This window comes from Acinonyx jubatus, chromosome D1 (genome assembly GCF_027475565.1).
Source record: "Acinonyx jubatus isolate Ajub_Pintada_27869175 chromosome D1, VMU_Ajub_asm_v1.0, whole genome shotgun sequence".
Taxonomy (NCBI): Eukaryota; Metazoa; Chordata; class Mammalia; order Carnivora; family Felidae; genus Acinonyx; species Acinonyx jubatus.
Window position 1 is genome coordinate 73,542,329 of NC_069390.1, and position 72,089 is coordinate 73,614,417.

At 37.1% G+C, this 72,089-nt stretch overlaps 1 protein-coding gene across 1 annotated transcript; it reads right to left on the minus strand.

Moving 5' to 3' along the window:
- Positions 1–748: 748 nt before the first annotated feature.
- SLC36A4 (solute carrier family 36 member 4) lies at positions 749–50,553 on the minus strand. The gene is made up of 11 exons (XM_027040014.2): positions 50,260–50,553; positions 38,833–38,956; positions 37,334–37,424; positions 36,046–36,134; positions 34,909–35,004; positions 32,456–32,540; positions 27,038–27,265; positions 25,025–25,123; positions 18,486–18,655; positions 9,396–9,565; positions 749–4,245 (listed from the first exon to the last, which is right to left on the minus strand). The coding sequence occupies exons 1-11, from the start codon at positions 50,309–50,311 to the stop codon at positions 3,938–3,940; spliced, it is 1,512 nt and encodes a 503-aa protein (XP_026895815.1). The 5' UTR covers positions 50,312–50,553; the 3' UTR covers positions 749–3,937.
- Positions 50,554–72,089: the final 21,536 nt, after the last annotated feature.

Genomic DNA, 72,089 nt, shown 5'->3' on the forward strand with positions numbered 1-72,089 from the left:
CATATAATAAAGAATAATAAGTTAAAAGAAAAAGAACTCAAGTGCAACGATAACTTAAGTTTTCAAACTAACAAAATCATTTTGAAAAACAAAAATCCACAGCTTAATTTATTCACGATATAAGCATGTAATTTCCTATCTGTTATCAAGAAAACTCTAATGGAATAATTTCTGGAGTGATCTTTCAATGAATGCATTATCTTTCTGGACCCAATTTAAATGGTATATTCATATTAGTATCTAATTCACATAGATTACTGGTGTGTGTGTGTGTGTGTGTGTACATAAGGACTAGCTAATTTTAATATGAAATTTTAAGAATGAGAGTTGTCATTTATCAGAGGGCAATAAATAGCATTTCTAGTCATTTCTTAAGCATGTTTTCCTATCTTCTAGGTGGAAATCAGCCACTTTCATTAAGGCATTTAGCCGAGTGAGCACTAGTGGCATAAACAAGATAGTCCATAAGAAAGCATCACTTATTACAGTTGGCCACGTCATGTTAGGAAGTGTCTTATTCCACCTTTTAGATCAAAGTTCTCAAATTTTCTTATGAAGGAGGAGGCTAGGTAATCCAAAATGGACAAAATACTCATTAAAAAAAAAACAAAACTCATTTTACAAGATCAACGGTATTTTCACCGATTTTTTTATTTCTCAACAGAAAATATTCATTGAGCCACGGGTATGATTTTAAAATTATTTATTATTTCCATTATCTTTATTCTGTACACTGTCCTTTTTAAAGAAAGAAAGAACTGAGGTGAAAACCTAATGTGGCTGTATACTATCATACACAAATGTACTTCAGATGCTGGGCTGACATCTACAGTGACCAAGTGCCCCAGGTAAGCTAGAGGCAGACCTGCACTTCGCCACAGCTAGAAATGGCACTAATGTGGAACTTTAATTAATGGTCCAGTTAATATTTTTACAGTGCTTTGCAGTTAGACAGCTTTCCTGTAACTATTCTGAAAATACTGAATGAAATTAGGCCCTGTTAGGAAATTTACAACATGCACATTGCATAAAATGCCTATAAAAATGTTAATTTAAGTGCACTGCTTAGGTGGGAGGCAGAAATGGTTTTAATAAAGAAGAATCCAGCAAGGACAGAATTAAAACATGATGTGGCATTTGCTAATACATCGCACTCTTTTATTTGATAACATAATACCAATTGGTCTTTACCTAGGGAAAACAAACCCTAATTCTTATTTAATTGTGCAGAAATCTGACCATGTGGGGAAAAGAAGAGCCTCCGATACGAAAGGTCTGAAAGCCAGCGTTCTGACAAGTGGACTCTGGAGCTGGGAAAACCCTTTCGAATGTAGGGTGCTGATGATGACTGGCTTAGAGCAGAGGTCAGCAAAGGTGAGTAAAGCTCTCCTTTCTCTCCCCTACCTCAGTGGTGGAAAGTTCTCTCAGGCACCTGACTCACTTTCAGAGAGGAGGGTTTTTTACTGCAGTGGCGGGTGAAATGCTGAAGTCACCCTAGCCATCATGTAACGGACCTAGACATCAAGTACACAATTTGACAGGTGCAACCACTCTCATTTTTCCAGGCACCCAAATAAAAGCAACAGCTGTTCTAATCAAAATATCTTCTCCAAAAATCTTTTGAAACGTTGTAAGTTGTTAAAACTAAATTTTCAGAGGAAAACTATGACACTGATTTTTTCGCAAAAAATATGCTTCACCAAAAATCCTTAAAGAAGAGTGCATATATCCTTTACATCTAAATAGTTTCTTGTTAAGAATTGGGACTAGTCTCTCCCTTTTTAGCCCCTCTTCCACCATCTCGACTTTCCTCTCATATTTAAAGTGTTGATCACTTAGTGAACTAAGTACTAGATGTCGATTCAGCACTCGCTACAATAAGGAAGCCTGGCTGATAATGCACTCAACATTCTGTTCATGCTAAAATTCATTTATTGCTATAATCAACTATTCGAAATTCACTGAATTTGATGAATAAGGAGAATAAACAGGTCAAAGTATAAAAATAAAATTTCATGCATAGACTAGAAATATCTGAAGATACCTGGCAAAGTAATAGTGCTTTCTATTAAATAATGGTTTTCAAGTCATTTTATACCAAGTTATACATTTCTTTTAAAAAAAACCTAATTTATTCTTAGAAACACAACTATGTAACAGTTTCAATGACGATTACTTTTCCTGTAACTTCTTCCACATTCTCTCAGTGTGACTGAAAGCTCAACATAATAGATTTGATACAAAAGTGTCACAAAAAATTATCGGTGATATCTAATGTAAATGTTTAAAAAAAGTTTGATTCTTATGAATTTGTACAAAAATAAAGCTTCTGAGACTTTGTTAGAAGTGTACTTGATGACTCATTAATGATGTAAAGCAAGAAAATACTTGAGCTAAGTTCACATTTACATATAAAAATATAGAATACATATACTACAGTGATCTTGACGATATCTTGTAGTATTACAAATTACCAGCCCGATTAAAAATGTTTTAATGTATGAATTTTTTTAAAAAAAAATCAAGATTCCTAATGTTTTAAACTTAAAAGTTTTCATCCATGTCAACTGAGCTTGTTTTCATTAATAACTGGGCTTGACAAATATGAATACAAGGTATTTCTCTGCAAGAAACCTGGAGTATCTCAATATTTAGTAGACAGTCTATTATTGCCTTGATTTTTCCTCAGTATAAATTTATGTTTTTTGTTAATTCTGTCCATTCAGACTGATAAAAGGCTATAATCAGGAAAGCCACAGGCTGGAAATAATACACAAATCCTGTATTTTGTCAGATACCTATTTTCTGCCATTAAGAAAAACGGTGCCTACAATCCTTAGAAAGAGAAGAAATAATGAGAGTTCCAGCCATAGACAGAATGGCTGGGCACCTCCAACTCACCAGCAGTTAAACCAGAAAGTGCTTTCTATTCTCTAAAACAAACAAACAAACAAAAAAACACACTTTCTTTCTCTTGTTTAGGTTTATGTACCGGTAAGGCATCCTTTTTAGAGTTCTCTGATTTTATGCTCAGGTCACATATATTACTAAAAGATCACCGGCTTTCTGAGCTTTAAAACAGAATTATGTAAATGCAACACTAAAGGCTAAACTGAACATACTTTATTTTTCTTGGATGTGATGTGAAAAATAAAAAATCTTGGACTGGAGTAAAAAGATCACATTCTCTTGCTTGATCTCAAAGCTAAGTGGTCTTGACCAAGTTACTTACCCTTTCTGGACATCAAGGGAATTGTGTTGGATAACCCTTAAAGTCTCCTCCAAATGTGACTGAGACACTAAATCAGGATCTCCACAGCACCTCATAATTTTCATTGTGCAGGTCAACTACCATCATAGAATGGTGTAGAACAATTCTGGTTTAGGGATTTCTGATGCTGACATTAGAGTTTTCTATACTTGCAAGGGTGATTCGTAAGTATTTGGCTTTCTAATAAAAACACAATTGAGATATTTTTACATTATACACAATGTACACTTTGACATTCACCGAGATGGTCTGAAGATTTTTGTGAACTATGTCCTTCTCTGATTCTCTTATTGTTGGAACTTTGTTCTCTCCTCAGCTGGGTGGGGAAAGAGGAGCATGGGCGTAAAAGAGAATCTTGGTTAGAATATTTCTGATTGAATGAAGAATAATGGAAGTCTTTTTATTCTTTAATTCTTCTACATTTTAATTTATAGTATTTTCAAAACTAACATTTTTTGAAATTATTACTAATACTCAAAACAAAGAATCTGTCATAGTTTACCACTACTGGTAAAGAATCAGTTTACTACTGAAATGTCATTATTGTGCCAAAAGAAAAGAGAGTTTGGCTCTAATTTTAGACATATGGCAATGGACTCTACCAGTTCTTATTTTAATAATTTTCAGAACTGAGACAAAAGGAGAAGACTCATAATTCTGCTTCCACTATTTCAACCCAGACATAAAGCATGTTGAATTCAAATTTAGAGAAGGACTTTGTGGAGTGCCAGCTCTAACTTTGGGAGTAGGATAAATAATTTCTTCAACTGTTACATAGGTACCTAAGAAGAAACCAACAACACCAGTGAATGCTATAGAAATATTTTTCAGGATCATCCATATATTGTAGTGTTCCTTAGAAAACGTAAGAATTTCAACCAAAGGTGGCAGGATCAGAGCCAATGTGCTGCTGCTCACAGCTCCAACGAAGGAAATCACAATGTCTAAACGAGGAATCAGAATTGCTCCAGCACCTAGAAAATGAAAATACGTATTTTCTTTATTTAAATATATACTGCTTAAATGAGCACTAAATGTAGATACATAAAACCTTGGATTGCAAGTAACTTGTTCTGCGAGTGTTCTGCAAGACAAGCAAACATTTCTAGTAAATTTTAACTTGATAAACGGGCGACGTCTTGCAATACGAGTAGTACATGACACGGAATGTCACATGATCCCAACCGAGCCAATGGTTCCTGAAATTCACTTTGATATACAAGTACTTTGGATGACAAGCATGTTTCCAGAATGCATTACGCTCGCAAACCAAGGTTTTACTGTATTTTCAATACTTCAAAATTAATGCAAGTAGGCACTAACTAAATTGCTGCCTGTTGAAGACTCTGTCAAACACACAAGGAAACCAAAACAGTGAGTGACATTTCTTGAACTGTGACTTTTCAACAGATTTTCTTACGTAAACAACTTTCATAACTTTTCTACTCTACTTTCTTTTATAACTTTTCTAAATTATTTCAAAATGAAAAATGAAAACAAAATAATGTACTACTACTACTGTCGACAGGATTTTCTTCCAAACTATTGGCAAATTTCTGAAAGTTCTGATCTTGCACTTTCTTGACCTCACTTACCCTCATCATAACAAAGGTATCAACAGAAGGTCTGTAAAAACTAAGACCCCTACTCCTGCTTCAAAATGTCCTAAAATGGTTCACTGAACGGCTTGCTGAGGGTCTGGAGCAGCTGGACAACGGAGTCTGCTCACACGTACCCCGTGACAGCCACGTCAGCCCTGCCACCATGGAGGACTCCACCCCCAGAGTCCCAGCTTTGAGGACCCCATCGAGGTCTGTGGCGGCTCTCCCTAACTTGCCTCCTAAAGCTACCATTTTTTTTTTTATCCCTGTCTTTTTATTTTTAAGTTTATGTACTTTTGCTTTCCTCATTTCTAGTCTGTCTCCTGCCGACCTTTCTGTGGTGTGTATATAATTTAACTTGGGCTCTTTGCAATGAAGTCTTCAGAGTGCAGCCTACTAGTTTCTCCACTTCTTAATTTTTAGGTTATGGGTGTTTTTTTTCCTTCCCCTATTCTTTTTGTGGCTCTCAATGTTTTCCAGGAGGACATGGGATTAGTTTGGAACTACTAGGTTTCTTGGAAATATGTTATTTCCTATTTAAATTCTTTTGAAAGCTAAAACCAAAAATTATTTTGAAATTATAAACCTAGCCTCACACCTAGAGGACTGAAGTGTAGCAAAGTTTCTTAAATAAGATAAATGACTTGGAAGAAGTTGAAACTCTAAACTGGAAATGCTTCATAGAGTAGATTCCCTGTGGAACGGACGCTTGCTACAGTCTCTTAACATTTTTCTCAAGGGCACTATAAGCATAACTCCCAAACACATTTAGGACCTCGCAAATTTCAGTGACTACATCCGTTTCATGGAGGCACATTTCTACCTATTTATAGCAGACGGCAGTATAACAGACTGGCTGGATAAGCATGACCAGAACAGAGCCATCTGAAGAGGCTTTCTTTTTGGAATTCATCTTTCCTCATTAATGTTTTTCAATAATCCAGCTGTTACTAGGAAAAATCAAGTGAAACATGGCTGAAAAAGCATGTGGATGAACACTATAGGTTTTTAAAATCTATTCAGACATTTATCAAACACTTTTGATCATGAAATTTATCAATTAGCTGAAGTCATCCTTTAAATGTTATATAATTGGGGCGCCTGGGTGGCACAGTCGGTTAAGCGTCCAACTCTTGATCTCGGCTCAGGTCATGATCTCACAGTTGGTGAGTTTAAGCCCCACATCGGGCTCTGTGCTGATGGCATAGAGCCTGCTTGGGATTCTGTCTCTCCTTCTCTCTGCCCCTCTCCGCTGGTTTGTTCCCTCCCTCTCTCTCTCTCTCAAAATAAATAAACTTAAAATAAATGTTATATAATCAGTGGATACACGCTAGTAAAAAATGGCTTGAAGTTTTATTTTATAATGCTATTAGTAGACAAAGAAGATAAATATGTACACTTTAGGCAAAATCAATATATAAACACTCAAAATCACAGAAACAAAGGATAGTCTAGAATATGGGCAATTTATTCATTACAAATATTTACTATAGGATTACTGTAAATAGGCTGCCCTATGTCCTTTATAGACAGGTATTATGAGTAGATCTATTAAAAACCAATTAAGCTTATTCACTATTTGCCAAAACTACAGTATAGAGAAAAAGAAAGTATCTTTAAGGCACGAAGTTTCCTCTCATAAAAAAAAAAAAAATCCTATTTTAAGTCCATTCTTGACAACTGTAGGGTGAAAAAAGATGTATCAGAGAAAAAAACAAAATACTTGATATTTAACAACAAAACTGTAAGAAATATTCCAGCACATAAATTTTAATCACACAAATAATTAATGGTACTCCCCAGATACCTCCTGACTCTAAGATAGAATATGAGGTTACGAAATCGTATCTTTCCTCACCTGAAGTGGCACCTAACTTAAATGAAAGATTTTAGTGTATCTTCTCTAGTATTCTACAAATTAGTAAGATTTCTATTTTTTGGTACTTTGTAGTCATAATCTCCTAAAACCAGAAAGCATGCTCCCAAAGCCAAAAACTTTCCAAAATAAAAATAGTAGAAAGATCAATGAATTGGATAACAAAAATAAATAGTATTTAGCATATTTTACAGATTCAAGTCAAACATGGAATCAAAACATTGGTCTCCATGTTCATTACAACTCAAAACTTAACAGGTTCTTTCTATAGATGTGCTCTTAAAGTAAAAAGTATCTGTTGTAGTCGATGGTGGCCACTGGCCAGCTTCTACTCCCTCTTCTCCCTCACCTGTGAGATGCCTCTATAGCAAGTAAGGTGCCTACAGGAAACAGCTAGGATGAGTCCGACCCATCTTTCCAAGCTTTTGAGTTCCATAAGAAGATACTTTGAAATGATGCTTCAAATGCTAAATAGAGCCTTGGACAAACCAATGCAACCCAAGCTGATAAGCCCACTACTTTGAAGGCCAATCCTACGAACCCAGATTCAGTACTTGGAAAGGATTATGGAGCACTGATAGGTTATTCAATTTTCAAAGCACCTCCAGCTGAGCCTCCACTCTCACTGCTAGTGGTGAACAGCCTGCTCTGTGGACACGATGAGGTCCCAACAGCTGTGTACACATTCATCAGCGAGGAGCCTGCCCCAAAAGCTTGTCAAGTACTCTAGGGAACAGATGAAAAACAGTCCTGCCATGAATATCAACTGGCCTTTACCAGGATGTGCCTAAGACTCAAATGAAGTTCAGCGTCCAATGACGTGTCCCAATGAAGTAGAAGGGAACACTGCCTGGTCTGTGTTCTCTTTGTCCAAAGACAAATATAACCCTCATATACCATTCAATAGCTTTCACTATTTTTAACTAAAAGACAGAAGCAGGAAAGAAAACTGGCAACTCTCTGTGCCATGAACTCAGCTCTTGAGAAAAAGCCTGTGGCTTCTGGGAATAAAGTCATGGTAGCGGATATGCAGTATGCTCTGTGCTTCAGCAGACGGGCAGCATCCACATAACAATGGCAGCCAACGTGCAGAAACGGATGGAGTTCTCAAAATATCAGAAGTGTTAAATCCCATTAATGTTTTCCTCAAGCTCCTTCAAGTGAACTTCAGTAATTTTTTTTTTTTAACGTTTATTTATTTTTGAGACAGAGAGACAGAGCATGAAGGGGGGAGGGTCAGAGAGAGGGAGACACAGAATCCAAAACAGGTTCCAGGCTCTGAGCTGTCAGCATAGGACCCGACGCGGGCTCGAACTCATGGACCGCGAGATCATGACCTGAGCCGAAGTCAGCCGCTTAACCGACTGAGCCACCCAGGCACCCCGAACCTCAGTAATTTTAAAAGGAGATATACTCTCGGAACTTATAGTCTTACATCTATATTAAAAGGACTTTTACTGAAATCAGTCTTTTTATGTAGTAGTCAAAATATCAATAAAAACAATGTGTAAGAAATATTTCAAATGTCTTAAAATAATTTTTTCCTACTGAATGTTTTATTAGTCATTGGAGTAAGGGCTTACTGAATTCATTCCTCGGCGTGATTTTTGATGATTATTGTTGATACAATTCACTTAAATGATTACTTTGGAAAACAGGTTTCATCTCTTCTTCCCAGCTTTGCTTCTTCTTTACATCTAGGCATAAGATCCACCCCAAATTGCTCACTGCAATTTATAGAGTGCCTCGAATTTCTAGCTCTCTCGTTTCTCTCACCTTGAATGGGCCAAGATGGTTTTCTTCCACAGAAAGCTGACCCATTTCTAATGGGTCATTCTAGGTCTACGCAATCCCATTAGTTAGTTCAGTGTTATGGTCATCTTATATTTGTGGTTACAATAATAATGGTGACAATAATAAATGCTGGCTACTTTATTAATATTCTTGAACTCTATAAAAATGCCATTAAGGAAATCTTATCTTCATTTCAAAGTTGAGGAAAGACGGGTTTAAAGATGCTATGTAACTTGCCTAAAGACACGAGCAGGTGAGTGTTAGGTTTCAACCATCAGGTAGGTATGACCCCAAAACTCATGCTATTTCTAGTATATCACTGTACCACAATCAAGTTTCTTCTCCACAGGTCTCCATTTTTAATGCTTTCTGGTGGAGGCATTTTATATTGTGAAACCTTAATACAAGATTATATATTCCTTCAAACAATATAAATTAGCCACTGAAATAATTAAAGACCAAAAGAAAATAAAACCCATTTCTATAGGTAGTCTTAGAGAATCAAACTGTTAAATACACAAAAGTTAGTGGAAATAAAAAACCTGAGGAAAATGAAAACCAATGTAAAATGTGTATGAACAATATAATGAGTCCCTTATGCATCTGATTTAGATATATTTTAATCACCATTGATGTAGTTTTCAAAATAATAATCTGAGTAGTTCTTTTAAGTATGATAGGCTCTGGTTTGTGTTTTTCTTATATAGTGGTAGAACAACAGAATTTTAACCCAAAAAGTATCTCAGCGAGGTGAATGAATTGTTTTTAACATATTAAAAAATATAACTTAAGTAGCTTAATTATAAGGAATTCAACAAGAAAAATTATGATATAAATATGTAGTAATACTTACATGTAATACTAACCAAGAGGGACCTTACTGCAAATTCACAAATTTGTTTCCATTTAGCATGAAATTTGGATGTGATCACAGGGATGATGATCTCTGCCGGAACATAGAACTGAATTGAATATGTCACAAAGATGCCAAAGGAATATAGAATTTTCACTGATTGATATAACCTGTTAAAAGAATATTTCAAAATTCAGTTGATTCTTTTCCCCTCAGGTTTACTGAGGTATAAGTGACAAAACTGTAATATGTATAAAGTGTAAAACATGACTTAAGTCTACATTGTGAAAAGAGTCCCGTAATTGAGTTCATCAACACATCCGTCACCTCACGTTTGTCTTTTTCCTTTCTTTTTGGTGAGAACACTTCGGTTCTACTCAGCAAATTTCAGTTAAACGCTACAGTATTATCAACTATAGTTACCACATTATACATCAGATCCTTAGAACTTCTTCATCTTACAAGTAAAAGTTTGTACCCTTTTGTCAGACTCTTTTTCCCTATCCACCACCCCCTAGGAATCTGGCTTTCTTCCTTTTACCTTTAATGTTAGATAGGTAAGAAATTAACATAAACGTAGGCCAGTATCTTACTAATTAAATGCTTTTTTATCAAAAAAAAAAAAAAAAGCTAGCTGATCTCTACTAAATTTCTAGATGACGTATGGACAGTTCATTTTGACAAGCCTAGAGAGTTTGAATGTGGCAATGCAAAGATTTCAGAATATTGCTGGAAATATTTCATTTTAGGCTAAGCCAATGTTTAAAAAAATTTTTTTAACATTTATTTTTGAGAGAAAGAGACAGAGTGCAAGCTGGGGAGGGCCAGGGAGAGAGGGAGACACACAATCCAAAGCAGGCTCCAGGCTCTGAGCTGTCAGCACAGAGCTCGACGTGGGGCCCAAACTCCCAAACCGTGAGAACATGACCTGAGCCAAAGTCAGCCACTTAATCGACTGAGCCACCCAGGCGCCCCGAAGCCAATGTTTTAAAGGCTAGGCTGAGTCTCATGAAGAGCGTATGTCTTTTCTTAACCTTCTTTTAAAAACTGAGCATACTGTTTGTCTTTTTATTGATCTATATATAGAAGAAAAACTTCACATTGAACTTTGAGTTATGCTTCTCCTTGCTTAAAAATCTTGGTATGTATGTCATTAGTTGCAGAAATGTCATCATTCTTAGGTCCACAAGGAGGGCATCTAAATGGTTTCAACTTGCAAAGTCCTCTAGATTACACAGGAATTCCACCTATATAAAAGTTACATTAATAGGGAAATAGAGTTATTAGGCTGGGTTGATGCCCAGTGCTTCAAAACAGCACCGCAAGTTTTAGTTTTAGAAGTATCTTTAGAATTTCTATATGGTAGATGGTGTCTTGTCAAAATCAGTATACATGTCCCTATAGAGACTTTGGTTAACTACCTTTTGTCTGGACAAAGATCACTTTTTAAATGTTGATAATGGCACACAGAGAAAACTAGAATCACAGGACTCAGAACATTATAGAATCTACTCTCTTAGGTTACAGATAATAAAATTATGTGTTGTGGTTTTTTGAAATTTTGAATATTTTGCAACAATTAAAATTAAAAAAAAAAAAAAAACAATTGCTCTTGTATTCTTTAAAGAAAACAAACAAACTGGAGAGGAGACCATGGATGGAAAGTGCCGCAGCATTAACACACGTCCTCTTTAGGCAGAAACATCATTGATAGCCCCGATCTTCCCTTTAGAGCTCTGCTTTCCCACCTGCAAGGCCTATGCACAGGGAAGAGTGTTTCTTCCTTAGGAGAAAAAATACAATCATTTTAAAGGGATATAAAATATTCCACTTTTGGTACAGAAAGTCCTAAATATTAATTAGGCTTTAAGCTTATTTTTGATGTCTTAAGACCTATAGTAAAGATTATCAACAGTTCTCTAAACTGTGGCCAAGCAAGAGGGAATTCGTAAGTCTCCTTCTATAATATATGCATCATAGGAAGTAAGAGGAAAGAAAAACAGCTGAGTAGGAATAGCTTTGAAAATACTGCAAACAACATAATTAAAGAAAGAAGGAACTCCTTAGGGCTAGCAACAATAAAATCTTAATATTAAATGCTTTCAGGATATATTTCTCAGCTTGAGGCTTGAGATTTAAATATAAACGGTCAAATTACTGCAATGTACAGAATAAAGACTCCTTCATTTACTCTGATATATAATTATAGACAATTAAATAAATATTCTTACCAGTTTATTATTAGAACATTCCTTTTGTTCTAATAATCTTTTAACTTATATGTTTTTAACAATATATTTTAAAATACATCTATGCATATAGGTATAATTACTTTTCCATTGATTTAAAACAAGTTATACAGGCTAAGGATCTGGTTATTATTAATGCCAGTCAATAATACTGATTATATGCAAATATTATCATTTGGTATTACACAGAGTACAAATGGGAAATAAAATGATATGAATCTTTTAAAGGCTAGTATACTTCCAATTATCAACCACAGAAGAGTAATATAGAAATAAGAGTGCTTAAGAAAAGCACTGCAGTCTTTTAAAATCAATTGTTCCATTTTTACTTCTTTTCTGTTTTAAGAATCTACTAGTTTCTGTTTGACATCTATATTTTCAATCACCCTAAACTTTTTCTCTCATCATCTTTTCTACAGGTATTACCAACCTTTGTTCTTAATTTGGTTGTAAGCAGGCATCTATGTACTAAGTTTTAGAAATGAAGAGTTGAAAGAACAATCTACTCTTAAACTATATGTCCAAAGGACAAAAAACTTTCTTAAAGTTATAGGAAGTTGTTTTGAAGATACAGAAGAATGTAAACAACTTTTAAATAACATTTAATGCACATTAAAAATTACCATGAAACTCACTGCCAAAGTTCTTGAAAGTTAGAGACCATGTTTTATTCTTCTCTGTATATTCTTAGCAGGTGGCAGATACTCATTAAGTAAATATTAATAATAAAAAATGGGTATGGATAGGTAATTCTTAGAAACTATATCTATTAAATATCACAAATAAAAATACTTCAAAGAATAAAATAATTCTTGCTTGAAAAAAACACTATACTGGTAGCAAAGAAATTTAATATCTCAGTAAAAAACGTAAGTGTGTGTTTTAAATAATTACTTTGCAGTCAATATATGAAATCTATGAAATCAGATTATGGGGCAACTAAATGTTCCAATGAAAACATTAGTTTTAAAAGCACAGCATTTCAAAATTTGCAATGCTTCTACTCTTCTCCCCACATTGGCTAATAAATCAAAACTCACCCTAAATTTATAGATACGAATATCTTAAAATTTTTGAAAAGCCAACCTGGGATATAAGCTGCCGACTGACTGTCTTTCTCTCAAGGCTGACTACAAAGCTACTCTTGGGATGACTATGATAATTCACTTTCCATCCCAGACCCTTGGTGATACTCAGGTTAAGAATCTGAGCTTAGTTCTGGGGTGCCTGGGTGGCTCAGTCAGTTGAGTGTCCGACTTCGGCTCAGGTCATGGTCTCACTGTCCGTGGGTTCAAGCCCTGCATTGGACTCTGTGCTGACAGCCCAGAGTCTGGAGCCTGCTTCGGATTCTGTGTCTCCCTCTCTCTCTGTCCTTCACCCGCTTGTGTTCTGTCCCTCTCTCTGTCTCTCAAAAATAAATAAACATTAAAAAATATTAAAAAAAAAAAAGAATCTGAGCTTAGTTCTGTTAAGAAGAGACAAGTCTGAGGACTAGCTACAACCCTTACCAAGAACCTCACCTCATGCTAAGCTGAAAACTAAGACAAGGGTTATTTACTCTTCACAACTAGATTGAATAATGTAAACCACTCAAATTTTAGAGCATATTCACTAAACTAAGTATCACGAGGAAGAGATTTTTCATCTGTTCACCACTAGTTCCTGGAACAATACCTAGTACATAAAAGGCATACAATTAAGTATCTGTGAGATGCCCTTCATTTTGAATTTAATATAATTAAGAACAGTCATTCTGATGAGGAAAGTCAGAGGCAGTTTGGGCAGGCCAGGATTCCCAGTTACAGGCAACTTTAATATTGCAAAAAGATAATTAAATTTGTCACAGAATGTTGACACCCATTAAAACAAAAGTGTAATGAGGAAAAAAAAAAAAGAATTTGTGAGGGAGAGGACAGAGGGATTAGTCTAGGATATATGAATCTTATTTTTCCAGTTTTCTTAAATTTATTTCTCTTACTGCTTTTTTATCGTGCCCTCTGGTGAGTCCATTCCTGCCTAAATATTTTCACTGTAGGTAACAAGCTCCTCAGAGTTCAAACCGTTGATTGCCTGGTAGGATCCATTAAGACATGGCTTGATTACCTGCCATTACTTGTCAGCTTCATTTCCCAGAATATTCATGTTCATAGCTTGGGTATGCTACAAACATGGGCTTAGACTTGGGGTTTGTTCTGTTTGGGGAGGAAAATAAAGTACCGGTTCAATTATCTTAATAAATCAAAATGCCTGCCTTATGCCTTCCCTGTTCTTATATGGTTCTTCTGTATTTTTTAAAAATGTTTATTTATTTATTTTTGAGAGAGAGAGAGAGAGAGAGCATGAGCATGAACAGGGGAAGGGCAGAGAGAAAGAGAGAGAGAGAATCCTAAGCAGGTTCCACTCTGTCGGCATAGAGCCTGATAAGGGGCTCGATCTCACAAACCATGAGATCATGACCTGAGCTGAAATCAAGAGTTGGATGATTAACCTACTGAGCCACCCAGGTGCCCCAATTATTCTTCTCTATTTTTTTAACTGAATTTTTCCTATCCAATACATGCTTCAGAAAGAACGCCACATGCGGGACAGCAGAAGCACCTTCCTGCTTCTCAATATTTGTTTGTATGAAAACCTAATACCCTTGATATTTAGTGGAAGTGCTATGTGTGCTGAATGAATGAGTAACAGGTGAATTTATTCTAGGCCAGGATTTTTCAAACTCTAATCAGGAACCATTAAAGGGGCTATGATATCAATTGGGTGAGTTGAGTTGTGAATACGTTTTTTCCTAATATATAGACTGGAATAGAGAATATCAGGGGACACTGTATGCAGAAAATATGTGTTTTTATTTAGCCTTATACTTATTTCAGTTATTTACATGTGTGTGGGTGGTGTGTACCACAAAAACGCATATACACACAGACGCACATACACTTATTTCTATGATGGTTTTTCTATAAAACATTTTCCTTTCTTACTATAGGTTCTAGTTTGAAAAGTTAAAAAGCCACTAACTGGAACCAAATAAGAAGGCACGGTAACTGTGCTGGGGAAAAGGTGAAGGGGTATGGAACAGACCTCGTGTTTCGGGCTAGTAAAAAGCAAGCAACATAACAAAAGTGAACAAAGGAAACCGCAACAAAGAGAAAGATGTTTGTTCCTATGATGTATATACCATCACTCAGAAGGACACAGTAAGACAGAACCCACATAAATACTCTGTGCTATTTTAAGTCCTCTTGTGAACTTGTTCTACCACCATTGATGCTCAAATCTCCACACCTTCCCTTACAACATTGACTAGAAATCTTCACCTGATGGCTTACATTCCAGAAATTGCTATTAGAGGAGGTAGAGAGACATGTAATCTAGGAAGATTTTACAATGAATGTGGCATCCATGCTCCAACATAAATACTGTTCGTCTGCCAAATTCCACATTCCAGTATTTTCTTCAGGCTAATTTCATGCACACTTTTCCTATTTGGGACCTCCTTGATGGTAAGAAGAGTCTATAAGTTAAAGTAGTACACAGCAATTTATGTCAACCCCTGGGACCACGGTGTGAAGAACAGAATCTACATAAAGTGATATGAAAAATTCTTCCTATCGATCCAGACAAAAAGAAACATCCTTTTATGGCCTGTGTAATGTTATCATGGTGGCTTCACTTGTATAGTGTTTTTAAATCAAAAGGTTATTTCCTCTTGGTTATTTTGCTTGCAACTGCACTGTGCCTTTGCTCTTCAGAGGACACATTCCTTCCTGGGTGGCAGTGTGCTGGGGGTTCTCAGAGGATGGGCTAAACACAGTGGGTCGCTCTGAAGTACCAGTTTCAAAGGTTTTTTGGAGGGAGAACTATTTTTACAAAAAGCAACATCAAGATTATGATTATGTAAACAGAGCAGGAGCTGATACTATGCTTCAGGCAGGCTCCTTGGGCAAGTCTATTCTCAAGACTCCCAAGGGAACACTTTTGTCTTTTTCTCTCCACTGTTAATTGGGTTACGTTAGTGGAATTCTTGGAAAAACACTGCTAAAACATCACTCAACTAGGACGAGTAGTGGTGCCTTGGTTATATTATCAGGTAACATGGGAAATGCTATTAAACCTAGATTCCTATTTAGCAATCATTTACCAAGGGCCTCTTAAATGCTGAGCAATGTGCTAGATCACGGAGATACATCATCAGCCTAAAAGATGAAGGGTTCCTGCCCTTACAGTGCTTATATTTTAGCTCAGTTATCATATCTAAGACACATTCTTTGCTTAAAAATCTAAATGTGATCCACTGAACAATATAACTCATAACTAGTTTTAAAAGATGTCACCTCAAACAATAAATAGTTAATAACCTGGAGCCTCTCTAATTCATACTTTCTTTATCCCGGGGCTGCTTTCTAATTCAATATTTTATTGTAGGAATACCCATTATGAATTCTGACAGTGTAAGTCACATGACATCAAAAGCCCTTTACAGCTCCTCATAGCTAGCAGCTATGGGTTCCCTAGGCTCTTACGACAGCCGTCCGCTTTTATACCGACAGTAATGAGTACACTGCACATTTTCGGACTTCCTAGGCCTGTATCGTCCTAAGCACAGGGAAGGAAAGGAAAAGACTCATACAGAGCACAGCAAGAAAGAAATCTTAGATATAATCCCATGATCATTCCGGTCCAAACTCCTCCTTTCACAGAAGACTATAACAAAACAAGCATCTCCTCAGCAGTGTTTCTCAGTCTTGGCTATTATCTTAACTGTCCCAGCTGCAAAGACCATAACGAAATGGACAGTAGGCCACACAAGGCTTATCTCCACAAGGAGAAGGAACTACCTAACACAACTTCTCTAAAGGTGAATAGCATATCTTCACTTGCTTTCTGTTTCTCCCAGATCTTTGTTTCTTAGGATACGTGTAACTAGCCTTTCTTCTAAATGAAAAGTGGGTGACTTAGCTAAGCTTTCTTGAATAGAAATGACGATGCAATGGTCCCTTTTTAATCAAGACTTGCAACTAATTCTGTTCTACGGGTAAAGCCATAGCAATTAGGGATAAGGTGAGAGCAGGAAGGGGACGTGGAAAAAGGGAAGGATTAAATAGAACTATTGCAGGGACAGTATCGCTCCCACAGGATTTAGTGAATACCAGAAGCATTTCCTACTCATCTTTCCCACTGTTCCTTCACCATGCTCTTAACTCTCTGGGGACAGGAACATCTGAACTTGATGTGCGTGCTCCCACTTCAGTCCCTTCTCTCTGGGAAGAATTCTGAGATTGTTTCCACCTACATTTTAGTTTTGACATTGAAAGTCGCCAATTTTATTTATAAAAATTCTTAACAGTTATTTATCTTTTTTTGAGAGAGAGAGCGAGCAAGCATAAGCAGGGGAGAGGCAGAGAGAGGGAGACAGAAGATCTGAAGCAGGTTCTGCACCATGAGCACAGGGCCTGATGTGAGGCTCGCACTCTCGATCATGAGACCATGACCTGAGCTGAAATCATGAGTCAACCACTTAACTGACTAAGCCACCCAGGCACCCCTGTATAAAATCATTCTTAAGATTTATTCCAAATATTATTCTAAGTGCGAAAAGATATCACTGTTTTCATTATATGGTATCTGAAAAGAGGACCTATGATACCATAATTTTTAGCCTGATTCTTATATTAAGCTGTTTAAGCTGCTAGTCCATATTAAATTGTTACAAAAAGAGGCGTATTTGGAGGAAACAAAATTATATAATCAACTATAATGTAGGTTAATGAAATAAATGCTTAAAATTATATATCTTGTTTGTAGTCCTGTCTCTAGCCTGAAACAAACATATAACATTTGAAACAACATGCTTCCATCTTGAAATACATTTATAAAATGGGTCATGGCTAAAGCAGAACTATAATTTTAAAAAATAAACACACTGCATGTGTGTCCCTTGAGCAGCCTGGAAACTATTCTAGGTATATTCTTTCTACCACAAATGGCTTTCTATATGCATTTGGTCTTACAACATTTTCAACTCCAATAAAAACCCAGGACTTGTCTACTGAATGGTAGACAAACTCCCAAACTACAAACAGAAAGCCAGAGTATATAATATTTTAAAACATTTCAGGTTTCACAGACTTCTATCCAGGCAGCCTGAGCAGTGTGACATTAATTAAATCAGCAATTTAAAATTTATTCTTTGTATTTATCAAAACTAAGGAGTTATCTTCCATTTTATAAATAAGGGTGCACGTCTACATGGTCATCACTAGCAATAGCTTTTAAAATCTCCAGGGACCAATCTCTGGAAGAAGGAAAAATCCTATATAATTCTTCATTTTGCAGAATACGGTTCTAATATTAAGATAATATTAAGATGCACCATATTATATTTTTATAATGTGTCCTACTTATGCTCTGAAAGGACTTGGGGTATGTACAAGATTAAAGCTTACCAGTAAAATAGTGAGGGTCATAAGTGATGGGTTATTTTATCAGGAATCCAGAGTGTTGGATTTTTTGGCATCAAGTACATGTATTACAATTTCTATTATAGTGAGTCCATATTAAAAGATCCATGTTTTACTTTGATATTTTACTCAAATTTGGGATATCCTATAATTTTTAATCTTTTCAAAGAATCTCAAAAGGACCTATAAAATACTAGATGGTCTCCGAAGATTGTGAAATCACAATAAGAAATCACAAATAAGGTTATACAAATAAGGAATCACAAAAAAATTTTAAATGTTTAAACCATAAATCCAAAAATACATCTTTGTCATCAAACACTGGTAAGCTATATTTATAGAGTATAAAAGCTAGGATTAACAAAATCAGGTCCACCTACCACACATCCTGGGGAAGATTTAAAGTTATGCTGCCTTTAATTTCATCACGGAAACACATATATCCTAAAGTAGCTAATGTTACATACAAAGTTGTAACAATTCCCATGCCAATATTCAATGCTTGGGGGAAGCGTTTTGATTCTTTCATTTGATTTTCCAGTGGAAGGACCTACAAAGAGAATGTAGGTAATACAAGTCATTTAAAATGATCTGTCTTATATATACACAAGTATACATATATACTTGTCTTACATATACACAAATTAATCTTTCTATAGTTTATATGCAAATTTTATTTCCTTTTAAAAAACACATAATAAATCACTGAATATTTTTCTTGGTGTTATATATATTATTTACACTACAGATTTTTAAATCCTTAAAAAGGTCTGAAATCAGCTCTTACTAAGCAAACCTGTCAGGTTTTTGTAAGTAACTTCTTATTTTGGAATAACTTCAGATTTACAGAAAAGTTGCAAAGACAAACAAAAAACTCCCATACACCCCTGACCAGTTTCCCCTAATGTTAACATTTTATACTACTAAAGTACATTTGTTACAACTAAGAACCAACATTGGTACATTATTAAACTCCAAATTTTTATTTGGATTTCATTAGTTTTTCCACTAATGTCCTTTTTCCGTTCCAGGGTCCCTTCCAGGATGTCACATTGCATTTTGTCACCATATCTACTGTCTCCTTAGTCTTCTCTTAACTGTGATGGATTCTCAATCCTTTATCATTGTTCATCATCTTGACAGTTTTGAGAAGTACTGATTAGATATTTGGTATAATTTCTCTCTACTGGGGCTTGTCTGATGTTGCCTGATGTTTGTACACTGGGATTATAGATTTTAGAATAAGATACCACAGAAGTGAAATGCCCTTCTCATCACACATACTATCAACATGATTTATCACTGGTGAAATTCACTTTGATCACTTGGTTACGGCAGTGTTTGCCAGGTTTCTCTGCTTGTAAAGGTCTTTTCTTCTTTCTCATCATACTCTGCTTGTTGGAAGCCAAGTCACTAAATGCGGCCCATAATTCAGGGACTGGGGGGGATTAAGCGACACCTCCCAGAGAGGAATACCTACATAAGTGATTTGGGAATCCCTCTATGTACAAATTTACTTAATTGCTCATTTATACTAGTGTGCATTCATGTATATTGTCTTATACTTTGGGTATGAATCCAAAGCATTTATTTATTTTGGTGCTCATATTGTTCCAGCTTTGGTCATTGTGAATCCCATTAGGTTCTCGTATTCCTTGTAGTCCTTTGACATGCCTCTGTTCTTTTGTTTTTTGAGCACTTCCATACTTTTTGGCACTACAAAACGCTCCAGACTCATCTTGAATTTCCTGGTTTCACCCCCAGAATCAGCCATTTCTCCAAAGAAATTTCGTTCTTTTGTTGTAGAATGGTACTTAGAAATCAAGATCTGGGTGCTGAGCAGGCTTGTAGTGACTGTGTATCTCTGCTAATAGGACTTCTTATCTGATGGTGCTAGGAAATACATGTGTGCATACTAACCTATGTATATTCATGTCATAACTGCTTCTGTATCCATGTGTATCTACTGTGTGTCAATTTTGTGAGATGAGGAAGTTATGTTTATTATGTAAAAAAACCTTTAAAAAAAAGAAAAAAAAGGCTAATTGAAGAGTTAAGCTACTTTAGGCAATTCTTCAGAGGTTCTGGCCAGGTGATCTGATCATACAGTAAAAGACACTAAGAAATAATAACAGCAATTATTTACCAAGTACTTACGATTTACCATTTTTTAATTGAGATAAAATTGGCATAGAACATTATATTAGTTTCAGATGTACAACATAATAATTTGATATTTGTATACACTGCAAAGTGATCACGTCTAGTTATCATCCATCATCATACAAAATTACAATTTTTTTTATAATGAGAACTTTAAAGATTTATTCTCTTGGCAACTTTCAAATATGCAATAAAGTATTACTGCCTATAGTTGCCATGCAAAATTTACAAACCTTTAGCTAGACTCACCAGTTAAAAAAGAGAGAGAGCACAAATAAACAAAATCAGAAATGAAAGAGAAGTTATAACTGATACTACAGAAATACAAAGGGTCATAAGAGACTACAATGGACAATTATATGCCAATAAACTGAAGTAGGATAAATTCTTTGAAATATATAATTCCAAGACTGAATCCTGAAGACACAGAAAATCTGAATAGAAAGATTACTAGTAAGGAGACTGAATCAGTAATCAAAAAAACTTCTAACAAACAAAAGTCCAGGACCAGATGACTTCACAAGCGAATTCTACCGAACATTCAAATAAGATTTAATACCTATCCTTCTCAACTTCTTCCAGAAAACTGAAGAGGAGGGAACACTTCCAAACTCACTTTACGAGGCCAGCATTACCCTAACATCAAAACTAGACAAGGATACCAAAAAAAAAAAAAAAAAAAAAAGAAAAAGAAAGAAAATTATAAGCAATATCCCTGATGAACACAGATGTAAAATGTAAAAATCCTCAACAAAATATTAGCAAACCAAATTCAATAATACATTAAAAGGATCATACGCCACAATCAAGTGGGATTTATTCCCGGGATGCAAGGAGGATTCAGCACCTACAAATGAATCAACATGATACACCAAATTAACAAAATGAAGGAAAAAAATCAAATGACCATCACCACAGATGCAGAAAGAGCATCTATAAAATTCAATATCCATTCATGATAAAAACACTCTACAAAGTATGTACACAGGCAACATTACTCAACATAATAAAGGCCACATATGACAGGCCCACAGCTAGTACCAACTCAACAATAAAAAGCTGAAACTTCTCTTCTAAGATCAGGAAAAGTCAAGGATGGCCATGCTCACCCTTTTGTTCACTTTAAGAGCTCCTTCAATTCCAAATGACAACCCTGCCAGGTAGAGTACTCCTGGTTTTAAGTTTTTGGTTTGTTTGGTTTTTTTTTTTTTTCCTTTCAGCACTTTGAATATATCATGCCACTACCTTCTGTTCTGCAAAGTTTCTGCTGAAAAATCAGCTAACAGCTTTATGGGGGTTCCCTTGTAGGTAACAAGTTGTTTTTCTCTTGCTGCTTTAAAAATTCTCTCTTTAACTTTTGACATTTTAATTACAATGTGTCTCTGTATGGGTCTCTTTGGGTTCATCTTATTTGGAACTATCTGTAGACCTGCATGTCTGTTTCCTTCTCCAGGTTAGGGAATTTTCCAGCTGTTACTTCCTTGTTATTTTTTATGCCTTTTTTCTCTCTCCTCCTTCCAGGATTCCTATAATGCAAATGTTATTCTCCCGGATGTTATCCCACAGCTTCCTTAAACTTTACTTTTTCAAAGTTTTTTTTTTCTTTTTTCTGCTCCATCTGGGTGAATTGCATTGCCTTGTCGTCGAGGTCACTGATGAGTTCTGCTTCATCTGGTCTGCTGCTAAACCCCTCTAGTATATTTTGCAGCTCAGTTAGCACGTTCTTCAGCTTTGTGACTTCTGTTCGGCACTTATATTTTCTTTGTTGAAGTTCTCACTGTGTCAATCCATTCTTCTCCCAAATTCCATCAGCATCTTTATGACCATGACTTTAAACTCTTACCCACTAATAGATTACTTCTATTTCAGTAAGGTCTTTTTCAGAAGTTCTACCTTGTTCCTTCATTTGGAACACATTCCTCCATCTCATTTTTCCTGATTTTTTGTGTTTGTTTCTGTGTATTAACTGAAACAGCTACATCTCCCAGTCCTGAAGGAGTGCCCTTGTGTAGGAGATGAACTTCATCATTCAACCTTGACCTAGGTCTTGGCTGTCTCTTGAACCTTTGTGACTGTCTAAGCAGCCTGATTTAATCTTGAGAAGTTACAGTTGTTGAGAGCGTGCCAAGACCTGCCAGTGTTCCAGTGGGGGGGATTTTAGTCAGTACTAAATTTCAGAATAGTTGAAAGCCAGATTCCTGGGCAGCAGCGCTTAAAGTATGGAAATATACAGTCTGTAGGGCTATAATTGTTAACCCTGCTGGCCTCTAGAGTAGGAGATCTGGAGGGGTCCCCTGGATAACAGTTGCAAAAATTGAGGCTTCAGACAACACTCTAAGCTCCTTTCTGGGAGGTACCACCAGGCTGTAGCAAGGCCAAGGGAGAGCACAAGACGGTGTCTCCCTGTGTTCCCTCAGAGTGCTTTGGTAGCCTCAAGATGCATGGCAAACCTGAAGCCTGCTCCTCAGGTTAAAGCTTCAGAACTTGTAAATAAAGCCTTTTTTGCTAACAAACTGGAGTACATTTCAGTCAACTGTCTGTACAGCACCCTGGGCATGGCAGCCTGCCAAACAGTCTTTCCCATTGTTACAGTCCCATGGGGCCCTGAAACATAAAACCTCCTAGCCACCAGGGCCAGGGATCAAGGGGTGTCCCCTGTGTGGACTACACTTGCCCACAGCCTTAGTATGGCAGGGGAATAGCACTGGGGGCAGGGCACACCCACCATTGTTAGCAAGGCAGAGGGAGGCTGCTGTGTTTTTGAGTGTCCTCCTGTGCCAGCATCACAGAGGGAGCCTGCCAAAATGGTGCCCACCAGTGCCTCCATCCCCAGAGAAAGTCCCAACATGTCCCTGCCTCTCCAGAAGATTATTTAAGATTCACAAATAAAATCTCCTCCACATATAGCCTAGGCACTTTTCAAACTGCAGCTTTTATGCTAGGTTCTGGGGCAAGTGAGTCCATATGCGAGCCCTTTAAAAAGGAGTTTCTCAGATCCTACAGTCCTCTGGATCCCACAGATGTAAGCCCCACTGGGGACTTGTCTCTCCAGTGCAGGTCTGAAGGGTTGGGATGCCTGATGTGGGTCACAAACCCCTTGCTCTTCAGATAAAAGCTCCCTATATTGGGTTGCTGCACTGGGGATGGGGTTTTTGGTGAAACCTCATCTCTGTCTCCCTCATCTGTCTTGATGGGGTCCTTTTATCCTCTGTTGTGGAGGAACTCTTCAGCTAGCATTCAGTTCTTCTTCAGGGGGATTATTCCATATGTGGCTGTTGACGTGGTGTATCCTTGGGAAGGGGGGAGTTCCGGATCTTCCTACACTGCCATCTTGGACCAGCCCCTGCCAGGTATTTTTCTAGATGCTTTGAATGCAGCATCTCATGTGGTCCTCAAAATAACACTATGAGATAATAACTCTAGTAATATCTCCACTTTTGAGGTGATAGGTCCATATGGGAATATTAACTGGTTAACAGAAGAGAGAATAATTTGGATGCTGTAAATCATCCAGACCTGAAATAAAGGGCTACAGTCAAGAATGGTGCCGGTGTGGCTAGAAAAGGAGAAAGGGAAGGAAATTCACATTTAGATAGGCTCCTTCATATTTAGATAGGCTCCTTCACATTATATAGCATTTGGGTGTTTCAAATGTATTTTCATTTATGGGGAAACAGGAAAGAAAAACAGACATGCCTTCATTACTGATGGAATGGGGGAACCAGGGGCAAAGTGAAAGGAACTGTTCCAATGTTTCAAGCTTGAGCAACTGCAAAAAAAAAAAAAACCTGAAAGTAACAGGACATGAGAAAGTGAAGCTGGTTTTAGATAAGACAGTCTATGCAGTGCTCTGGAGTTGCTGAACTTAAGATGTCAGAGGAACAACTTGACTGGAAATGTCCAATAGTTAACTAGAGCTTGCTGGTTAAAGACATAAGTGAAAACCTGCAGTTATTTCTGTAACAGTGATAAGTGGAACTGTAAGAATATGTGAGAATTCTCTAAAGGAGAATTCAGAGAGACAAGGAACCCAAGCAAAATGCTGTAAAATTGTCTTGTAGATCTATTTCATCTGTAGTTCGCATAGATGTATAAGTGGTTTTGCTCCTATACCAAACCATCTGACAATGGAACATAGGCTGCAGAGCAGAAAGCAATCTTCTATTTTCCCCAAATCTACACATTTCAGGCTTTAAATAGACTGGAAGCATCTTGAATGGAAATATTTAAGATCTTAGAATCCTCAGGGTACTTGTATTTCTTGGTATTAGCTTTATGATATTATCATTTCTCAAAACAAATATGACATGTGCAAATCTAAAGGGAGAATTTATATTTGATTCTTCTATGTAATGGCAACTTTGTAACAATTTCAATCCACTTCAAATCATCTAGTCTATAAAATATGATGTTTGGGGCTTGTCTGAATGTAACTTGGGCTTGGCAGAGTAGATGGAATACAGATAAAACAAAGTCAGCCATGAGTTGGTTTTTAAAGCTGGGTGATGCTTATACAAGAGTTCATCATACTATTCTCAAGATTTTATATCAGGCTTGAAATTTTCCTTAATAAAACATTAAAAATCATCTAAACTAAACTATAATTCAAGTCTACCCTATCAAACTGCAAATAGTGTTCTGGTAATGAAGAAAATAGAAACAAAAAAGAAAAGTGCATTTTAAATGTAGTTTGACTACATAAATCTTTGTGTTAACTTAAAATTTTTATGAACAATAATAAAGAACAAATCCTTACCACTCCTATGCCTTCAAAAGCAAACACAGCGGTACCAAAAAAAAGTGGGTATTTTTTCCAACCAGCCACTATTGGAAGATTGTGGGGATTTGGCATATTCTGGAGAAAGAAAAAAAAAACAAGAGAAGTTACATCTTTACTTATTTTAAACAATGTAAAATGAAAGCGTGACATCATATACTTATGAGCTTCACAGTAACAAATGTATGTTATAAAAGTGAATAATTCTTTCAATAAACACTTTAAGCACCTATGTTAAATGTAGCCAAGCTGTTAGAATTTCACTGCCAAAAGCCATTGTTTCCCTCATGCCCACACATTCTATCTGAGCTCAATGCTCCCGATTACCTGTTTCCACCTTCAAGTCCCAGGCTGTTCACACTGGGTATGGCTCCTGGCACAACAGGAAATAACATAAGCATACTCAGTCTGAACTGAGTGCCATATAGTCAGTTATCAACCACTGCTCATGGTGTCCAGTGAAATTCATTTTCTACTCTGTTTTGCTCTTTCCATCTCCAAGTCACCTGGTTCCTGATTTTGGCTTTCTACCTCATAACTCTGCTGCTTCCTTGTAAAGGTCTCCTTGATGCAGTGTCTTACACTTTAACCAGCCAGTTGCCATTACTCTTATTATTCGTACATACTCCTTGACCCTGGCTTTGATTACTCAGCCCCGACCCACAGCCTTGTTCCAACTTTTGCCATCCGGAGACTCACAAACTGTACATCTTGTTCAAGATCTCTGGTTCCACAACGACTATATCTTCCAGCTATCCCAAGTCTGCTTCCTACTCTGTTTACCACCCTGTGTTCTCTGCCCTCCTTAACTGGAAGTGGAATTCAAGATCAAGAAAAGAGGATGAAAAAAATAACCTGAAGTGTAAAAGCACATGGATAATTTGGGTAATAAAGAGGTCTAGAATATCAGAAGCGTAGGGAGACTTGTGTGATATAATGGTTATCCATGATGGAAAATACAAGTTATGGTCAAAATGAAAGGGATATTTAAGTGTTTGGGTCATCTGAGAATACCTGTTATTCAAGACTCACACTGTTCCCTCTACCTAAGGAACTACGTTTTCTGCTCCACTAATTCTTACATGTTCAGGTAAGGGGTCGTGAACTACAGCCTTATGAGATGGTCCTGCCTGTTCCCTTCCATCTTATGTACAATAAGAAAATGTCTACAGGTTTTAGAATTCAGGGCAGGGGGAATGAAACAGACCCATCATAACAGAGTTTGTGATAAACTGCCAATGGAGGTTTTAGGACAATTGCAACAGCAATATACAAAATGGATTGGCTCAGGAAAGACTAGAGCAGGCATTCTTGACCTTTTCTGAGTCCTCAGCCCCTTAGAGATGAAAGCTATACACTGCTCAGTAGAAGAATGCATATATACATACAGAGATGCTAAATCTTGCAAATAATTTTAAGGGATCTGCAGATCCCCTGAATCCCATCAACCAATGTTTTTTTAAGGATAGTCCTTGTAGGGTTAGGATCCCCAGACTTCAGACAATGAAATCAGCTGAGGTTGCATACTTCAGACAGACAGGCTACAGATTAGTGAGTGGCAGTGAATGAAGTGGTGGCAGCAAAAACAGGTTCAGAAGTCAAAGAAAATTATAAAACTACATCTCGAGACTGGTTCAAATCTTGTAAGAATAAAGAAAACACTAGTGAGTTCTTTGTTTCCTATTACACAGTGTACTGAGGCACTCCTAAATCTTACAACTCAATAGGGTAGGTATCACTATCTTCTGCAGCAGTGTCACAAAGCCCAGAAACAGATTTACCAAGATTCAAAACCCAGCCTGAAGACAAAGCCTGCGCTCTGTGTCACACACTTTGCCAGCTGAGCAGGAGCCCCAAGTTTACTGATTATCTCCTGTGTGCCACATGACGAAGTAGGGGTCTTCACACATCATTACTTTTACCTCCAAAGTGAACAAAGAATTAGTTATAAGAACCATAGGTTAAAAACGGTTAAAAACATGTTATACTTACCCTAACGACATACTGATAAATTATCACAAGACTGACAGCCATGGAAAGGTTGGCGAGGAATGAAAGCACAAACAGATTCTTTAGCTCACGAATGAAGACCAAAAGAATTATAAATGGAAGAAAGCAAAGCATATATATCCTTAGGTCAATACTTCTTCTCTCACATGGATTTGATGAATTGGTACTATTCAAAAGTAACACTTTACTCTCCAGGAATCCTTCATGAACCTACATAGGATTACCAGGAGAATAAGGAAGAGGGGGAGAAAAAAACTTTCATCAACTTATAAGTGACAAAATATCAAGAAATTACCTTTACAATAAATGTTTATATTTTTTCAAGATATTCTAGCTTCCTAGAAATACATATTTATCAAATTTAAGGATAATTAAAATAGGATAATTCTTCTTTGCAAAACAACTTCTTTTATCATACTGTAAAAATAAAGTTCACTAGAAAATTATGAGGATGAATTTACCAATTTATTTTGAAGTTTTGTGCTCATGATTCCAGCAAAGGCTCAACCTGCTTCTGAGATAATCAAAAGTGGATGTATACTTGCCTAGAATGACCATATTCTACTCCAGATATCCTACTCTGACTTACTCTCTTCAGAGAATGTAACAAGCTCATATACCTCTTAGAAATGTACAGTAGTCAAGATAAAGTTTAGAAATCATAGCCTAACTTTAAAGCTGTTTTATAAAACAACTGTTTATAAATTATCATCACTATCAAGGGGGTGCCTGGCTGGCTCAGGCAGTTAGAGCATGTGACTCTTGATCTTGGGGTTGAGTTCAGGTTCCATGTTGGGTATAGAGATTACTTAAAAATAAAATCTTTTAAATAAATAAATAATCATCACTATCAATACATGCATGGCCATGTGCTAGATGTAGATAAATTTTTGCTAGAGCAAAAAACTTCAATAAATCAACTTTACCTTCAAATTAATTCAGCCACTTCTATATACCAACATTCAGTGTTCAAGAGTTACAGTAATTTGTAGGTTCCACATATTAAAACTTGTCTCATTCAATTAATCACATAATCCAACTTGCTAAAACAAAAATGAAATTATACAGGACTCTACAAACACTCTTACAAACTCACAGCAGAGGTATATAATATTATAATTTAAATGCTAGGGAAAATCTATTTGCCCACAAACACTCTACACCCTCCTTTGAACACAATGACATTATCAAGTCTCTAGATACTTAAATTCTTAAGAACAAGATCCTATAATAATAATAGGGAACATTTTTTGAGTACTGAACTAAATATATACAACATCTCATCTAATCCTCAAAACAACTGTCTGAGATGGGTAGTAGTATTAATGTCAACTTATAGTTGAGGAAACTGAGGTTTAAAGAAGGGCCTTAAAAAAAACCTTACATAATATCAAGCCAGTAAGTGGTAGTTCTAGGATCCAAACCTGGCGGGAGACACTAGAATTTAGCTTATGACCGCTGCATGTTAACTGGACCAAAATACTGCAATTTGGAAAGGGGAGGCCCCTTGCTCAACTAGCCACCTGCCCTCTACTTTGACATCTCTCTCTCTAAATATAATAAGTATTAAGGGGCCCATAAGTCAGAAGTTTAGAACAAAATTATAATATGATTAACAATTCAACTGTTTCCTATATACTACATAGAAACAAAATTATATAGAAGTATAATTCTATACTTCTAATTTGTGATAAACAATGTTTAGTATCACTACAAATGTACACATCACCTTAAACTGCAGGCAATGTATTTACTAGTTTTAAGTTAGATAGGCAATTTGTAACTCGTACTGGACTAACAAACTCTCAGGTTATACCATGAACCATTTAAGAAATGCATACCTCACACATTTATCTTGTAATTGGCCATCAAAACTTTGTATTTTAATTTTTTTTTTTTTTTTTTTTTTTGAGAGAGACAGAGAGAGAGAGAGAGAGCGCGCAAGCAGGGGAGGAGCAGAGAGAGAGGGAGACACAGAACCCAACAGGCTCTAGGCTCTGAGCTGTCAGCACAGAACGTGATGCGGGCCTCAAATCCACAGACCATGAGACCATGACCTGACCCAAAGTCAGTCGCTCAATCAACTGAGCCACCCAGGCGCCCCCAAAACTTTCTATTTGAGAATCTGAAATTAGAAGCAAAATTGGTAATTCACATTGCTTGGCTTTTAAAAACATATTTTATTTGTTGACTCGTTTTCCCAGTAACAAAATTATTTATAGCCAAATGCTTCTGTATCAAAGAAGTACCACCCATAATCAGATTAGATAATGATCAACATTAAGCTCTAACAAGGATACCTGGCAAGAGAAAATCAGTTATATAACCAATTTTAAAAAGGGTTGTTTGAATGGTGAGATGGTTGGGAACATGAAATTAATTCTACCACAAATATCTCAGAATAATTTAGTATTCTTTGCCAGAAAAATGATTATAAAAATCATCAGGATTAAAAAATAAAATAAAGTGTAGATACATACCCAGAGCAAGATTCAGGTAAACATTTGAGTCCTTTGGTGCCCTCTAGAGACAGATATTGGCTATCTAATAGGACTTCCTATGATCTCACATGTTTACCAAAATGCAAAACACTGAAATAAATATTATAAAATAAAATTACTAAATTCAGTTGTTTCCATTTAAAGCTTAAATTTACTAAAATCTGCTACTTATTAATTTTCAATGATTCAGTAATTTAATGGTTAAAATTCCAAAGGTAGATTATGTTCTTCAGCAAAGTTAAAATAAATACAAAAGTAAAAAGCCTTAACGCCCTATATTTGTATACTGCTTTACATTTTGCAAAGGCTTTCACAAACCTTTTGTCACCTGAGCCTCATGATAAGTTTAGGAGGAACAATGGGAGATTTTGTTATTATTCCCATTTTACATATAAGGAAACTGAGGCTTGACCAGGGATAAGGAGATCTTGCCCAATGTGTGATTTAAAACTGAGAGACAAGCAATTTGAATGTGGATATTCTGTCTTTAAAATACACGGTCTTAAGTATCACTATATCTTTTTTTCTCTTAATATCCCTTTCTCACTCTTCATTCCCAAAAACACTATTTTATCTACCTGAAATGTTCTAGAGTATCTTCGAGTAGGAACAGAGGGGAGCTACAATAACCACGACGGATTAAATCATCGGAGGTACTATCCATTCATTTTCTCCTGCCAATTGTCCACAATGACTTAATGGGACCAAAAAAAAGTCCTGTGGCAGTCAGAGTAGGAGGTTCACACATCTGTATGGCAACTAACCCCTTACTTCTCTGATCTGCTAAAATATTGCAACTTTGATTTTATGTAGATTAACGTGGTAATAAACTTACAGTTTTTAACTCTAACAATAGTAATTGGTAACATATAATCAACCAGTGTGTCTACTCTTGGAGACTGCTATAAAATGTGAGAGAACAGATCTGCAGAGAGTGAAAATCTCTGATGCTACTGTTTCAATAACCATCTGTCTGCTCTGCTGAGGTGAAGTGTTCACCATTGCTTTCAACTTTTCTCAAGTCTGCGTATCTTTTACCATGTTGCTTTTTATAACTCAAAGGACTTTCACTGTTCCATCTATAGCAGGCATTCTTCTCCCAGAGAGTCACTTTTTCTGCCTGGTCTTCTTAGAACATGTGCAAATGAGTTAAATTCTTCCATTCAACTTTGGAAGCAACTGATAATATTTCATAGGAGAAAGTCACCAACCCTAAGCTTATAGACATTTATTGTATGCATTTACATACTCTATGTCATATGCACACACACGCACAACTAAAATCAGACAAGGTCCTGTCCAGTGATGAACAATTAATGTAATGGGTGGCACCAGTGTGTCATAGACCTAGTTCGCAGTTTAATCTGCATGACTTAGGGCACACTGCTCATGCTTTGTGAGATTTAGTTTACACATTCAAAAAATGAGCATTGTACATGACAGAGTAGTGGTAAAAACTAAATGAAAAACTAAATGAAAAATGCAATACTTTATTAATATAAGATTATTAGGCATTGCTAGCATTATTCTTAAATTCACATCAAGTTTGTGGTGGCTCTCTTAGAACATAATAGAAAAGATACATGACTACCATGTTGTATAATCCTGGAAAAGGATCATTTTTCATCATATTCTACATAAATGACTGGTAAGATGGTATGTCTTATCAGTTCTTGACAACAGATAGTCTCTTGACTGAGTTAGTAGTCAAAAGAATATGCAACTTGTGGAATTAAATACTTGTAAGTCAAAAGCACACTGTCTATAATGAGTAATGCTAACGAAAGCATCTACTCTCCTATTTGTAAGGAAGGGTTGACTCCGTGAGCCTTTCCAACATTAAAAATCTAAGCTAGGGGCTTTAGCAAATTATGGCCCAAATACCAGATCCAGCCTACCACCTAAATTCTTGAAATAAAGTTTTATTGGAATATTGCCATATATATTTGTTACTATCATTATTGTCTATGGCTAAGTCAAGAAGACCATATGACCTGCAAAACTGGAAATACTTATTATCTGGACCTTTCCAGAAAATTTGTCATTCCTGGTCTAAATATAAAATGAAGCATACTTTATACTTGAAAAAGTGAGTCAAATATATACTTATATATCTACATATAGGTTCTTTAGAAAACATATTCTTATCATTTTGCATTAAAATACCTACAAGTACTGTATCTTACTATGTAAGATGTCTACTATTGTACAATGCACATATGGATAGTTAACAAATGTTATTGATTAAAATAATGATTAAAGCAGAACAGGGTGTAATGTACTAGTTACAAGTGAAAGTGCATAAAGAAATGTATTTTGGCGCTGTTTTGATAGGGGAGCTTTTTTATTTCAGTGCTTTGCATGTTTGTTCAAACTGACAGTCTCTACCAAGACTGCAAACCACTTCCTTTAAAAGTGAACCCTTAAAATATGGAGAGAATTACAGAACACTACACATTTTTGGACATGGTATCTTTTTAGACAATAGCAATAATTACTGGATTTTAGTAATGCCCTCTTTTAACTTCACTTTTTAGGTTGCTGGCTAAACCACATATGTTTACTTATAAAAAAATCAATTTAAAAATATGCTTCCAAAACATCTGTGTATCTGCTTTTGAGGCCTAAATTTCAAGTATGTAAGAATCAGTCAAATTATGTCCGGTTCTGATCTGACATAACAAACATTACTGATATACAATGGCAAGAAAAGTAAAATCAACAACAGCAGCAGAAAATCCAACTTACAAAAAAGAAGACTAAAGGAAAATTTACAAAGGAACATGCTTTATGAAAGCAACACATTTTCATATTCACCATGGTTTACTCAAAGGAAATATGATGCCAAAACTATGGAATGGGAAGAAACTGATCTCCGTAACTGAAGAGAAATACTTACTTGTTTTACATTTTCAGCTAAGAAGACAATATAAACACTACAGAATCCCAGCTGTGTTATCACCAGAAAAAAGTCAACCACACTCCTGAAAAGAGATACCCACAAGTAAGTATCAATAAGAGCTGCTGATATATTAATATATTTTTCTCTTTTTAAACTATTTGAAAACATTTTATCATAGCTTATATTCTTGTCATTTCCTTAAATAAAATAAGTAAATAAAATTTATTTCCTCAAAGACCACACATTTGCTATCAGTATGTGAACTAGTGAAGTATTACTCACCAAAAGGATGTTCCATTCAGCTAAAAGGCCAACATTTCCCTATCATTTATTTCTGAAATTCAACAGTCTGAGTATATGCTTATAAAATGATTTCATGAAAAAATTTCATCTTTTAGATCAAGCCTATCTCCTCTACTTCTTGAGCCTTTTCTGATTAACCCAGTGTATTTCCCAGCTCTCTTGGCTTCATGTCATTTGCAAATGTTATGAGTGAGCATGCTCTCCACTATCCAAATCACTAATAAGAACATGAAATGGGAGAGGACTGGGGGTGTGGCCCTAAATCATAAACCAAAGACTTATCCAGTAGCTTAGCTCTGAGTAAGCTCCAGTAGTATCTCTTAATGAGATAACTTAAGAAAATTCCAGCTACAGGGGTACCTGGGTGGCTCAGTCGGTTAAGCATCTGACTCTTGATTTCGGCTCAGGTCATGATCTCAGGGTTCATGAGATGGAGCTCTCCGTCGGGCTCCGCACTAACAGGGGTGCAAGGTGCTTGGGATTCTCTCTGTCCCTCTCCCTCTCCCACTCATGATCTCTCTCAAAATAAATGAACAAACATTAAAAAGAGAGAGAGAGAGAGAGAGAGAGAGAGAGGGAGAGAGAGAGAGAGAATTCCAGCTACATAAAATAGTGTACAGAAATGAGAAAGGGATGCCACCAGTTAAATTTGCATAGTTTGGGTATTGAGTTTAATCAAGTTATAAATCTGCCTGCATATTATTAATATGCAGCCCATACGTCTCTATTTTGTCCAGGGAATGATGAGTAACTACAATAGCATTCACCTACTAATTCATTGTAGTCTTTGCTTGACAATCAATGTCAAGCTGTCAAACAATCTGGTCTACAAGTCTACAGACCTTCCTTCTCTCATTTGAAATTGGATGGGTCCTTGCTTATTTTCATTCTTGCCATAACTATAGCTCTCATGGTTCTTCAGGGATCTCCTTATTGTAAAGAATCTTACTACCCTGAAATGAATTCAAGTTTCTTCTTTCTGATGAATTACGTTTAATTATGTTTAAGTATTCCCTTAAGATCTTTTCATCCACCTTGGATTTTAGCATCTTACCAACAATCATTCCAGCCGCATCTACATGAAAGTCATTCTTCTTGACAGAAAAAATAGACAAAGCTGTCTCTACTCTGGGGCAGAAGAAGGAAGAAGATAGGATTCTGGGGCAAATCCTAGGGCTTTTAGTCTGCTTTCCTCCTTCTTCTACTTGGCATATCAAGAACTCTGAGAAGCTCATAAATAAACCGAACTTCCTGCAAATTCCCAGAAAGGTCATATTTAACCATGAACTCTACTAGCACTCCACTGTTCTTTTCCTTCTTTTAATTTCCACAGCACATATCATTTGTACCACTGTCAGCATTTTGTTGATTACCTATGCCTATTTTTCCAGTCCTGTTTTCAGCTGGCTTTGATCAGCCATGTCCACCAATGATGAAGTTACATTTAAATGATAAGAAAGCAAAATAAGATTATGCTAAAATACACACTTCAAATGTTCTATGAGCATGAAAGCCAAACACCACAATTTTATCTAAAATAATGAGACTGCAACATTTTTCTTGCTTTTTCTCCTTTCCTCAAAAAAAATATTAACATGACTATATCATAGGTTAGCCAGATGCTTTATAAATATCATTTTATTTAAAATACTATGATAATCCTGGGGCGCCTGGGTGGCTCAGTCAGCTAAGCATCTGACTTCGGCTCAGGTCATGATCTCACGGCTGTGGGTTCGAGCCCCTCATTGGGCTCTGTGCAGGCAGCTCAGAGCCTGGAGCCTGCTTCCGATTCTGTGTCTCCCTCTCTCTCTGCCCCTCCCCTGCTCACACTCTGTGTCTCTCTCCTTCAAAAATAAATAAACATTAAAAAAAAATGTTTAAATACTATGATAATCCTATGAAGTAAGTATCACCATAAACTCATCTGATAACGTGAAAACTAAAACAAAATGATAAATCATTTGACTCAGTTCATAAAATTGAAAAATGGCAGAGTTGAGATTTGAACCCAAGCCTGTCTAACTCTAAAGATTATGTTTATCCCCCCAGCTTTATCACGCTTCTATTCACATATCCTGTCAACTTAAAACACTTGAAAAGTAATGTGATTTTGATAACCAGATACTAGAAACATAGTAAGTGCTTACCGTCCCCATGCTGCTTGCTTCTGAAGACAACTCCAAGGACTTACTTCCATAGCAAAACTCACAGTGTCACTATAACCCAATGTTGACTTTTTAAACCTGCAATTTAAGGACGTACATGCACATGAAAAAGGCAAATTTTAAGTTAGTCCGTAAATCCAACCCTTGAAAAGAACATCGAATACATAGAAAATAATAAACGTAAGGGTATACAATAACAGAGGAGCTTTTGAGATTTCAAGATCTGCACACCCTAAGATATGTCTCATGAAATTTTAAGTCTTTTTACTAATATATTAGCTTTTATCTACTGTTAAAGTTTATAAATTTGGAAAAGTCATATGACATAAATATTTGTGCTTCACTGATTTAAATATTTAAATTACCTAAAAACATCAACTACATTGTTCAAGCCTAAATTATTCATTCTTAAAAGAGCATGATTTTATGCATCTGCACAGGGCTTTACAACATATTACACATAAACTATCTTATCTAATACTTAGCCCCATGAGGTAGCTATTATTTCCCTATGTTCTCTTTCCCACTTTTTTTCAAGTATCATTATTATTTAAAGACGATAAATGACTTGCTCAAAGTTTTAAGAACATTTAACAACAACAACAAAAAGAGTTAAAATCAGAATATTAGTTTATTAGAAAAGGCAATATTTATTTTTAAAAAAGTCCACTGTGCAGTAGAAGCATTTCATGATACAAAAATAAAGAAAAAGAATATTATTTTATTGACTATTTACCAACCCACGTATCAGCAAAGAACACCAAAGGCACTATACCCTAAAATGAAATCCAAACAAATTAAGGACCATTACTCTATAACTAAAAGTAGTGCTGGGGCCTCCATTTCCTCCAGGTCTTTCCTGATTTTTTTTTTTATTCATATGAAAAGAAATCATTCCATTTCACTACTAAGGTTATCATTTAAGAGGAATAAATATATTCTGACCAGATTTCAATCACAGGAAATATCTTTTTACATATTTATTATTTTAGACTTGTCTATATAACAGGTTAGAGAAACTCAATTATTAGTTGTAAAGCACAGTTAAGACTATCTAATGTTTTAAATCAATACATAGCTTTAAAATAAATAAAATACACTTAACAAATTTACATTTACCTCTGACACAGAAAGTGACTGCACCGTACCAAAATGTGCATACAGTGAACAGAAATAATTCCTATAAATACGAGGCTGATTGGTCCAAGCTGTGGGGGGAAAATGTATAAGGTTTAAATATTTAAGTTTAACAGAAATTAAATTGCCTTATAAGCAATGAGCCAATGGACTACTCTTTTGTGGAAACAAATTTTGTTGGGCAAAATAATTAGTCATTTGCATAAAGGAAAATTCATAAACTTGATACTGAAAGAATTTCAGCAATACTTACAACAAGGACATAGGACTTCATCTCATCAGCTTGCCTATCCAAACCCATGAATACAGAGTATAGCTATGCAATAAGCTAGGATAGCATACAACATCACAGTTAACCTCAGATGGTAAGTCTATGACCATCTGTCCCACCATTATAATTAAATGCAACTATGAATCACTATCTGAATGACCAGAAAGCACTATGCCAATCTGGGATGGTGCTTGTTGAGCACTTACTTTGTGTGAGGAAGTATGCCAAGAAAAAGATTATTTAAGAAAGTGGTACATAAAAAATTACAAGTATTTGTTTACTAAAATCAAAGTAATGCCTGGGTTATTGAGAACCCAACAAAATATTGTCAAAACTTATTTTTATAATCAGAAATTTGTATGTCTCTCTAAATTAGGGTGGACAACATCAACTGCAGGGAAAGGTGGCACTTAAAACTGTTCTTAGAAAACTGGTAAGGGTTTAAGACTCTGAAAAAAGGTTAAATATAATTGCATTACTTCATAGGTGAATTCTCCTTCCTGAGAGTCTCTGCAATTACAATAATTGGTTATAATAATACTTTGCATATTTGTTTTCAAAACATATTGTTATTCCTTTTCTTAACTGTTAACTCTTTAAATCTGAAAACTAGATTTCATTCTCCATTTTAAAAACTATAAAATTTCACCAATACAAACAAGCTACTCTATAAATACATCTCTTGATATGAGTACACTGCTTAAATCTCTGAAAAATCCAAAAGAATAATAAGATGTAACCATACTTGGAAAAATCAAATACTATTTTAGGATCTTTCTGTCACATGCTATAAATAAATAATTAAGCAGAGATTAAAAGAGTAATTAATTCTCATTTTTTATTAAATGTTACTATTATTGTTCACCCAATATTATCAATACAAACTCACTGTCACCTGAACAGGTTATGTGTGAACAGGCCAGAAGTTAGCCTGCAATTTTTGCTGTAATCAAGACTGATAACTGTAATTTAGCTAGAGGACACGAAGAGAAGTCTTACCACTATGCCTGCGTTTTTTATTGCCAGTGGAAGCCCTAAAAGGCCAGTTCCAATATTTCCTTTAAGAAGATGCATAAGAGTTTGCACAAACCTGAAAAGTAAAAGTTGTAAGATTTAAACATGTTAGGAAAAAAGCTAATAAAAATCACATGATCATTGTTTTAGCATTGGAAAGGAACCGAAAATTAATCTAGGCAAAGAATCAAATAGCACTCCACTCAACCAGAAGTTGAATTGGCCAGAGATCATATTTGGTTCAAGTCCTATCTTTGCCATTTAAAAGTAGAACATGGAAAATTATTATGGAGATTAAATTAGATATTTGAGTGAAAAATATTTTTGTACATATTAAAGAAATACAGAAAAGGTAATTTTCTCCTAAGATTCTTTGCTGCTATGACATTCAGAACAATACCAAAGATTATGTATGGCTAGGCTGATAATACAAAGCAATTTATTGACACTGACTACTGTCATCATGGTATATGTGATCTATGATTATCAACCTAACAGGGGCTTAATTAAAAGAAAAATCACACAAGTTTTAAAACTATGCGTATCATCAGGTAAGATAAATACTAATTAACATTTAGACACCGAGTACTCCCTAAGGTATTTCACCTAAGTTTCCAGGAGGCATTTGAAGGAAGTCTCTTGACCAAGAAAAAATAAACTAGGAAGAATAGCCCAAATTTCAAACGTGTAAAACAAACATGCTTGCCTCATTTTTTTTTAGTTCATACTGTTCTTTTATGATCACTTAAAATGTAACTTTGCTTAACAGTTAAATTACTATTGCTGTAAGAACTTACTCAAATCTATTAATGATGACAAAATAACAAAAAAGGGTTCTAAAAGGTTCCACTGCTTTCTTACCACCACTTTGTTTCACACCATTAACTCAGCATAAAAAAAGTGTTTACTACCCCTCACCGCCTAATTCGTAACTCCTAACTATTTCAGAAGCCACTGCTCTTAAAATTTCTATTCCTTTCAATCAGATCTCCCTTCTTGCAGGATGCATAGCATTTAATAAGTATTGCGGCAGGGGCGCATGGGTGGCTCAGTAGGTTAAGCGTCCGACTTCAGCTCAGGTCACGATCTCACGGTCCAGTCCGTGAGTTCGAGCCCCGCGTCGGGCTCTGGGCTGATGGCTCAGAGCCTGGAGCCTGCTTCCGATTCTGTGTCTCCCTCTCTCTCTGCCCCTCCCCCGTTCATGCTCTGCCTCTGTCTCAAAAATAAATAAACGTTAAAAAAAAATGAAAATAAAAAAATAAGTAATGCGGCAATACATATCAATTGCAGCAATTCCCACACATGGCTCCGTATTTTAGATGTTATTTCTTCTTCCCCAAACAGACTATAAACACCTTGAGGGTGGGGACAATATCTGACTCATCCGTGTGTTTTCTGTAGTATCTAGAAAAGTGCTTTACCTATAGATTACAAAATAGACACTGAATGAAAAGAAAAGGACACATATAACCCGTAATACTTACGAAATACCCTCTTGATCATCAAGCTGGTAATGCTTCTGAACAGGCAGCAGCTCTTGCTCGTGCTCTTCATCTGATGTCCCATCAAAATTCTGCTCATTTATTAAGGGCCTCATTACATCCATATCTTTAAAAAGAAAAGCAAAGTGCTTCACTATGATTTTAAAAACTGAGTTAAAGTGGTAATAAATGAATTTTTAAAACACGGACATACCGCTTGTACTCATCCTTACTATTTCCACTCTGAGTTAATTCACATAAATACTTTTGAGTTTTAGTATATTTAAAAAACAACTGGACTTATTTGCTGGCTATTGTTTGGACTAAGCAGTGCAGAGTGAAAAGCTTAAGTATTCAATGCAAAACTTTTTCTGCTTTGTCCACATGAGGTTTATAGCAAATGATCCCAGAACTATGAGATGAAAAAAAAATGTAATCAAATGATTTTGTGTCTCTTGTCTTCAAATCATACTGTATCATAAATAGCCATCACATTTTTAAATACTTTGAGTTATAAAGCCATTCCAATTTTTAAAATTTAGTATCAAAATGTACTCTTATATCTAACAGTTTTTAGCATGACTGAGGATGACAACTCTAGAACAAGATTTTTTAAATAAAGTTTATTTATTTATTCTGAGAGAGAGGGAAAGAGAGCATGTACATGCACACACAGGAGAGGCGGGAGAGGGAGAGAGAGAGGGAGAATTCCAAGCAGGCTCCATGTGCTGTCAGCGCAGAGCCTGACGCAGGGCTGGAACTCACAGACCATGAGATTATGACCTGAGCTGAAATCAAGAGTCAGACACTTTGAGCCACCCAGATGCCCCTGAAGTATAGGATATTTAAAAGAAATGAAAAGTTGCTCCCTTCAAATAAACACAATAAACCTATGAAACAGAGAACTGGGGTAACATAAATAATTTAGTTAGGAATGACGGTCATATAATTTTTTTAAGTTTTTTTATTTTGGAATAATTTAAAACTTACATTAAATTTGCAAGAATGGTACCAAAAAAAAAAAAACCCTCCTATGTATCCTTTCCAGATTTACCAATTTTTAACATTTTGCCATGTTTGCCTTTTGTTGCTCAAATGTTTATCACTTTTTATGAACTATCTGAGAGCAGGTTACATATATCAAAGCCCCTTACCCTAAAGTTAGCATGTATTCTCTAGGAACAAGAAGATGTTCTTGAATATTCACATTACAGTTATTAAACTCAGTTTAATATTGGTGCAATACTTTAAAGACTTATATATACAATTGGTAATATTAAATGCTTGCTGTCCGTCCTCTGCCAAAATGTTCTCAATCATTCCTTGGCTGGAAGAAGTTCATTCTTTTGTGGACTGTGTATCACAATGACCCGTAAGATTTGAGAAAACACAAATTGATGTACCTCACCCCAAAGCTTCTGATTCAGCAGGCCTGGGGTGGGTCTGAGAATATGCATTTCTAAGTTCCCAGGTGATTCTGAAGTTTCTGGTCTGGGAACCACACTTTGAGAACCACTGCTCTACTACATTCTCTAGGAAGAGCTCCTGGATACAGTATTTCCTAAGTTCTAGCATGCTTTAAACTGCTGTTCCACAGCCTTGCTATGAAGGACAGCTTGACAGAACACCTCTGGCTTACACTTTATATCTTTGAGTTTCTTGAAAATGCTGCTCCACTCTTGCCTTGCTTTATAGGCTACTCTAGAGAAGTCTGATGACAAACTAATTTTCCGAGCCATTACATACTTTGCCCCTTTTGCTTGAGGTCCTGAGGAATTTTTGCCTTTAAGATCTAATGGTTTTACTATGATATGTCTTCAGTTTAAGCATTTTGAGTCAATTTTCCCAGGGACACAGTGGGCTTTTTTGATTATGTAGATTTTGGCTTTCTTATTTCTGGACATTTTTCTTGGATTAATATCTGTTTAGTTCAAATATTTTGTTTTTCTTCTTTAGAGATTCCAATTATATGTCAAATCTCCTTTGCCTGTCTTCCATTTCAACCACTTCTTCTTTGATCATTTTGATGTCTTTAACTCATTTAAATTCTTCTTTGAAATTCAATGACTCTATTAAATTTTCATTTCAATATGTTCTCCCTTGGACACCTTGTACTCTATTATTTATTTATGATTTTTCCTACTGCTAGGCATTTCATGGACAGGGATCCTAATTTGAAAGTAGTGCCTTCTGTTAGCAGGATGAAGTTCAGTTTATGTAATGGATGATGTTCACTGACTGGGGTTATAGGGAGCAACTGGTATCTTTCTGGTTCTCTTTCATTTCTGCAGGATATTCAGTCCCCTACCTGCCCCCCTGCCCCTTACTTCCTTCTTTTTTTTCACCTCCAGGTATCAGAGGGACATCTGGATTGCTCCTTATCTCCTTCTCCTCCAGAAGCAATGTTTTGCCAAGGTTACTATACTTCTAGACCTCCTAATCCCCTCTCCTCTTTTCCAGAGATTCTAAAGAACCCTCCCCACTTTCAATGCTTGCAGCAGCAACAGGTACTCTGAATTTTGCTGTTTATTTTTCTGCTTATAGAAAATTTGAGGTTTGTGGTATCTTGGTCTCCTACTAATGCTAAAAGAGTAACTTCATGAATGGTTTATGTGTGCTCCTTTTTGAATTAACAGGTTTTTAAGGGAGGACATGTAGAGAGATTAGGATTTAGGCAGCCTTCATTATCCCAGTACCAAATGGAACTCATTACAACAGTTTTTCGTAAGAGTAAAGTTATACTTTAAGATACTGGAAGGTGCGTTAGCTTTGTAATATATATTTTTGTAATACATTTTGAAATCAGGAAGTATGATCACTTTGTTCTTCTTTTTCAAGATAGTTTTGGGTATTGGGGATTTTTTTGTAATGAAAATAGTATGATATTGGCATAAAGCTAGGCTTATAGACCACTGAAACTAAATGGAGAACCCAGAAATAAATCTATGTATATATGGTCAACTGATCTTTGGCAATGGTGCCAGGAATACACAATGGGGAAAATCTCTTCAACAAATAGCCGTGGGAAAACTGAATATCCACATGCACAAGAAGGAAAGTGGATCTTTATGCACATGCACAAGAAGGAAAGTGGATCTTTATCTCAATCCATACACAAAAATCAATATAAAATATATTAAAGACTTAAATACTTGAAAAAGCCTCAGACATTGGTTTTGGCAATGATTTCATGGGTATGACACCAGAAGCACAGGCAACAAAAGCAAAAATAGGCAAGAGGGCCTACATCAAACTAAAAAGATTCTATACAAGGAAAGAAACAATCAACATAGTGAAAAGCCAACCTACAGAATGGGAAAGAATATTTGCCAACTTTGCAAACTATATATTTGATAAAGGCTAATTTCCACAATATATAAGAAACTCCTACAACTCAAGAGCAAAAAACGTAGTGATCAGATTAGTAAATTGGCTAAAGATCTGAACAAAGATGATACACAAATGGCCAATGGATTCATGAAAAGATGTTCAATGTCACTAATCATCAGAAAAATGAAAATTAAAACCACAATGAATGTCACTTTACACCTATTAGGGTGGTCATTATAAAAACAAATAAAAAGGTGGGGCACCGGGATGGCTTAGTAGGTTAAGCGTCCAACTCTTGATTTCAGCTCAAGTCATGATATCATGTTTCATTGGACTGACCTCCACATCGGGCTCTGTGCTGACAGCATGGAGCCTGACTGGGATTCTCTTCCTCTCTCTTTCTCTTTCTCTCTCTCTCTCTCTCTCTCTCCCCCTCCGCCGTCCCTGCTCATGCTCATTCTCTCTCTCAAAATAAACTTAAAAAAAAAAAAGGCGACAAATATTGGTGAGGATGTGGCAAAACTGGAACCCTTCTACACAGTTGGTACGAATGCAAAATGTTATAGTTGTGAAGGAAAACAGTACAGAGATTCCTCAAAAAATTAAAAACGGAAGTACCATATGACTCAGTCCCACTTCTGAGAATTTACCCATAAGCACTGAAATCAGGAGCTTGAAGAGATGTTAATACTCCCGTGCTCAGGTTAGTGCTACTCACAACAGCCAGCATGTGGAAACAACATGCACTGACAGAGAAATGGATAAAGAAAATAGGATATATACACACAATGGAATATTATTTAGCCTTAAAAAAGAAACTCTTTAATATGCAAAACATGGATGAACCTTGAAGACATTATGCTAAATGAAATAGGCTAGTCACAGTTCAAATACCACTCAATTCCACCTATTTATGGAATCGAACTCATAGAAACAAAGACTAGAGTGGTAGTTGCCAGCCAGTGTGGAGGGGAAAACAGGGAGTTGCTAACCAACATGTATGAAATTTCAGTTATGCAAGGTAAGTAAGTTCTAGAGACCTGACATGCAACATTGTGCCTATGGATTACAATACTATACTGTACACTTAAAAATCTGTTAAGAGGACAGATCTCATGGTAAATGTTTATATAACATAATTAAAAAAAAGATATTGGAAAGTGCTTGAAAATAGCCTACTCTTCAGTAATTTAAATATTCCTCTTCTAATAATGTTACTAGTATGTGTAAAATAAAATCAATGAATTAGTAAACATTCTAAATGCATGGAATCTAAATTAATGAGGATTTTCTATAATAGGAATACCCTAACTTTGCCTTTGGGTAGTTTTTCTAACCCTTCAATCTTCAGGACATTCTCCATAGACTATTTTGCAGGATTTCCTAGTTTCTTGTTCTTCAGTATCAAAAGTGGCTCAGCTTAAACCTATGCACAGTGAAAATTTAAGTAAATTAAGTGTTTCTCAGTATTAGAAAGCTAATGCTGGGATACCTACCACATCACTTTACTCTGATATCTATTAATATTATAAACTATGTTCATCTTTTGTTTGAACAGATCCTATATCTTTTCTGTTATACTCTATACAAAGTAAATTAACACTTTATCTTGTAAAACCACGGTATTAGTTTGTTAGGGCTGCTATAACAAGGTACTACACAGTGGGTGGCTTAAAAAAACAGAAATTTATTATCAATTCTGGAGGCTAGAAGTCCGAAATCAAGGTGGTGGCATGGCTGGTTCCTACTGAGGGCTAGGAGAGAGGGATCTGTTCCAGGCTGTTCTCCTTGGCTTATAGATGGCTATCTTCAAGTTCATAGGGTATTTTTCCTGTATGCATGTCTGTGTCCTAATTTCCCCTTATTACAAGGATACAAGTCATACTGGATTAGTGGACCACCCTACTCCAGTGTGGCCTTTATCTTAACTAATTACATTTACAATGATCCTACTGCCAAGTAAGGTCACATTCTGTGGTACTAAAGGGTTAGGACTTCAATATATGAATTTAATTGACAACAATCATCATTATTCATTGCATTATCTTTAAACAGAAATGTGTTAATATTTTCATTCCAAAATTTACTCCATTGCTCTTGCTGACTCTTAAGTTCATTTGCATTTTTATTCATTCAGCTATTCAAATTGTCATTATTTGAACTAATTTCTTTCTGCCACAGGATGTACTATACATTTTATGCATTACTAAGTACACTATTTAAGTTCTCTATAAAGACACTTATCACTGCCAACATTTCAAACACTGAACAATCTATTATTTGAAGCATACCTCCCAAGAGATCATAGCAGCAATGTAAAGTCAGAAAAAAAAAGTTTTCTCACAACTTGTAAGTTTACTTTTAATGGCATCATCAGATCACTTTTTAGTATCTTTTAGTTAAACCTGAATATCTAGAGTTGTTAATATAATCTATAAGTATCTACTAGTTCTATCATTCACAGAATCAAGTTTTTAAAATAGGATTACAATGTACAGTCAAATTCCCAACTAAAAGTTGGGCTCACAATTAGTCTTAACGAATTTATACTGCATAGCAACTGTCTTATTTAATTTTGTTTAACACTGTAATGCCTTGTAGTTTAAACTTTTCCCTCATTCTTAAATTCATTATTTCTCAATTTTATGTGGTCTAGGAAACATTAAATATGAGTTACTGTGAAAATAACTTTTCATATATATTTCTTTGCTTTAAATCCATTTGTCTGAACCCTCACCTTTAAAACCTTAATAAAAATTTAATTATCTCAGGAAGCTTCTCAAATAACAGTGAGATTAAGAAGAGCTATTTTTTAAAATCTGAAACTATTTGAGATAAAATTATTCTTAACAGTGTTAGCAATTTAAGAAGTACACGTTTCTAAATTGTTTCTCATCTACCATTAAGGCAATATGACACATTATTAGTTAAATAACCATATGCTTAAACGTATTTTTAAAAGCTACACTTAAAAATATAACTCCCTAAGACCTTCTCTGCAGTTTTAGCCTGTATTATTTAGGTAACATTACATAGTAAGAAATATGTATTTGTTAAACTAAGTAAACTAAGAGTAGGTGAAGCAGTCAGGTTTTAGGGCCGATTACATTATCATGATTTTGAATCATGATTTGTTTGTATGAAGTTTGAAAGATACAAGATAGTTACTGAATCTAAAGAACACATTAAAATGCCTTCTGACTGAATGTGCTCATAAAAGAGGTTGCAATCCTTTTTAATTCAGTTTCACAAATATTAACACCCAATATGTGTCAGTATTATTAGATGCTGGGAATTAAGCAATTACTAAAACTAACAAAAATTCTTGCCCTCATGGAGCTCAAATTCTAGTGAAGGAAAGAGACAATAAATAAGTAAAATAGAGAGTATGCTAGTGTTAAATGTTAAGAAGGAAAATAGGGATTGGGAGGGACAGTCTATGGTTTTAGATAGGACAGCCGAATTAGGCCTCACTGAGAAAGTAGGGTTTTAAAGAAGAACTGAAGGAGGAGGGGGCGGTGAACAATGTGGTTATCTGGGGGAAGAGCAATTAGGCAGTGGAAACAGCAAAGACAAAGGCTCTGAGGATGTAGAGAGCCTGGTGTGTTCAGGAGAAGGAGGCCAGAGTGAGCAGAGAGGGCAGACAGAGCAAGGGGGGAGTAAGCGAGATCAGAGGTAACAGAGGTAACAGATGGTACACAGCCTTGCAGACCATCGTGAGTGACATGAAAGCCACCTAAAGAAGCGTTGTACAACAGAAATATAACATGAGCCACAAACATAATTTAAATGTTCTAGTATTCACATTTTTGAAAAAGGAAACTGTAACAGACAAAATTAATTTTAATAATATATCTTATGTAAGCCAATATATTCAAAATACTATCATTTGAAAATGTAATCAACAAAAAAATTACTAACAAGATACTTTACATTTTATTTTTCATACTAAGTCTTGGAAATCCAGTGTGTGTTTTACACGTACATCATATTTTAATTTGACAAACAACATTTCAAATATACGTACGGCTACAGATTATCACACTGGACAACACAGCAACAGAGTTTGGTGCAGGGGAGTGACCTGATCTGATTTATACTTTAACCAGGGTTCCTGTGGGCCTACCTTCCATCTGTAAAATGAGAGCAGTAACTTCTCCCTCACAGGGGTTTTATGATAATGAGATGAGGTAACATTTATGAAGCACAGAACCTAGTTCTTGGCACAGAGGTAGTCAGTAAACACTAGTGTTCCTCCCCTTCCTACATAATGATATATTAGAAGCAATCATGCTGTACAGGATTTTAAATGTAAATTTCTGACAAGAAATTTATTAATTAATTTACTATCAACAATTAATAATTTTGAGCATTTATGAGGTGCAAACTGTGTGTAGGCAAAATGTGTCATGCTTGCCAGAAGGAAATAGAGACTAGCAGAAGAAACAAGTACTTAAAAACCTAACACGGTCACGGTAAATGCTTTAACAAAGTTTAGAAGGGTATGGAGTAAATCAGAACACTCAAACAACATAATTAAAAGTTACAAAATTACAATTTATATTATAATTTACTATTATTTGCCAATGTCCTGCTGTAATTTTTGGCCAAGCACTGAACTGGACAGTTCTAAAAAGTGCTATGTGATTACTCTAGGTAAGAGTTAACAACGCCTTATAAAATAAAACACTATTAAGCAATGGATAGCAAACTACCTAAACACGGTTATTTCTATTTACAAATGGAAAAACCATATGAATAAGAAACACCAGCTTCATTCAATATTATACACGATACATAACATACCGTATGTATACATGAATAGGGCAGAAAATCGGAACATTCTTAAATTAGGCAGTACTTGTGTATCTTTTATACTGCCCAGACAATTGTTTCAACCTCAATTTCTTAACCTAAAAATCGACCTAAATTTCTAGTTGTAGTCAGAATTAAAGAAAATCACATTAATTTACCAATATATCTTGAAACCTTAAAAATGTTTATCCTTTCACCTAGTAATTCCACTTCTGACAAGCCAGTATATAGAAAAAAAGGATTTCTGCACAAAGATGTTGAATGAAACATTATTTATGTTGAAAATTTGGAAACAACCTAAATGTGCAACAATCAGGAAATTGCTAAATTAACTACAGGACCTCCACTTTATAAAGCATTACACTGACATTAAATTATAGTTTTGAAGTCTGAGTAAAACAGGGAAAAGTATATCATGCTGAGTGTGAAAAAGCTGGATAATCACAGTATGAATTCAATGATGTTTTAAAAAGTTAATTTAAAATGAAAGCAAGGAAACATACCAAAAATGGGGAATAAGTTAAGGATAGAGATGGCCAATGGGATCATGAGTGCTTTTTACTGTCTTCCTCTGGAAAATGTAGAAAAGAAATAAGAAGAGAGTAATAAACTAGCATTTCTTTTATAATAGCAAAATAAATCACTTTTATTTTGACAATGGACAAACTAAAAATAGAAATAACTTCTTTTAATATAACATAATGTGGTCTTCTAAATCTATAAACTACTATCTATGCAATATGGGAATAGTAACTGTCTTATTCATTTCTGAAGTGGTGAAAATATGTACAGCAAGAAACCTTCCAGAGTTGTCCACTGCCTATGAAATGAAGTGTAGACCTTAAGCTGTACAAATGGCTACTCACATACCTTAAGAAAATCTGTGTCTTAACATCTCTACCAGTGCCTTTTACATAGACATCCAATTTTTAAAATCTGGTCATTGTAGAAAATAATATTTTGTCATTGTAGAACATCAGAAAATATATACATAAGCAATATTTTTAAATTAAAATTACCTCACTAGCCAGAAACAACCACTCGTAACATTTTAGAGTGCAAATACATGCAGTCACTCCTGTATGTTCTCCTTCAGTCCCATGGCTTTTAATACCATCTAAATGCTGATGACTTCCAAATTTATATCTCCAGACCAGATCTCTCACTAGGTCTAGACATAAATCTAATTGCCTACCTACTTAACATCTGCTTGAGTATCCTCACAACATGGCAGCTGGCTTCCCCCCAAGTGAATGATCCAGGAAAGAGAGAGCAAGGCACAATGCCTTTTCAGACCTGGCTTGGAAGTCACATATTATCACTTCCACCATCATCTGTCCATTGGAAGCAAGTTAGTAAATACAATCCACACTCCAAGAGAAGGAAATTAAGTCCTCCTCTTGAAGAGACAAACATCAAAGAATCTGGAGACATTCTATAAAACCACCATAACATCTGAGTTGATGGCAATTTCATTCTTCCAAATACTCAGATCCCTGGAGTCATCCCTGTTTCCTGTTTCACTCTCAACCTTCATCTAATCTGTTAGGAAATCATTCTGCTTATACTTTCGAGTATATCCAGAGTGTAACCATTTCTCTCCAAGCCCACAGCTACAACCATACTTCTGGAAAGGACATATCCATCTCTTTCCTGAATTTCAGAAAAGAAGAGTGAGATCAAGCCCCACGTCCACACTGGGAGTACGGAGCTTGCTTGGGATTCTCTCTCTCCTCTCTCTCTGCCCCTCCTCCATGCGCACACACACCCTCTCTTTCTCAAAATAAATAAATAAACATTTAAAACATGTATGTGGCAAACATCGCCCCATATTACTTTTAATGGCCTATTCAGTATATGGCTATATCACAATTTACCCAATTTCCTTTAATTGGACATTTAGATAGTTACCAGATTTTCTCAACTATAAATAACGTAGTGAACATTTCCTGACATAAGTATTTGTTACATGACTTACTTCTCTGGGAAATATTTCTAGAAGTAAAATTGCTGGGTCAAAGGATATGTGCATTTTTAACGATAATTACATTACACTGTTCTTACCATCAATGCATGAGAATGCCTATTTCCCCACATCCTAAGGCGTTATTGGTGAATTTAAAACAGACAAACTGGGTTTGTATCTGGGTTATGCCTTTAATTAACTTAAAATTACTGTACCTATAAAATGGGGATAATAGCATCTACCTCACCCAATTGTCTTGAAGGTTAAAGGAAACAGTGCGTATGTATAGCACTTAGCACACGGCTTGACACAAAGTAAACAATCAATAAAATGCTAAGTTTATTTCTACCATTATTAGGACTTGAAAGAAATCACCTGCAAAGTGCCCTGCCCATTATTACAGGAACACCAACCTATTAATTACTATAATGAAGTGTTTCTTTAAAGCTCAACTTAAAAAAAAAAATAATCATTCAGCATCGAATTAAAACTATTCCTAAATATAATTCGTACAACTACAGGAAACAATGACAAGACTACCCCGACCCTTGCTTTTGTTTTCCTTGTGACAGCAGGAAACCATAAACAGTGTTGTACTTGCCCTGTCTTCAAGGAGATAAGAGACCAGAGGAAAACAGGAAAACAAACTTTGGCAATCCAGCTGGCTACAGGTCTCTCCTGTCCAGTTAGGTGAACTCGGCGCGCTCGCCACTCCTCGGTGGCACCCGGTAAATTAAGGATTCACCTAGGACTCAGAACGGGGCTGCTGCGATCGCAAAGCCTTAAAGCATCCCTGGGGGAAACGCGGAGAGTCACCGCGCAGGCTCTCGCTTGCCATTGACGTGTTTACACAACGCAGCCCACCCCCAACGCGCGCGCGCACACACACGCACGCACACGCACACACACACACACACACAAACACACACAAACACATATACCCACACACGCACGCCCATTTGACGCCCTTGGTAGGCCGGGCTTTTCGCCGGCCCAGCTCTCCGGTCAGACAACCCGTTCCTGCGCCGGTGCCATCCCGGGGTCAGTCACCTCCCCGAGCCTCAGCTCATCCCACGTTCCACGGAGGTTTGCTCTGCCGGGTTTTCAATTCATACCCGTGCCAGACCCATGACCCCAAGAGCCCCCGACCATTCCAGGAAAGCCACCCGCGACTCTCCAGGGCCACGCGCGTGCGGATGAGCGGCAGCCGCGGCCCGGCGCCAGCTCCCGCCTCCCCGGCCGAGGCCGAGCGCCGGCCCGGAGCCCGGGCGCATCCCGAGGGCACGCGGCCTCCGCCCCCGCCGGCACGCAGCACCCACCGAGCTCCTCGCGCCCCGCCGCCTCGGCCGCCGCCGGCGCCGCCGCTTCCATCTCTCGGGGGTCTCCAGGACGCCGCTCCCCCGCCGCTGCGTGGCCGGAGACAGGCGGAGGCCTTCCCGGCCGAGCGCGACCCACGCCCAGCGCCCGCCTCCCGGCCCCCAGGACCCCACCCGCGCGGCGGGGAGCATGCGCAGTGACGCTGCCCGGCCCGCCGCGGTGCTGGCGCGCGAGGGGCCGTCCCGGGGCTCGCCCGGCGCTGCGGGCGAGCGGCGCTGGCGGTGGAGGACGCGAGGGAGCGGAGACCGGGCGGAAGAGGGCGGTATAACGGGACACTAGGGGCGGTTTGGAGGTCACTGGCATGGGAGCTCAGAGCTGGCGGGGACCCAGGCCTGTAGTTCCCTGGAGGACTTAAAAGGTGACCACGAACTTAAATTTGAAGGGCCCATCTAATTTGCAAGGCTTCAGCATTCTGTAAGGCACCAGAGAGAATGCAGAGTAGGAGGGGATTGTCCCCTCTCCATGCGGGAGTTCTGACTTATTCTTTGGTTATCCGTCTTCCTATGCCCCTGTTTAGAGATTCAGGATGCACTCAATTTTAGGATTTAATTTAGTCAAATAGTTTCACTTTAAGGATTTTTCATTGCCCTCCAAAAATATTTGGCGTTAATCTCACAGCTGAAAGAAAATTAAGGTTAAGAAAAATTGTACTGATGTGTCAGACACTCTTAAGAACTATTCATAATTCTGATGACAATCCTGTCAGATAATTCTAATGTTTATATCCGTTTTACTGATGAGGGAACTAAGGCCCACAAAGCTAAGTAACTTGTACAAGGACAGGAAACTAATAAATGGCAAAGATGGAATTCTATCTGCAGTCAGAGCTGGGGCTCTCCACCAGTATACAAAGCTGACCTCTCAGGTGCCTACCAATTAATATTTGATCAATCAATAGATGAAGCCAGCTTTTGGTTTGAAAGGAAAATATTTTAATTTTGAAATCGCTTTCATTATCTTTCACTTCATCTTTCTTTAAATTCAGGACACTAGACACTTTTGGTCTTCTCCATTTCAGTGTGGTCTTTTTAGGAAAGCCTTTTTCTGAGGGGTGTCTAGGTTCTAGGGCCCCTGTTATAACTACATGGTGGTGGTGTTAAAAATTTTAAATTCTGAGGTTATAAAAGTACACAGCTACATAATATCTATATCTCTCCTCCTGTTGCATCCTTTGTAGGTTTTACTAGTGAAAATGACAGTTTGCCAAAACCATTTATTTTACTACATATCTACCCCCAATCACTCACACACATACACCTGCAAACCCCGAAGAAAGGTTTGATTTGAAATGTCCCTGACAAGTAACAAAGATGTATGGGAAGGTAGAGAAAGAAGAATTCTATTCTAGGTCATAGCTAGAGGAATAGTCTCTCATCTGCATTGATGGAGCACTAGGTTAGAAATCAGTGGGAGAGAAAATAGGCATCAGGCTGGTGATTGCCCAGAAAACCATCCATTGTAATGAGAATACTTGGGGCAGTGTTGTGAAAGAGGAACATTAGTCTTTGAGTGTTAAAAGGGATCAAAGCCATTGTCCTCTAATCTCAGCATCAGGAAAGCAGATCTGGCAGTGCGGAAAGAAAAAAGGCTTGACCTGTGATACAGGCCTGGGCTTCTTTGGAGAAGCCTGGGCTGAGGCAGGCAGCCAGACTCGGTATCTTTGCAAAGTGATGTGGAGATAAGCCAAATGATAGGGATGAGAATAAGATTCAAGAGAATTATGGTTTTCACATACCATTACTTGAGGAGATACTTGCTGTCACTTCTGCTCCAGGCCTTATAATTTGGAAGAGGTTATGGGGGAAAAAACTGCATCAGGATAAAGACATAAAGAATGTACCCATTTGAATGACAACCCTGGCAATTGCTTTCTTTCCTTTCCTGTTTTGAACTTCCTGGATTATATCCCAATTATTTCCTCCTTTGTAACCACGGAACTTTGTTTATATCTCTGTTGTAAGTCTTCTCCCCTTATATTATAATTGCTTGAGTCTCATGCTATGCTGTGAACCCCTGCTGGGGAGAAGCTATATCTTTGTGTCTTTTTCTCAGCAGGGCCTGGCAGAGGGCCCTGCGTGTACTACTCATGTAGGACTAGGTGTGGCAAGTTGTGGACTAGAGCCTCATAGATACGTGAAAGAAAATATTTAGAAATAGTTAAGGGGCGCGTGGGTGGCTGAGTGGGTTGAGCATCCGACTTCGGCTCAGGTCATGATCTTGCAGTTCATGAGTTCGAGCCCCACATCGGGCTCTGTGCTGACAGCTCAGAGCCTGGAACCTGCTTTGGATTCTGTGTCTCCCTCTCTCTCTACCCCTCCCCGGCTTGTACTCTCTCAAAAATAAATAAACATTAAAAAAAGTTAATAAAAAAATGAAATAGTTAATGTATCCAAACACATTGATGGAGCAATTTCCATGTGCCAGGGGTGTACTAGATGCAGGGGCTATAATGGCAAACAATACTCGTATAGTCCCTGCCATCATGGAGTTCATCGTCTAGTGCAGGAGCATGCAAAAGAAAAGAACTATGCAAAATACTATGTAATTACATTGTTGGTGAAAAAAATAAGATGTTGTTGAGGAACCTACCTTAGATTGTGTAGGCAGGACAGTGTTGTCTGAGAACATTTAAGCTGACACCTCATGGTAAGAAGGAATCAGCTCAGTGTATGTAGGGAGAAGAGCCATTCAGGCAGCAAGAACAGCTTTCCCCATTTTATAGATGGAGAAATGGTGTGTTTTTGATACGCTGATATATACCAAGGAACATCTAGATAGTGGTGTCTATTATACAGCAGTTGGATCTGTAAAGTTTCTTCATATGTAAAATAATTTTACCAAACCTCACACGTTGTTGTGAAGATTCAGTGAGATAACGTGTATAAAGCACTGTGCCTGGGTGACTCAATCCATTAAGTGTCTGACTCTTGAGCTCAGCTCAGGTCTTGAGCTCAGGATCATGAGTTCAAACCCCACATTGGACTCTGCACTGAGCATGAAGCCTACTTTTTAAAAAAAGTTTATAAAGCATTAATACTTGTCTAGTTCGTAGAAAGCATCAAATTGTTACTAAGCCTATTAGTTAGGAATGCTTTGTTGTAATGGAGAAAGAGGCCAATTCAAACTAGCTTGAGCCAAAAGGAGAATTTAATGAGGATACTGAGATACCTAGGATGGAAATGTGACTTAGCTGGGAAGCATCTGATCCCGATGCCTCTGACACTTTATCTCCTTCTCCACGAATTGCTTTTCTCTGTGCGTCTGCTTGTGCATCTGTGCTAGTTTTTGCCGCAGAACTCCTTGGCTTCTCAGGTTCACCTGGCAGGAAACATGGTTCCTAAGAATTGTGAATTTCTAGAGCTTGTGGTTTGCATGTCCAGAAAAATACTGGTCTCTTTCTCAGTTTTGAATTAAAATTTTCCCAGACAAAAATTGTGATGGGATCATATTGGATCAGGTACCTACCCCAGACTGGGCAAGTGAGTGGTGGAGAAAGTCATACATCATGGCGGGTATCGATGGAACCATGTGGATGACAGCATGGAAAAGGGAACAGTTTTCAAAAGAAGCTGAGCAGACCTCAGAAACTGAGTAGGTGTCCACCCTACTTTGATTCCCCTCTATGTAAAATATTATTATGTATCTTAAGGCTGTTTTCCTCTCTTATGTTTTCAATGGATATAGAGACAAACTTCTCACCATCTTTTAAATACTATCTGCTTAAGTGACCTCTCTATTCTGTTAATGAACTTAGGAAACATGATGACATAAACATGAGGAAACATAAAACAAAAATAGAATGTCCTAGAAAAAAGTGTTTAGGGAACATAAAGTAGAACAAAGAAACAAAAAGAAAAATAAGAAAATTAAAAGATCCACCCAGAAGATCTAAGATCTCAATGAAGAAATTCAAGGACTAAAAGAAAGAAGGGAAAAAAATCAAAGTAATAATACAACATAAATTCTCAAAATTGAAGGACATTTGTTACCTCACCAGTAGGATCCACTGAATGAGCAATACATTAGATGAAAACAGACTTATGCCAAGATATACCATCATAAAATTTTAGAGCACTTAGCATAATAGGAAGATCCTAAAATCTTCCTGAAATGAAAAAATAAAATAAAAGGGGAAGGTGCTCACATTCAATTCAATACTGAAATTCAGCAGCAACATCAGAAGCCAGAGGATAATGGAGCATTGCATTACAACTTCTGAAGGAAAACATGTCCAACTTCACATTTTATATCTAGCCAAACTGTCAGTCAAATGAAAGGGTGAAATCAACACATTTTAAGATATATGGGAGCTCAAAACAACTTTATATAAGCTCTATGCAGAGTTTTACTCACTTCTCATCTTCCTTTTCTTAGAAAGTAGTAGAGGAATCCTCTATCAAAATTAAGGAGTAAACACAGAAATAAGAGGACTTGGGATCCAAGAAACCAGGGGTTTAACATGGGAGAAAAGAATCTCAAGAGGATGCCAAAGGGAAGTTCCAGTATCACAGTTGTGCAGAAGGTCAAGGAGAGCAGTTGGTCCAAATGGTAGCTGGGGGACGGAAGGCACAAGGAGAGAATAATCCACAAACAAGATTGACAAAAGAAATACAGGGATAGTGCATCATTTTCCTTGGCAGTGAAGAATACATGCAAGCCACAATACTAAAATATCAAAATATGACTTTAACGGAGAATGGGAGAATGTATTACAACCTGTTTGACAGTGTGGTTGGAGTGGGGGAGAGATATTCTGTATGAAATCTGTGCAAAAGACTAAATTCTCACTTTTGAAGTTACAAGAACATAGTTTCTAAAACTGAAACATTAATAGTGCTATAAGTATATAAGTAGAAATAAGTAGAAACATGGAGGTAAATACCAAATGAATCTACCAAAGAAGTTCAAAGTGGTTGCCTCTTGAAAAAGGGGCAAGAACTTGTTTTTTGTTAGAAGTCTTATTTGACTCTTTAAGTACACAATAAAAATAAACACTAAATTTAAAAAAGAAAAAGTCATGGTCCCTGCTGATTTCTAATTTTTATTAAGTCAAATATCCCAAAAGTCATCTATAATGTGAAGTTCACTATTTTTATATTCCTGTGTTTTCCCTATGTGTAGTTCTTTTTAATGCCAATCAGCCCTATGACTAGAGAAAGCAGTTTCAGAACCTACATTTTTAATGAATGGAAAGACTCTGAATAAAGCAGATTTTCTAAATAGTCTTTTGAAATTTTATAGTCAAAACAAGAGGGAACCTTCTTATTAAAGATTACTGGCCCACAAGAATAGATTTAAACATATTAATCTACCCAACCACTACTCCATTCCTCTTTAAAATTATTTATGTGCAAAATTCCATCATCAATCATAAATTATGTCTTTTTTCTCATTTGGATTAGGAAAAACTAAATTCTTCATACAATGTGGCATTTATCAAAACCACTGAATTGAAATGCCATTTGTTTCATTAACTGACCTGAAGAAGGTTCTCTAGAGAAGTGTGACACTCCAGAGAAAAAAGAAGTTCAAACTGAAGAACCAATCGACAGAATTACTTTTATTCCCAGTCTTACCATACTTAATGTTCATTTCCCCAACATTTTGGAGCAATACATTAAACTTGTACTTGCAACATGTACAGCTGAGCATACAAGACAGTGTTATTGGAAAAATCCTCTGCACAATAAGTAGACTGAAACATATTTATGAGATGTTTCAAAAGTTTATATTTATAATGCTTTGAACATTTCTTAATGACCTCTTAAATTATCTGCTAGCCAACCCCCAAAGATGGAACTACAATTTGAAACCCGGTCTGTGTATTCTTTCCTTTTATTGTAATACTTATAATTCCTATCTAGGTGCCAGGAAAAATACTATGTACCTGATGATGTTCTCCGGTTGTCTTCCATTTTACCCTCCAGATCTACTTTCCCTCCTTTTCCATTTTGCTCTGGGCCCTGTAGAGAATGGTTCAGTGCCCTTCCTGAGCTCTGGTCTCCAATTAGGTTTGATGATTGGAGATAGTGGAAGGAGATCAGAAGAGGCCAAATTGGTAAGAAATTCATTCCTCTGGTGCCCTCCTGTTGGTTGCATCCCTCTATGAAAGCCACACCTTCTGTTGAGCAGCCCCCTCTAGGGTTCCTGTAAACACTCCTTCCCATTGCCTGTCCAGGCTTAGAGGCAGGAACACTTCTTCCCACTGCCTGCTTGAAGGCACTACATCATCCCCTGTTGGTTTTCCAAAAAATATGTCTGCCCATCCCCTTGTAAATAGTTCCTCTAATTGACTCCCTCAATTAACAATTTGTGTGACTTTGTGCCATCTGTTTCTTAGGGGACCCTTGTAAATGCCCACATATAATCTTATTTATTTCTCTAAAAAAAACAAAAACACACTCCATTTCACAAATAAAGAAAGTGAGATTAAGAGAAGTTAAGCAAGTTGCTGAAAATCCAATTATACTATCTCCAGAGAAAATTTATTCAGGCAAAGAGAAATCATATCCCCATCCCAGAAAGTTCTCAAAACTTAGAATCTTATGGGCTTTCATTGCCACCTTGATAACTTGTTGGGGATCATTATTTACACAGGCCAATAATGGTCAGTCAGGAAGACAGCAGTCACTGAAGCAGCCATGGCCTTGATTTTGGCCAAACCCTCAGGCCTCTGGCCAAAAAAATTAAGCATGGTACATAGGTCCAACAGAGGGGCCCCTGTCATATTCACTCACTCTGCCTCGCCATCTATCATCTCCAGCCCCTTCCCTTTTCTTCAGGGCTAATTGGGAACAGAAGTTTCTGCAGTCCTTCTCCTCCCATCCTCCCTTCCCCCTGTCCAGTCCCTGGAGGGCCCTACTGAGGATATACTGTCTTAGGGCAGGGCCATCAGATTGTAAATTCTCTGGGAAAAATTGTCCATCAAGGTTCCATGTTTCTGCCACTTGGCAGTGGGGCAGGGATGAGGGTTAAAAACGGGGTAAAATGATAAGAGCAGAATTAGGTTAGCTCAGTATAGTCCCCTAAGTAGATTCTTGTTCACCTTTTCTTGATAGTCATAGGGAAAAGGTAAGACAATAAGAGTTTTCATATCACGGTGGTCCAGTTAATTTTGTTAAAAGTAGTAATAGTAATCAGCGTAACAACAAAATCTAACTTTCACTGAGCCAGTCCCCATGCTAAATGTGGTTCAGCATTACCTCAATCCTGCACGACAGCCCTGTAAGGCAGGTGTCAAATGACTTCCTTTTTTAGTTGTGAAAACAGGCTTAGACACACTAAGCAACTTGCCCAAAGTAAAGTTCAGTTGGCACTCTTGAATGTACGCCCTACATCTCTCTGCCTCACAACTGCTTGGCCTGAACTCCTGAGCTGGCAGGTTGTGGATGCCATTCCACACTGCTGACCTCCGGCTGGTGGTGGGATTTAGTCACTACAACACAGTACATGTCTGCCAAGCCATTCTCATATAGCTAATCAAAGATGAGGAAAATCATCAGGAAATCAGATATCTGAGCTTCTCTGTTGGGCCTTAACTGTGACATAAATATCAGTACTGACATATTTAACATTGTCCTCTGAAAATATTGCTCTTTGACGGGCAATAGAAAAAGTGAGTTATGGCAAGTGCTAAGAAGCACACCCATATTTCCCCACATGTTATTTATTCCTCTTGTCATTTAACATCAATGATTAAAAGAAAAGGCTTTAAAGCTTGTACTTAAGTAAATCCCCAGTGTATTAATAAAGTCTCAAAAGAAAATGAGTGCTTTCAGCAATTTGCTCCTTTCCATTTTAGATATTATGTATCGGTTAGGCATTAACCCACAAGGAAATTATTCAACTAGATTTGTCTTCTGAGGAAAATGGTCGTGCCGAGTATAAAAGTCTCTGTCTCTCTGGATGCTGAGACTTCATGATCCTCACATGTAAGTTTAACTTGATAAGTCCTCTGTTTCAGGCTTTTAACATCAAGGCTGGTTTGGGGTTTAATTTAACAGGCTGTACCTGTTGGCTTTTGTGTAACCTACTTTTCATCATAGTTCAAAGAGATTGTGTGGAAGATTTGCTTATGGTAAGTAGGTCACTGGAGACACATGTTATGCATGAAGAATCCTAAAATTCCTGCTACCTGGAACACTCTCCATGGTGATTTGAGGGACTTGCTCACAACTTAATAACACTGTTGAGTGATACCAGCCTCACTGGGAAGGAATAGAACGATTCCTCATTAGGGAAGTCTGCTAGGAGATGCCAATCCCCAGTGGGCCTCATTAGAGAAAATAAACACAAGCCACATAACCTGCTTTCTGGTAATAAACAGAAGTGACATGGAAGTTAGAGTGTTCCGCTCAGGAGGAAAGAGCAGTTCCAGATAGAGGGTTTCATTCCAGCTCATGCGCTCAGAAGTTTGAAAGACAAGAAATCCTTGGGAAAAGGTACCAGTTTAAAAAGAAAATGTCACCAACCTGTCTCCTTGAAGGCCAGGCTGGTAGACAATCACATTATGCTCTAGTTATATGGTACTGTTCCTGTCAATTTTGTTTTTCAGTCATAATAACACATAATTGTTCTTTGTCTGATTTTTCTCTCATGAAAACAGCTAAGCACTTTGACCTGATTTTCTCAATAGACTGCATTCATTTTACAATAAATTAGATCATTGATTGATTCCTTAAAGATGGGCCATTACGTTAAATCAGAGAAGTGAGAAATTGACCAAGGAATAGTTCACTTTGCATAATATAAATGTTCCTTAATTCATCCTCTAGTCCACTCTTTGGACCTCCATTAGTTTTTTGTGTGTGTTTTTGTTTTATTATTATTATTTTTAATATGAAGTTTATTGTCAAATTGGTTTCCATACAACACCCAGTGCTCATCCCAACAGGTGCCCTCCTCAATGCCCATCACCCACTTTCCCCTCCCTCCCACCCCCCATCAACCCTCAGTTTAGTCTCAGTTTTTAACAGTCTCTTATGGTTTGGCTCCCTCCCTCTTTAACTTTTTTTTTTCCCCTCCCCTCCCCCATGGTCTTCTGTTAAGTTTCTCAGGATCCACATAAGAGTGAAAACATATGGTATCTGTCTTTCTCTGTATGACTTATTTCACTTAGCATAACACTCTCCAGTTCCATCCACATTGCTACAAAAGGCCACATTTCATTCTTTCTCATTGCCAAGTAGTGTTCCTTTGTATATATAAACCACAATTTCTTTCTCCATTCAGCAGTTGATGGACATTTAGGCTCTTTCCATAATTTGGATATTGTTGAAAGTGCTGCTATAAACGTTGGGGTACAAGTGCCCCTATGCGTCAGCACTCCTGTATCCCTTGGGTGAATTCCTAGCAGTGCTATTGCTGGGTCATAGGGTAGATCTATTTGTAATTTTTTGAGGAACCTCCACACTGTTTTCCAGAGTGGCTGCACCAGTTTGTATTCCCACCAAGAGTGCAAGAGGGTTCCTGTTTCTCCACATCCTCGCCAGCATCTATAGTCTCCTGATTTGTTTATTTTAACCACTCTGACTGGAGTGAGGTGGTATTTCAGTGTGGTTTGGATTTGTATTTCCCTGATGAGGAGTGACGTTGAGCATCTTTTTATGTGCCTGTTGGCCATCTGGATGTCTTCTTTAGAGAAGTGTCTATTCATGTCTTCTGCCCATTTCTTCACTGGATTATTTGTTTTTCAGGTGTGGAGTTTGGTGAGTTCTTTATAGAGTTTGGATACTAGCCCTTTGTCCGATATGTCATGTGCAAATATTTTTTCCCATTCCATCAGTTGCCTTTTAGTTTTTTTGATTGTTTCCTTTGCAGTGCAGAAGCTTTTTATCTTCACGAGGTCCCAATAGTTCATTTTTGCTTTTAATTCCCTTGCCTTTGGAGATGTGTCAAGTAAGAAATTGCTGTAGCTGAGGTCAGAGAGGTTTTTTCCTGCTTTCTCCTCTAGGGTTTTGATGGTTTCCTGTCTCACATTCAGGTCCTTTATCCATTTTTAGTTTATTTTTGTGAATGGTGTAAGAAAGCTGTCTAGTTTCATTCTTCTGCATGTTGCTGTCCAGTTCTCCCAGCACCATTTGTTAAAGAGACTGTCTTTCCTGCTTTGTCAAAGATTAGCTGGCCATACTTTTGTGGGTCCAATTCTGGAGTCTCTATTCTATTCCATTGGTCTATGTGTCTGTTTTTGTGCCAATACCATGCTGTCTTGATGATTACAGCTTTGTAGTAGAGGCTAAAGTCTGGGATTGTGATGCCTCCCGCTTTGGTCTTCTTCTTCAAAATTACTTTGGCTATTCGGGGTCTTTTGCGGTTCCACACAAATTTTAGGATTGCTTGTTCTAGTTTCGAGAAGAATGCTGGTGCAATTTTGATTGGGATTGCACTGAATGTGTGATTGCTTTGGGTAGTATTGTCATTTTAACAATATTTATTCTTCCAGTCCATGAGCACACAATGTTTTTCCATTTCTTTGTATCTTCTTCAGTTTCCTTCATAAGATTTCTATAGTTTTCAGCATACAGATCCTTTACATCTTTGGTTAGGTTTATTCCTAGGTATTTTATGCTTCTTGGTGCAATTGTGAATGGGATCAGTTTCTTTATTTGTCTTTCTGTTGCTTCATTATTAATGTATAAGAATGCAACTGATTTCTGTACATTAATTTTGTATCCTGCGACTTTGCTGAATTCATGTATCAGTTCTAGCAGACTTTTGGTGGAGTCTGTCAGGTTTTCCATGTATAATATCATGTCATCTGCAAAAAGTGAAAGCTTGACTTCATCTCTGTCAATTTTGATGCCTTTGATTTCCTTTTGTTGTCTGATTGCTGATGTTAGAACTTCCAACGCTATGCTAAACAACAGCGGTGAGAGTGGACATCCCTGTCGTGTTCCTGACCTCAGGGGGAAAGCTCTCAGTTTTTCCCCCTTGAGGATGATATTAGCTGTGGGCTTTTAATAAGTGGCTTTTATGATGTTTAAGTATGTTCCTTCTATCCCAACTTGCTTGAGGGTTTTTATTGAGAAAGGATGCTGAATTTTGTCAAATGCTTTTTCTGCATCGATTGACAGGATCATATGGTTCTTATCTTTTCTTTTATTAATGTGATGTATCACATTGATTGATTTGTGAATGTTGAGCCAGCCCTGCAACCCAGGAATGAATCCCACTTGATCATGGTGAATAATTCTTTTTATATGCTGTTGAATTCAATTTGCTAGTATCCTGTTGAGAATTTTTGCATCCATATTCATCAGGAATGTTGGCCTGTAGTTCTCTTTTTTTGCTGGGTCTCTGTCTGGTTTGGGAATCAAAGTAATGCTGGTTTCATAGAATGAGTCTGGAAGTTTTCCTTCCCTTTCTATGTTTTGGAACAGCTTGAGAGGGATACGTATTATCTCTGCTTTAAATGTCTGGTAGAATTCCCCAGGGAAGCTATCTGGTCCTGGACTCTTATTTGCTAGGAGATTTTTGATAACTGATTCAATTTCTTCACTGGTTATGGGTCTGTTCAAATTTTCTATTTCTTCCTGTTTGACTTTTGGAAGTGAGTGGGTGTTTAGGAATTTGTCCATTTCTTCCAGATTGTCCAGTTTGTTGGCATATAATTTTTCATAGTATTCCCTGATAATTGCTTGTAGTTCTGAGGGATTGGTTGTAATAACTCCATTTTAATTCATGATTTTATCTATTTGGGTCCTCTCCCTTTTATTTTTGAGAAGCCTGGGTAGGGCTTTATCAATTTTGTTTATTTTTTGAAAAAAAAACCTCTTGGTTTCATTGATCTGCTCTACAGTTTTTTTTACATTCTATATTGTTTATTTCTGCTCTGATCTTTATTATTTCTCTTCTTCTGCTGGGTTTGGGGTGTCTTTGCTCTTCTGCTTCTATTTCCTTTAGGTGTGCTGTTAGATTTTGTATTTGGGATTTTTCTTGTTTCTTGAGATAGGCCTGGATTGCAATGTATTTTCCTCTCAGGACTGCCTTTGCCACATCCCAAAGCATTTGGATTGTTGTATCTTCATTTTCATTTGTTTCCATATATTTTTTAATTTCTTCTCTAATTGCTTGGTTGACCCATTCATTCTTTAGTAGGGTGTTCTTTAGCCTCCATCGTTTTGGAGGTTTTCCAGACTTTTTCCGTGGTTGATTTCAAGTTTCATAGCATTGTGGTCTGAAAGTGTGCATGGTATGATCTCAATTCTTTCATACTTATTAAGGGCTATTTTGTGACCCAGTATGTGATCTATCTTGGAGAATGTTCCATGTGCACTTGAGAAGAAAGTATATTCTGTTGCTTTGGGATGTGGAGTTCTAAATATATCTGTGAAGTCCATCTGATCCAATGTATCATTCAGGGCCCTTGTTTCTTTATTGATCCTGTGTCTAGATGATCTATCCATTATTGTACATGGAGTATTAAAGTCCCTACAATTACCACATTCTTATCAATAAGGTTGCTTATGTTTATGAGTAATTGCTTTATATATTTGGGGGCTCCGGTATTCGGCGCATAGACATTTATAATTGTTAGCTCTTCCTGATGGATAGACCCTGTAATTATTATATAATGCCCTTCTTCATCTCTTGTTACAGCCTTTAAGTTAAAGTTTAGTTTGTCTGATATAAGTATGGCTACTCCAGCTTTCTTTTGACTTCCAGTAGCATGATGGATAGTTCTCCATCCCCTCACTTTCAGTCTGAAGGTGTCCTCAGGTCTAAAATGAGTCTTTTATAGACAGCAAATAGATGCGTCTTGTTTTTTTATCCATTCTGATACCCTATGTCTTTTGGTTGGCTCATTTAGTCCATTTACATTCAGTGTTATTATAGAAATATATGGGTTTAGAGTCATTGTGACATCTGTAGTTTTCATGCTTGTAGTGATGTCTCTGGTACTTTGTGGTCCTTGCAACATTTCACTCACAGAATCCCCCTTAGGATCACTTGTAGGGCTGGTTTAGTGGTGATGAATTCCTTCAGTTTTTGTTTGTTTAGGAAGACCTTTATCTCTTCATCTATTCTGAATGACAGACTTGCTGGATAAAGGATTCTCGGCTGCATATTTTTTCTGTTCATCACATTGAAGATCTCCTGCCATTCCTTTCTGGCCTGCCAAGTTTCAGTAGATAGGTCTGCTGCTACTCTTATGTGTCTACCTTTGTAAGTTACAGTCTGTTTATCCCCAGCTGCTTTCAGAATTTTCTCTTTATCCTTGTATTTTGCCAGTTTCACTATGATATGTCATGCAGAAGATCGATTCAAGTTACGTCTGAAGGGAGTTCTCTGTGCCTCTTGGATTTCAATGCCTTTTTCCTTCCCCAGATCAGGGAAGTTCTCAGCCATGATTTGTTCAAGTACACCTTCAGCCCCTTTCTCTCTCTCTTCTTCTTCTGGAATTCCTATGGTATGGATATTGTTCCACTTGATTGCATCACTTAGTTCTCTAATTCTCCCCTCATACTCCTGGATTTTTTTTATCTCTCTTTTTCTTAGCTTCCTCTTTTTCCATAATTTTATCTTCTAATTCACCTATTCTCTCCTCTGCCTCTTCAATCTGTGCTATGGCTGGCTCCATTTTATTTTGCACCTCATTTATAGCATTTTTTAGCTCCTCATGACTGTTTCTTAGTCCCTTGATCTCTGTAGCAATAGATTCTCTGCTGTCCTCTATACTTTTTTCAAACCCAGCGATTAATTTTATGACTATTATTCTAAATTCTTGTCCCATTATATTGCTTAAATCTGTTTTGATCAAATCATTAGCTATCGCTACTTCCTGGAGTTTCTTTTGAGGAGAATTCTTTTGTTTTGTCATTTTGGGTAGCTCCAAACTGCAGGGCACTTCCCCTGTGCTGTCCGGAGAAACCTGTGTTCATGGGCAAGGCTGCAGTCAGACCCAATGTCTGACCCCAGCCCAACTCTGGGGCCACAGTCAGACCGGTGTATACCTTATCTTACCCTCTCCCAGGGGCAGGACTCACTGTGGAGCAGTGTGTCCCCTGTCTGGGCTGCTTGCACACTGCCAGGCTTATGGTGCTTCTTCGATGGGATCTGGCCAAGGGCGTATTAGCCAGGGTGGATCTGCAATTTGCACAGGGGCAGGAGGGGTTTAGCTCACTTTGCTGTCGGTGGTCCCCTGCGGGAGGGGTCCTGCAGCACCAGGAGGGAGGCAGGCAGACAGTCAGAGGGATGGATCCACAGAAGCACAGCATTGGGAGTTTGCATGGTGCAAGCGAGGTCAGTGACAGGAACTGGTTCCCTTTGGAATTTCAGCTGGTGGATGGGAGAGGGAGAAGGCACTTGCCAGCGCCTTTGTTCCCCCACGGAGCTGAACTCTGTCTTCTGGGGCTCAACAACTCTCTCTCCTGGCATCCTCTTGCCCTCCCCACTCTGCAAGAGAAGAGCTGTTGACTTTTAACGTTCCAGATGTTAAGTCCCACTGGCTGTCAGAACTCATAGAGTCTGGCCCCTCTGCTTTTGCAAGCCAGACTTCGGGGGCTCTGCCTTGCCGGGTGGGCTGCCCCCCCTCCCCTGTCCCCCTCCCCCCCCCTCCTGCCAGTCCGTGTAGCACACACCACCTCTCCACCCTTCCTACCCTCTTCCATGGGCCTCTTGTCTTCTCTTGGCTCCGGAGAGTCTGTTCTGCTCTCCATTAGTTGTATCAAGAAACATTCTACCATCTAACAAGCTTGACCTTATCTTCACTGGAAATCATTCAAATGCGGCTCTTTAAGGAAATACAAAACAAAGTTATTTGTATCACAACATTTAGGGTTTTTTAATAAAGCTCTAATGTACCTCTTTATTTTCATCTTAATTACCAAAACTTGATCCTAAAATATGCAGCTCCATAGGAAAGATTTACTTGACCTTATATCTACTGGACTTAATGGGACAGAGTGGATGTTCCATTCATAGGGGATGTGTTTTGCACACATGAGAGGGTGCTTCCTGGAGTTGACCACAAATTACAGCCTCATGAACTAAATAGTGTCACTCAACTGCTGCTCATGTTCCACAGCTTGATTTCTTTGGATTTGTTCTGGAATAAATGAAACTTCTAGCCAAAATTAGGCTGAATTCCAGATTGTTATAACTAAGTGATCAAAGAATTAAAAAAAAACAATGCTGCTCTCCTATATACTGGGATCCAAACCAGTAGAAGAGCACATTGTTAACTGCTGCTATAGATAGGAATTGATTTCTTCCTTAGAAGACTCTGGAAACACCTTTAACTGTGTTTAAACATCTACCGTCTTTGTAGCTATCTTCTGTTACTGTTGAAAGACAAATATAAATCAGGAAACATTTAAATGAGGTGCTTTACAACAGAACTTTCCACCATGTCAAGAGTAACACACAACCGTATCTTTATGCCTTAAGTGATTGTTCTTCAAGCAAATTGCTATCCCCATGCCCCTATTTTCCCTCTCTTTTCAAGAATTTGTGTTACTATCATATCTGCTATAGCAGAGATTATTCATTGTCTCTTCCCTTTTATTGACATATAACTTTTAGGGGCACCTGGGTGGCCAAGTCAGTCAAGCTTCGGACTCTTGATTTCAGCTCAGGTTATGATCCTAGGGTGGTAGGATCAAGCCCCACATTGGGTTCCACACTGAGCATGGAGCCTGCTGAGGATTCTCTGTCTCTCTCTCTCTCTCTCTCTCTCTTTCTCTCCCACTCTCCTTCCCTCTCCCTCCCCCTCTGCCCCTCCCCCTGCTCACACACACACATACTCTCTCTCTCTCTCTCTCTTTCTCTCTAAAACAAAAAAAAATACAACTTTTAGCTGTACACATGATAGCTTAGTCATTTCTGCTATGTGACTAGACTCTGGTCAATGAGACATGATCAAAGAATATGTGCAACATATGAGTCTTGCCCTTGTACCATTAAATAAATGCAGCACTCTAGGGATTGTGAGTCAACAGAACAGAAGGAACCTGGACCCTTGATGATTTCCTAGAGTAAAGCTGCTCATATCATTGTATATTTTTATGTGAGAAAGAAGTGTTATTTAAGTCATTGTATTTTGGATCTGTCACACACAGATAATGAATACAAACTTTCATTTGGATTACAACAGGTTTAGGCTAAATCATATGAAGAAAAGATTACAGACTCTTCCTCAAGTCTGTGTTACCCTAATAGGCAATGTCAGCAGAAACCTTCCTCCACACAAACCCTTTGTGAAATTTGATATGTTCTTATCCAGATCTACAAAGGAAATAAGTTTACTCTGCTAGTAAACTCTGAATTCACAGTGATATCTACCAGAATTTCCTAGATATATGCCTCATTACTTGGACAGCAAAAGAGTTTGGGCAGTTTTACATTCTATTGACTTACTGCTCAAAATCAGGTCCATGGACAAACATCATTCTTATTTTTTCAAACTGTAGAATCTCAGATTCCACCCCATACCTACTGAATCTGAATTCCTATTTTAAAAAGAACACCAGGTAATTAGTGTGCACATTAATATTTGAAAATCTTTGTAATAGGAGATAACATGAAAGAGCATGATGGAATTTCTATTCTATAAGAGTAGTTCTCACCGTGTGGTCCCCAGACCAGCAGCATCAGCATCAGCTGGAAACTTGCTAGTAGTACAAATTCTTCACCAGCTAATATCATACTCAATGATGAAAAGCTAAAGGTTTTTTCTCTAATATCAGGAAAAGACAAGGATGTCTGTTCTTTCCACTTTTATCCAATGGAGTACTGGAAGTCCTACCACAACAATCAGACAAGAAAAAGGAATAACAGACTCCAAACTGGTATGGAAGAAGTAAAACTGTCACTATTTTAAGAAGACATGATACTATATATAGACAACCCTAAAGACCCCACCAAAAAACATAGAACTAATAAGTGAATTCACTAAAGTTGCAGGATACAAAATCAATTTACAGAAATCTGTTGTGTTTCGATGTACTAATAATGAAATATCAGAAAGAGAAATTAAGAATACAATTTTATTTACAATTGTATCAAAAAGAATAAAATACATAGGAGTAAACTTAGCCAAGTAGAATTTAGTGAGAGACAAATGGAAGATGACACAAATGGAAAGACATACCATGCTCATGGATCAGAAGAATTAATATTGTTAAAATGTCTATACTACCCAAGGCAAGCTACAGAGTCAATGCAAACACTATCAACATCCCAATAGTATTTTTCACATAACTAGAACCAAACAAATCCTATAATTTGTATGGAACTATAAAAGACCTCAAATAACCAAAGCAATTTTGAGGAAGAAAAACAAAGCTGGAGGTATCACATGGCAGATTAAAAACTATACTACAAAGCAATAGTGATCGAAATAGTATGCTATTGGCATAAAAATATACACATAGATTAATGAGACAGTTTTGAGGGCCTAGAAATAAACCCTTGCTTGTATGGTCAATTAATCTATGACAAAGGAGGCAAGAATATGCAATGGGAAAAAAAAGTCTTTTCAATAAATGGTGTTGGGAAACTGGACAGCTACATGCCAAAGAATAAAAGTGGACAACTCTTTTATACACAAAATAAACTAAAAATGGATTAAAGACCTAAATGTAAGATCTGGAATTATAAAACTCCTAAAAGAAAATATATACAGTTAACTCATACACATTGGCCTTAGCAATATTTTTCTGTATATGTCGCCCAGGCAAGGGAAATGAAATAAAAAAAAAAAATTAGTTGGGACTACAAAAACCAAAAAGGTTTTGCATAGCAAAGGAAACCATCAACAAAACAAAAGGGCAACCTGCTGAATGGGAGAAGATATTTGCAAGGGGATAATATCCAAAATATATAAAGAACTCATTTAACTCAACACACACACACACACACACACACACACACACCCCAAATAGTCTGATTAAAAAGAGGGCAGATGACCTGAATAGATATTTTCCCAAAGAAGACATACAGATGGGCAACAGGCATATTAAAAGATGCTCAGCATTACTCATCATCAGGGAAATCCAAATCAAAACCACAATAACGTATCACCTTACACCAGGCAGAACGGCTACTATCAAAAAGATGAGAAAAAGTAAGTGTTGGCAAGGATGTAGAAAAAGGGGATCCCTCATGCACTGTTGGTGGGGATGTAAATTGGTGGAACCATTCTGGAAAGCATTACGGAAGTTGCTCACAAAAATAAAAATAAAAGTATTGGGGCACGTGGCTGACTCAGTCGGTTGAGCATCTGACTTCAGCTCAGGTCATGATATCACGGCTTATGAGTTTGAGCCCCATGTCAGGCTCTGTGCTGACAGCTCAGAGCCTGGAGCCTGCTTCAGATTCTGTGTCTCCGTCCCTCTCTGTCCCTAACCCACTCACATTCTGTCTCTCTGTCTCTCAAAAATAAATAAACATTAAAAAAAGAAGTAAAAATAAACATAAAAGTATCATGTAATCCAGTAGTTCTACTTCTGGGTGTTTATCCAAAGAAAATGAAAAAACATTTGAAAAGATATATGCACCTCTGTGTTTATCACAGAATTATTTACAATCATCAAGATATGGAAGCAACCTAAGTGTCCATTGATAGATGAATGGATAAAGAAGATGTGGTGTATATATATACACAATGGAATATTACTCAGATAAAAAATAAAATAAAATCTGGCCATGTGTGACCACATGAATAGACCAAGAGGGTATTTTACTGAATGAAAGAAGTCAGAGACAGGAAGATAAAAACCATATGATTTCACTTATGTGTGTATTCTAAAAAACAAAACAAATGAACAAACAGCAAACAACAAAATTGAAACAGATTCATAAATATAGAGAATAAATTAGTGGTTGCCACACGGGAGCAGGTTGAGGGCATGGGTGAAATAAGTAAAGAAGATTAAGAGGACAAACTTCCAATTATAAAATAAGTCAAAAGGATGAAAAGTACAACATACAATATACATACTGGGAATATAGTCAATAACATTGTAATAACTTTGTATGATGGCAGAAGATAACTACACTTATCATGGTGAGCATTTCATAATGTATATAATTGTCAAATCACTGTTTTTTTACAGCTGAAGCTAATATATATGCCAACTATACTTCAATCTAAAATATAATAATTAAAAAAAAAGAAAGATTGGGGCCCATTGCAGACCTACTGACTCAGAAACACTGAGGGCATGTCCCAGCAATTTGTATATGAACAAGCCCTCCTGGGTGATTCTGATGCACACAGCTGTTTTAAGGCAATATTGCCTGAAATTTATTTTTTGGAATAGTAAGGTCTCTGAAGACAGATGTTATGTGAAAGAGTTCCATGGTCAAATAAGTTTGAGAAACACTGAGTTTAACAAAACTAGATAGTTTAAAGTCCAGAATTCCTCACAGTCTATAACATGTTAATGTGGATGGCTATCTCTAAGAGGGTGATATATTGGGGCACCTGGGTGGCTCAGTTGGTTACGCATCTGACTTTAGCTCAGGTCATGATCTCATGGTTCGTGAATTCTCGCACCACATCAGGCTCTGTGCTGATAGCTTGGAGCCTGGGGCCTGCTTCGAATTCTGTGTCTCCCTCTCTCTCTTCCCCTCCCTTGCTCACACTCTGTCTCTCTCTCTTGAAAATAAACATTAAAAAAATTTTTAATAAGGGTGATATAGAATGCAGCATTTATTTTTTTTTCTTTTCAGATTTTTAGTCAAATAGTTAACATACAATGCAATATTGGTTTCAGGAGTAGAATTCAGTGATTCATCACTTATATACAACACCCAGTGCTCGTTATAACAAGTGCCCGCCTTAATGCCCATCATCCCTCTAGCTCATCCCTCACCCACCTTCTCCATCTACTTTTGGTTTGTTCTCTATCTTTAAGGATCTCTTATTGTTTGTTTCCCTCTCTCTTTTTTTCTTTTTTTTCCCCCTCTTGCATATGATCATCTGTTTTGTTTCTTAAATTCCACATGTGTGTAAAATCATATAGTATCTGTCTCTCTCTGACTTATTATGCTTATTATGCTTAGCATGATACACTCTAGCTCCATCCACACCATTGCAAAGGACAAGATTTCACTCATTTTGATGGCTGCATAATATTTCATTGTGTGGTGTGTGTGTGTGTGTGTGTGTGTGTGTGTGTGTGTGTGTATTGGTTTCAGGAGTAGAATTCAGTGATTCATCACTTACATACAATACCCAGTGCTCATCATAACAAGTGTCCTCCTTAATGCCCAATATCCATCTAGCCCACCCACACCCACCTGTGTATATATTAATAATACCACATCTTCTTTAGCCATTCATCACTTGGTGGACATTTGGGTTCTTTCTATAGTTTGACTCTTGTTGATGCTACTGCTATAAACATTGGGGGGCATTTACCCCTTCAAATCTGTATCTTTGCATCCTTTGGGTAAATACCTAGCAGTGCAATTGCTGGATTGTAGGGTAGTTTTTTTTTAACTTTTTGAGGAACCTCCATACTGTTTTCCAGAGTGGCTGCACCAGTTTGTATTCCCACCAGCAGTGCAAGAGGGTTCCCCTTTCTCTGAATCCTCACCAACACCTGTTTTTTCTTGTGTTGTTAATTTTAGCCATTCTGACAGGTGTGAGGTAGTATCTCATTGTGGTTGTGATTTGTATTTCCCTGATGATGAATGATGTTGAGCATCTTTTTATGTGTCTGTTAGCCATCTGGATGTCTTCTTTGGGAAAATCTATTTATGTCTTCTGGCCATTTCTTAACTGGATTATTTGGGGGGGGGGTGTTGAGTTTCATAAGTTCTTTATAGATTTTGGATACTAACCCTTTATCAGATACGTAATTTGCAAATATCTTCTCCCATTCTGTAGGTTGCCTTTTAATTTTGTTGATTGTTTCCTTCACTGTGCATAAGCTTTTTATCTTGATGAAGTCTGAGTAGTTCATGTTTGCTTTTGTTTTCCCTTGCCTCCAGTGACATATCTAGTAAGAAGTTGCTATGACTGAGGTCAAAGAGATTGCTGCCTGTGTTCTCCTCTAAGATTTTGATGGTTTCCTGTCTTGTATTTAAGTCTCTCATTCATTTTAAATTTATTTTTGTGTTTGGTGTAAGAAAGTGGTCCAGTTTCATTCTTCTGCATGTTGCTGTCTAGTTTTCCCAACACCATTTGTTGAAGAGAGCGTCTTTTTTTCATTAGATATTCTTTCCTGCTTTGTCAAAGATTAAGTGACCATATAGTTATGGGTCCATTTCTGGGTTTTCTATTCTGTTCCATTGATTTGTGTGTTTGTTTTTGTGCCGGTACCATACTGTCTTGATGATAACAGCTTTGCAATACAGCTTGAAGTCCAGAATGGTGATGCCTCCAGCTTTGCTTTTCTTTTTCAGGATTACTTTGGCTATTTGGGGTCTTTTGTGGTTCCATGCAAATTTTAGGATTGTTTGTTCTAGCTCTGTGAAAAATACTGGTTGTATTTTGATAGGGATTGCATTGAATATGTAGATTGCTTTGGGTAATATTGACATTTTAACAATGTTTGTTCTTCCAATCCAGCAGCATGGAATATTTTCCATTTCTTTGTGTCCTCTTCAATTTCTTTCCTAAGTGTTCTATTGTTTTCAGAGTACAGATCTTTTACCTCTTTGGTTAGGTTTATTTCTAGGTATCTTATGGTTTTTGGTGCAGTTGTATATAGGATCAGTTCCTTGATTTCTTTTTCTGCTTAGAATTCAGCATTTAATAAACTCACTTGACATCAGAACCATTTTTCATGAGTTAACTCTTAGGACAGGTGTTCCATGGACC

Coding starts and splice junctions, on each gene's coding strand:
- SLC36A4 (XM_027040014.2), bottom strand. CDS start 50,311: ATGGAAGCGGCGGCGCCGGCGGCGGCCGAGGCGGCGGGGCGCGAGGAG. Junction 35,005..36,045: donor AGTCACTTTCTGTGTCAGAG/GTAAATGTAAAT, acceptor CTTAAATTGCAG/GTTTAAAAAGTCAACATTGG. Junction 18,656..25,024: donor CTTTTGAAGGCATAGGAGTG/GTAAGGATTTGT, acceptor TTCTCTTTGTAG/GTCCTTCCACTGGAAAATCA.